We start from the raw sequence: 72,089 nt of genomic DNA, 5'->3' as shown, positions 1-72,089 counted from the left end.
TTTGCTTTTCCAACACCCAACTTCTTGATACCCATCTCTATCTCTTGTACCGTGAAGAGTTCAGTATCAGTGTTGACCAAGGGGGGAGGGTCAACCGTGGGAACCTGCTCATAGAGTTGTCTTGCATAGCCAAACAATTTAGAAGTTGTAATATTATTTCCAATTTGTATCTTTTTCGATTGGAGCTCCTTCCAAAATTATTTGGGATTATTTTTCCCAAGGAAGAGTAGTTCTTCCCTCCTTGAAACCATGAAATCAACCTTTTTCTTGCTTAATAATTGCTTGTAAGATTTGAGCTTTATGTTATCCTTGTTTGACTCTTTCCACATTCTCCTTGCCTTTTTGCATTCCTCGTCAAACCAAGCATTAACTGGAAAGCAATTTGTTTCAGACTTCTTAATTTTTGATCTTTTGCGCTTTCCAAGTGCGCATTGAATTAAATGTGTTAATTCATGACTATGAAGGCTGTGTATTGTAATTTTCTCCTTCTCAAAGAGCCTCTCTAGCGTCATTTTGAAGGTATTACAATAACTATCTCTTCCTACTCAAAACAAGTATTTTCTACCAGTTTTTTAGATCGTTGAAGTTTGTTTTGTTTTCCTATCATTTTGTTTGTTTTTTTTTTCAATATATGTAGATGTGGTTAGAAATTGCATATTTCTTAATTCTCCATTTTTTTATTTATTCATTTATTTATTATTATTATTATTCATTTATTTATTTTATTTTAATTTTAATTTTTAATTTGTATTATTCATTGATCTTGTTTTTGGCTTCGTTTATTTTCTCCATAAATTTAGCACTTCATCTTTATATATATATATTTTTTATATATTCCTTATTTTGCAATTTTATTTCAATGTATGAGGATGTTTTTGAAAGTTTAATTTCATTTTCGTTTTATTTTGATTTTATAACGTTTCAAAATTATTATTTTTTTTGACTTCCTAACGAATCGATTTGTTTTTTTCTTGTTTTCCCTAAAACATCTCGGCCTACCTATATATATATAGATATATATTGTTAATATTAGATCAAATATTCCATTTTTCCCTTGATGATAAACAAGGTTCGAAACGTTGGCTCCAAGAAAATATTGGATGTAATCTCTCTGAAAAAATTATTTTCTAAACATTATGGATCAAAAAAATCTAAACTCACAAAAAAGAAAAAAAAGAAAAAGTGAAAATATACTTTTATAAATGGGTAGGTAAAGGTGGTGTAGTTATGAAGTAATGGACCTATGAAGAGGGTCATCGTTTTATGATTCTTATATTTAAATATTTAAAAGGGAAAGTATAAATAAGGAAGTGTTGTGCAACTGGATATAGATATACGCCTCTTTATGTAAAAGGGAGATTCCTATCAAAAGTTTTGAACTCCTGAACAGGGGACATGTGTACCTCGTATCTTTACCTACAAAGGAGGTTTTTATCCAAACTTTTTAACTCAGTCACAATAACGAAATGTGAGAGGAAAACATAAACTTATCTTGGACTCTTATAATTACAAAGTTAGGTTGGAATTTTTTTTATATGATTAATTAAATTTGATATGGTGTCGTTTCAAATATTGCAAGGTTAATAAATTTTACTAGCATATCTTTCCAGTGAAGAAAAAGTGGTGTTATTTAAAGAAAAAATATGCTTTTTGGGATGGTACATGTCTTAGAATTATTATTTATTTATTAGAGTTTGGCTGATAGAAGAAATCTATTTTTATTTAATATAATAGAGTTTGAGTCATAGAAGAAATCTATTTTCAAGATTCTTTTGATATAAATTTGTGAGATAGAAATTAATTTTGTTTTACCATGAATATTAATAATAATCTTAAATACTGTTATTTATTTATATAGTAGATAGTTTTTATTACATAATTTAAATATAATTAAAATTATGTATATTTTTTTATGTGATGTGTATATTTTATATAATAATAGGATGATAACGTTAAAAACCAAAGAACATAATAAAAGGACATAAAATAAAATTTGAAACACATCATACAAGATATAAAAGAAACTTATGAAATAAAACCAAAAACACATAAAATTAAAAATATTAATGAAAATAAATCAACAAATATTTATAAGATAACTTATAAAATAAAACAAGAACCATATTGAATATGATAAAAGGATTGAAAATATTAATAAAAATAAATAAGTAAATATAAAAAAAAATATTTAATTTCAAAATAAATTGATTGTTTATATTTTTAAGAATTGAATCCATATTTCAATTTATTGTAGCTTTCAATTGGTCATTTGTCATGGTTGTTATTTGAAATAACAAGGGTGAGAGTTATCGAAGCAAGCAATGAAAATGCTCAATGAAATTGTCCATAGTGAAGATATTGGTAATGATGTATATCATAGTTTATTGTCCATAGTGAAGATATTGGTAATGATGTATATCATAGTTTCTTAATTTGGGAGTGTATATATGACAATTTTTAAAGGAGTGAGCTATATTTTGTTTTCTTTATTATAAATATATATTTCAAAGAAAAGTATTTTTTATTTTTATTTTTATTTTATTTATTTATTTATTTTTTAGCTTATAGCACTTGAAAAATAAAATAAGTAATTGTAAGGAGTCAATCTCTTTCGTACTTAAAACCTTCTCTAAATTTAATAAAAATGCCACCAAAAACTATAATTGTGTTTAATTATAAGAACTTTGATCATAAAATTTTGTGGTTTTGAATTTTTAACTTGTTCTAAGATAACGAGATTCAAGAAAGTACATAAAAAAAACTTACTTCATATAAATTTTTTAATATAAAAAATAATAATCATAATAAAATTTATTTATTTATATTTTTTGTAAGTCAAAGTTCTATTCATTCTCAAAAAAGGACATTGGTAGCAAAATGCAGGTAGTCTCACCTCGACCATGTTCGTTGACTATCACTATCAGGCAAAGAAACATAAGAACAACTAGAGACACAATCCACAACTTAGGAGGCCAAAAGCACCAGAAAACACTTAAAACAAGCAAAACACTTGTAACCATGCTTAGTAATAAGAGGTAATAGAAGTAGGATTTTCCGGAGCAATCCCTGGAGTAGGAGGAGGACGCAAGGAACACTGAACGTGCTCTTCGAAGTGAGCCATCCATGACTCCAACTTCTCCACCTTCTTAGATAACAGATTTTGACCACACCATACCACCACGACCCTCTCCCGTACATGACACTGAAAGTAATGCATCTTGTTCAACGTAATAGTAAGCTCTGCATGTTCTTCCTGTCGAGCCCTCTTAAAATCTTTTAGGTGGTCCAATACAGACTAAATTAGATCCCAACAATTTTCCAAACAACAATGTCGATCTGTAGTCTCCCCACGCCCAAGTTTCTGGGCCTTACCTCGTCTGCCAGTGCCACCTCTACATGTCAATCCACCCCTCTTCGATGTCTGCGTGGTTCGTCGCCCATGACCAGCCCACGAGTTTCCTTGACCACCACGAGCCCCCGAAGATAACTGACCCGAGCTACTAGCGGTTCGACCACCCCGACCAGAACTTGGAGACTCCTTAACCACCATCGCCATCTGTAGATGCAAATTCTGCACCCCCCCCTGGTTGACCGAAATTCTCTTTGATGGGGGAAGAGAGCGAGCATTGCGTGACACAGGGTGCATTGTAACAAAACAAAAGGCACTAGTTAACTACACAGAGGGCCAACCATTAACAAAGCACACAAATGAAATGAATGCAGAGAGACTCCCCAAACACACCAAAGGGTCACCTACAATCTTGATCGAGGGAACTACAGGAAGCATAAACATAACTCCAATGACAAAACAGTTAACCATCGACTCACAAATCCCGAACCCTCGCGAATGAATCACTGACTGGAAGTCCTTAGGATAAGCAATCTTCTACCAGCCCAAGTATCTAATTGTCCAACCGTGGTTTGCAGACAGCCAAAAAAATCCCTTAAGAATACATAACCCTGGAAGAAAACCACTTTATAGGGTAGACTGTTTGCCCTGAAAACAAAAAAGAAAACTAAGAACGGAATTACCTAAACACCCATAACAATGCTCGCAGGTCAGCTCAATAACCAGATACAAAGCATTGAGACCACTTAGAAAAGCAAGAAACTGCACATGAGAAAGGAGACCTTCCAATTATGTGACCCTAATGTTGAGGAGGGGGCGTCGACTGTGGAAGCACCACCATTCCCAGACATGGCACCAACGGAAAAGGTCAAGAAGGTCACCAAAGCTCAACTGACGCCCATTAGACCACCACAAAACTACAACTTCATACCAGACTGGAAGAGCGTCACCTTCCATATACCAATGTCGTTCTCCCGTTCCCACTCCCAACGAGGATGATGGGAATTTCGCACGCCAAACATTTACCCCCTATACTTAGAGCGCAATGAAAAGACAAGGAAATCAACCCCGCACCAACGATCAAATGATCAACACCATTGACCACACATTTGGATACGCTCCATGTTTATCACCCTATCAAGGACATTTAAAAATTATATAAATATGTAAACTATTTTAGTAATAAAAATTCTATAATTTTAAATAAAATAAAAATTATAAACACATAAAAAAATTAGTTGCTTATTAATTTATATTAAAATTAAACTATTGTTATAAAAATAAATTGACGTTAAACATTGTAAAATATATTTATAACATTTTAATTATTATTTAAAATATATGACCATATATAAAAATTAAAATTATATAATTTTTTGATCATACATGAAAATTTAACCAAATTAAACTTAAAATTTTAAATCCATGTAAGTTAGTGCAATAAGTATATTGTTCAAGTATGTTTTAACATGCAATAGGTTCCCAAAGTTTCGTTATTTTCCCACTTCAACCATGGAGAACCCAAGTGGAATATAATATGTCTACGTGGGACTCCCATTAAAATTGTGGACATTTCTTAAAATAATGTCTAATATTCATATAATCTGACATCAATGCTTAGCATGAATGCTTTGAACGCTAACACGATTCTTAAGTAATTAGCAATAAGATGTTTAATTTGATAGCTAATAAAATAACTAATAAATAAATAGTTTTTTTTGAAAATTAATAAATTTCATTTTCTAATGTTCAACTATATTAATATTGCATAGTAAGTCTTACATAAATGCCTTGAATGCTAATAAATTAAATTATTTTTGAAAATTAATAAATTTTATTTTCTAATGTTCAACTATATTAATATTTCATTGTATAGTGTGATATCAATGCTTAGCATAAATGCCTTGAATACTAACTGGAATTCCTAAGCAATGAGCAATAAGATGTTTAATTTGATAGCCAATGAAATAACAGATAAATAAATTAAATTATTTTTGAAAAATAATAAATTTTATTTTCTAATGTTCAACTATATTAATATTGCATTGAGTTTTAAGTCAAAGCCAAATTGTTTGACCAGAAACCTAATGCAATATCTACTGCTTGCTATAGAGATAATAAGTAAGGGTTAGTAATTCTAATATTATGAATAACAAATAGAGTCTATTTATTAAAATGCTACTAATGATAATCACAAATATGTTTGCATATAAAATAAATAAGAGTTAGTAATTTCAATATTATGAATAACAAATAGAGAGTATTTATTAAAAGATGGAAGGAGAGAGATGGAGTCAATAGTGATGACAAAAGCAACAAGAGTTAAAAAGGGCAGGGACACAGAAAAATACATTGCTCACAATTCACAATTTTCTTGTAATCTCAAACTAATAAATTAAATGTAAGGAGTGACATGTATTGTTCCTCCTATACCATGTCAATTAAGTGACACTCAAAATGTATTCGAAACATAATGAATGGAACTTGAATCACAGTAGAATTATAAAACTATAATGCAATTTGTTTTTTTATGTCAAGTTTTGATGGAATATTCATTGTAAATAAATTCTTTTTTGGGGCATTTGTCCTACTACACACCTAAAGTATCATTAAAAAAGAAGAAGAAAGAAATCTACCAAAGTTTTGGTTTTGTTTTGTCAAAAGTTTTGATGTCAAGAACACATAAAGATTGGTATTTATATGAATATTTTGTATATTGTTATTATAACCACTTTCTCCTTCACCAAGACTAATGGTTGCTCTCAATGGCCAAATGATCTTTAAAAGTTCATGTTCTAGATCCTAGGTAATTTGTTTAATACAATATGGGTTTGCAATCAACGAAACTAAATAGTTGATGGTTTTTTGAGGGCTCACAGAGTTTGACCAATGATCATGATAGACATTGATGGATTGTAGATTGAAGGTTGTTGATCCTTCCACAAAGCCTCCTTTATGACCCTTTCAACATAAACATCATAGAATATAGTTTTCAAAAAGAGTAGCATGTACTTGTAGAAGTCTTATTTTTTACTAAAATCTAATGATTTAATAACTCAAATTTTCCATGAACATATTACCACAAAGTAATAAAATTAATACGAAACTAAAACACAAATTAACACTAGATAAAAAGAGACACATATATAATGTGGTTCTCCTAGTGTGGGTTATGTCCATGAATAAATTTGCTAGTCTTTCCTCTTATTTTGTCTAGTTAAATGGGGGATATCACTTACAACATTTATTGTAACTTCCTTTTCTCCTCTTTATAGTCCCCTCAATTTTTCAATCGTGCTTACTCATAATACAAATAATTGTATTTATATTGAAATATTCTAAGCCTTTTAATGACTTTGTTACATGAAATCCATGAGTACAATACAATGGGCCACTGATACTCTGGACTCAAAAAAAATTATTTACCTAAAATAAATTTAATTATTTTACTGAATCACGTTTAACCTAACATTCCACCTTGTAAACTTAACTTGGGAAAATTATTTAGATCCATCCCCCATCAAACTAGGGTATACAAGAATATTTGTTTGCACCCTATCACTCTAAATTTTATAAGGGCTATGCACGCCTAACCAACTCTTACATTTGTATGCCCATTTTCATGTAATCAAGAATCTACCACTTTTAGACAGGTTATAACAACTCCACCACTATAGCCCTGTTGGACAATGCTTCAAATTTAGACCCAAAAAAATTCTCATCTTCACCATCATGGTTGAAGGTCAATTGAAAATAAGCAAGAACTCAATTTATCCCTAGTTATTGCCTTTCTTAGCATGTTTATGGGATTATGGCTTGTGTGTATCTTTTCCAACGTTAATTGTCTATCTTCCAAAATTGATCATATGAAATGGTACTTGAGTCATATATGTTTTTTTTAGAATGGAAGGCTTCATTGCAAGATGAATGGCACCTTAGTTGTTACTGTACAACCCACTATCCTCTTGCTTCCTTCCCATTCTTCCATAAACATTTATAACCAATTGATGGGCCCTAGTAACAGATGTTGAAAATCCCATTTGCAGCCTCTAACCACCTTAAAAACATGCATTCCTGACCTTGTTCATTATAATTTTTGATTATTTATGTGTTATACCTTATGTTGAGTGAATGTTTAGGTAATTTAATCAGAATGATGGCTTTCATGACCTTTGGCAAACTAGGCACATTAATTTAGCAAGTTTTTGGAACAATGAGTCCTCTTCCAACAACCCACCATACAAATAGGGACCTTGTTCCCTTAGCTATGAATATGGAACTCCATAACTTCTCAAGTACATGTCAACAATGAAGGATAAATGTGGCTACGTAACAAATCCCAGGAGACATATTGCCTATAATTTAATGATTTCTAGAGGGAAATCAACCCTCTTATTGAGGAGGTTGTTTTTTGAACTGTTTGTATAAGAAGGAGATTCAAGGCTAGACCCAGGGTAAGAAAAAAACATTATTTTGATTACATTGTGGTTCTACAACTTTCTTTACTCAGACTTATGTATTGTTGATTTAAGTTAATGATAAGACAATCTTTATTGCCAAACAGCTAGTGTTGGATTTTTATTAGGTTTCAAAGCACCTTAGGAAGTGCCCACCCATAGGAGCTCTAAATATCCTTGTGTAGTCTCATCTTTCTGATTTTCATGCTTATTTTAGATATTTTTCATGTCTTTCATGTTATATTGCAAGTAGTTTAGTGAATGAGCCATTTTGTATATTCTTATAGAAACTTAGGAACTTAGTCTTTTCCATTTGTTGAATTGTTCTTGTTATATACCTAGGGGGGGATAATATGGGGTACCAAGGGAGGTACCCAAGGTAATAATGTAATAATGGGATGGGCCATAGTAATAAATAAGGTGGTTAACCCATATCATGTAAGGGACCACAAGTAGTTAGTAATAATGTAATGGGCCCATGGTATTAGTCGATGGTATGAGGGAACCATGGTAATGATCCATGGTACTGTATGTATGAAGCCTATATAGAGGCTAGAGACTCCAAGTCAAGGAATATACTGAAGGATTATTGTATGAACAGGCATATGGCTTGTGGAGTGTTCTTCTTCCTTAAGGAGTGAATGTATGGTGTTGCCCTACCTTAAGGGTTTGATAATAAAGAAGAATTTCTATCTATTTTTACCTTGTTATTCTTGGGTTATTTCTATTATCATAATATCTTTGGGTTAGATCTACAACAAGTGGTATTAGAGCTACAACAAGTGGTATCAGAGCTACAACAAGTGGTATCAGAGCACTTTCTTGGACAAACCGTGGAGATTTTTTTTTTTTTTTTTTTGCAGGATTTCGGGGGCAGCGAGTTTGCAGATCAGATCTGTATGTCTTGGTGAAAGATCTGCAAAATCTAATTGTAGATCTGTATTCTTTGTGAAAAAATAACTGATTTCAAAAAAAAAAATCGGTTGGATCGGGGTCCGGATGAAGGAGATATCGCTGATCTAAAAATCAGTGGGGTTGCAGACAATTTTTCAGGGCAGCGAGTTTGCGGTGTAGATATGGACGTCCTAGTGCAAGATCTGCAAAATCTAATGGTAGATCTGGATTGTTTGAGAAAAATTACCCAATTTCAAAAAAAAAATCAGTCGAATCAGAGTCCGGATGAGGGAGATATCGTTGATTTAAAATCAGCTATTTTTGCAGAAATTTTGGTGACGGCGGAAGAGTTGCAGCGCAGATTTGAAATTTTAGTGCCGGGATCAAGATTTCTATCACATGGGTAGATGCAGAATGATTGTTCCATTTTTGAAAATAGGTCATAATAGGGATTCTGAGCAATATTGACGAAACTGTGACAATTTCAAATTTTCGCCAAGTAAGTGAATTTTTCTCAAACCCTCTTCATGGAGATGCTATATTTTACAGGGAAAGATGATAGTCCTACTATTGAAGAATTCATACAGAGATACAAGTACATACATGGGACACATTGGAAGATTCCAATGAAGCTTAATATGAGAGATGAGGCTGAAAAATGGTGGTTATCACTTGACCACAAGCAGTTGACCAAACTTTCAGATGCAGAATTTGAAAAACTCGTTTTGGACAAATGGTCTTGGGCTAGAAAAAAGGAGAATGAGACACATAAGGGGTTATTTGCTACAGGTGTCTCCTTATTGCAGGTTCATGGATTGATTCAGAAAGAGAAGATCATTGTTTCTATAAATCCTAGTTGCAAGCATAATTTCATCAATGTTAATTTGGCAAAAAAATTGCAAGTTCCAGCAAAACAAATTGAAAATACACAGGTTGATGATGAGGCTGTTCAAATTTATAAGGATTTGAAGCTTTCTATGGATAAGTATGTGTTTCATGGTGATTTTTATACTTCAGAGATGGATGATATGGATGTTGTTTTGGGATATCCTTGGATGGAATCTGTGGGTACTATCAATATTAATGTGCAGAAGAAATTCCTGAAGCTCTGGTATAAAAAGAAGAAAATTACATTACAGGATATTTCCATCAATAAATAGGTAGAGTCCACGGAGGTTGACGCAGAAGATGTTCCAGGGACTGACATATCAGATGATGAGCAATTGATGGTCGACAATCAAACACAAACAGAGGCTGAAGCCGAAAAGGTAACAGGTGCTGACACATCTGATGAGGGTTCAGTGGTTGAAGTCATATTGGAAAAGAAGACACCACAACAGGCACCACAACAGGGTGAATTAAAGAAAAAGACATCGTGGGTTAAAACTTCAACATATCATCACCCACATCACCCTGCAAGACAACCATCAAGATGGAAACCAAGTAGTCACAAGGACAACAACCCCCGTATGACGGATAGCGAGGAGAGAAGATCCACCTACTACACATCAACACAGAAGAGCTGCCACGGTCAACTTCCATCTCAAGCGAGCGAGGCACCAGTGAGATCGAGGGTTCACCTTTCTCTTGGATGGCTAGATGCACGTGAATGGTATCAGTGGACTACTCTTTTGAGTAGATCTTATTATTTGTGTTCTTCCCATGTTTCGGGGACGAAACATGCTAAGGGGGGTGGAGTGTTATATACCTAGGGGGGGATAATATGGGGTACCAAGGGAGGTACCCAAGGTAATAATGTAATAATGGGATGGGCCATAGTAATAAATAAGGTGGTTAACCCATATCATGTAAGAGACCACAAGTAGTTAGTAATAATGTAATGGGCCCATGGTATTAGTCGATGGTATGAGGGAACCATGGTAATGATCCATGGTATTGTATGTATGAGGCCTATATAGAGGCTAGAGACTCCAAGTCAAGGAATATACTGAAGGATTATTGTATGAACAGACATATGGCTTGTGGAGTGTTCTCCTTCCTTAAGGAGTGAATGTATGGTGTTGCCCTACCTTAAGGGTTTGATAATAAAGAAGAATTTCTATCTATTTCTATCTTGTTATTCTTGGGTTATTTCTATTATTATAATATCTTTGGGTTAGATCTACAACAATTCTAATGAATTATATAGCTCAAAATAGATTTATTTACAAGTTTTAGGCTTTCCCCCATTGATTTGTTGCATTAAGTATAAATCTGGAAGTTCTTATAGGACTGCAGGACTTTCCTGTAGCATTATAGAACTTCCTATAGGAACAATCTCGATAACTTCTGTTTAGCATTTTTTTTCTCATGATTATGCACCTCTCATATAAAAACACATCAAACAATATTTGTTGAGATGATTTAGTGAAAAAGGGAGCCGAGGAGGGGATTGTTATCTCTAAAGATTTTTTGTTTTGTTTTTTATTTATTTTTAACAACATTGCTAATTTATTTTGTTGTTGTTGCAATCTATTTTGCAAAAGTAGGATTAGATTTACATCTCTACAAATGTAGAATATGATTTTTATTGTTGCAACATTTATTTCTCCCCCATTAAAGGTTAGTGTTCTCTTCTTGCAAAATATCATAGCATTTACTTTCTACATCCCTATCTTTTGCAAGATTAATTTAGTTCAGTAAATACTTTATTACATGATTCCCCATTTCATCCGATTAAGGATACAATTATTTTCATCAGGTAAGATGCAATGAGGAGTAAGAAGGAATGTGGCTTATATGTATAGTGTGCAATACTTCTTAAGTTTGTACAAAACCCAGGTTGAGAATCATTGTTGGAATACTAAGGCAAATCACTTTTTAGCACCATTGTTAGGGAGGTTTTGGAAGCCTGCAATTTTTTATTTCTTCTCATACATTAGTTTTATTTCAAAAAAATAAAAAATAAAAAATAAAAAATCCACATTTCTTAAATTAAAGCATGCATTCCTCCTAGACTTAGAGATGAGCTAGGGAAATTTCTAAAAAAACTCCCACTTATGAACGTACAAGTAGTAATCAATACCAATCAATCGATTGTGGAACACTTTCTTCAACAACAATAATTTTTTAGGACTATTTAGAAGAGCAAGCCAAAGCATTCAAGACCCTCTTAGAAAGACTTAGTTCTCCATCCTGTTATACAATGGTTGAAGATGGAGATTAACCTGAGGTCTTTGAGTTTCCTATCCAAGACAGTAATGGATAGTCTAGGATGAAGAATATCAATCCATCTATACTCCCTCACTTTTATGGATTAACCAGAACAGATCCTAACGATTTTTTTTTTTAGTACGTTGTAGTGTTCAGGACTTATGACTATATCATATATAAGTATAGATTCAAATGTTTCCCTTCTATTTTGAAAGATGTAACCCTAAGATGGTTTATGAGTCTCGATGGGAATAACATCAATAGTTGGTAGTAGATTAAACACAACTTTAACAATAAGTACAGAGACTATTGTAGGGCTTGAGATCTAAGGAATAAGATATTTAGGATGACCAAGGGAGACAATGAATCCTCAGAGTATTTTGAAGAGAGATTCCAATTAAGTTACAAGAGGGCACACAACTATGCCCCTGATGAAGACTCTTGGAAACTTGTCTTATTGAGAAAAGTAAGGGAATATTTGATGGAGACACTTAATCTCTTAGTTAATGGGTACATCTACCACCTAGATTATGCAACCATCAAGCAAATATTAAAAAACCATTCAAGAGAAAATAAAAAGAAAGGTGGATATGGTAGAAGTACGCTAAGTGATTTTTCCTCCTCCTCTGTAATTGCAAAAAATGAAATAGGAGGAATATTAGAAGCTATGGAAACATAAATATTCTACCCACTAGCCTTGTAGATGGACACATTGCAAACCAAAAAGAAGCAAAAAGAGGAAAAAAGGTCATTGTATATCTTTTGTCCAAAAGACACCCTCCAAGTGAGTGTCAACTTAACAATGTAGAAATATGTGCACTTTGTGAGGAACACCATCCTACTAGTAAATGTCCTTCTTTGCTAGAATTGAAGGCTATATACCAAGAACCGAAGGAAGCATGGAATCAATATGCTTCATTAACCAAAAGAAGCCAACAACACGAAGGCCCTATTGGCAAGGTATAGACTACAAGCCTTCATAATATTTCAATAACTACCATGCACAATTTCAAAACCAACTCTGGTGTCCACCTAATCCTTCACCTTGGACATGCCTACCCCATGGCAATGAACATACCAATTTTTTGTCACTCCTTATCAATAATTTCCAAACCAACCGTCTAAATGGAGTAATCCTTCACAAGGTAGAGGCCTCTGATGACTTGGCCACCAACCTTAATACATCCTCCTCAATAGTGTACTATACCTGAAAATACTGCTCCACGAAAGCAACCTCAACTTCCTACAATCCAATTCGAACCCCAATAATAAGTAGGCTCAACGTCTTTATAATAATCAAAATTACACTTATTCCATGGAAGTTCAGGAAATCAATCTTAAATCAAGGAAATTCCCACAAGAACCTCCTCATCCTTCTCCACAAGAAGATCTGGAAGGGGAAAGGAAGGAACTTGCCCCTCAAAAAAATTCTCAAGTTCACCTTACCTTGAGAGGTTGATAATAAAAAAGACACATACACCTAAATAGAATAAACTTTTAATGGAATTGAAAATTTTGTTCTTTAATATTCTTCTCTTCGAGGAAATTAAAGATGTTCCTATATATAAGAAATTCATCAAGGAAGAATGTCTTAAAATACCTAGGAGGAGAAAAAGGTATGCCCCCACAATCAATGCCATAAGAAAGCTAGTTGATCTAATTCTTGGAAGGATAATTTATCCCATGTATCTAGATCTGGGTAGGCTGATTGTAGATGTCCACATTAACCAAATTATATTTCAAAATACTTTGATTGATATAGGATCTGTTATTGATATCATGACTAGGGACACTATGTTCAAACTTAATCTTCAAGACTCCTTGAGAAAAACCACCATTGTGCTTCTTGTTGATATATCAATAGTGGAAGCAGAGGGAATGATAGAATATGTCATGGTCTCAATTGATTTTTGGGAGTACCTTATTGATTTCCTAGTTTTGCAACTAAAGAAAAGGTTTAATGGATATCCACTTATCTTAGGGAGACCATGGTTCAATACAATAAATGCCTATATAAGTTTTAGGGCTAGTAATATGATCATTACTAATGGCCATTCCCAAAAATCACTTGTATTATACCCTCCTGCTCAATCCTTGATTGAAGTAGATTTTCTAATTTGGGTGGAAGATGAAGAAGAATATTACCCCATCCTTACATCATCCTACCCTTTACAAAAACTACCATTGTGGTTCAACTTATTGATAGATCAATAGTGGAACCAAAGGGCATGATAAAAGATGTCATGGTCTCAACTGATTCTTCAAGGTAATCTACTGATTTCCTAGTCTTGCACCCAAAGACCAAGTTAAATGGATATACATTCATCTTAGAGAGACATTGGTTGGCTACAACAAATGCTTATATTAGTTGTAGGGATAGTATTATTACCATCACTAATGGGTATTCCCAAAAATACCTTGTACTAAACCCTCCTGCTCAACCTTTAGTTGAAGCATATTTTCCTACTTGGGTGGAAGATGAAGAAGAATATGATCCCATCCTTATATCATCCTATCAAGTTTATGCCATTCAAAGTGATATTCGTAATAAATGAGCTAATGAAGATGATTTAATTTCCAATTTTTCTGCAAAACTAATATCATGTTGTTATGAGAATTGATGGACTAGATAATGATCAAACTTTATGACAAACTAGTAGCTCAAGGGACAATGTGTGGGTAGACCTACTCATTGTTGGATCTAATAAAGATACCATCAAAATAGTGGAAATATGTCCCTCTAAACTGTTGAAAATTAACACCTCTTTTACCACTAACCAAGAACAAGAGTTGGTCATTGTTTTGAAAAAGCACATTGATGATTTTGCATGGGATTATAAAGGGGATGAAAGGAATCCATCCATATATTTGTATTCATCACGTTTATATCAAAGAACATCATAAACCCATTTTCCAACCTCAAAGAAGAATGAACCCCGCATTAAAATACATTGTTAAAGAGTAATTGCAAAAACTCTTAGGCATTGGGTTCAGTTATCCTATTTTCGATAGTGAGTGGGTATCAGCTTTGGTTATTGTGCCCAAGAAAAATGGCAAGTGGAGAATATGTGTGGATTACTAGGAATTAAATAAGGCCACTAAGAAGGACCACTTCCCCCAGCTTTTCATTGATCAAGTCTTAGATGTTTTAGCAGGAAATAAGTTCTTCTCATTCTTGGATGGGTTTAGTGATAACAATCAAATTAAAATTAGCCCATAGAACTAAGGAAAAACCACCTTTATCTATCCCTTAGGGACAATTGCTTATAAATCTATTCCCTTTGCCTTATGCAATGCCCCAGACACATTTCAAAGAGCGATGCTTAGAATATTATCAAATCTTATTCATCACACTATAAAGATTTATATGGATGACTTTACACAATATGAGATACTTTTTAGGAATCTCTCACCAACCTCAACAAGGTTCTCCAGAGATGTGGAGAAATGAATTTCTCACTAAGTCATGAGAATTACCATTTTCTTGTGAGTGAAGGTGTTGTTTTAGGGCATTACTTATCCTTGAAAGGGATTGAGGTAGATCCAAGCAAGGTGAACATCATGAGACACCTTTCTGTTCAACGAAAGCAAAAAGATATTAGAATTTTCTTTGGCCATTCACCATACTATAAGACGTTCATTAAAGATTTTAGCAAGATTTATTTGTGACACACCAAATCCCCTAATGCCATATTGGGTTTGTGGGGCAATCATAATTCTAATATTTCCATCATCTTTAGCTTGTCGAGATTTTTCCTATCATATAATTTTCATCTCAATGCAAACTCTAGGCATAAAGTTATACCTCTTTGAAATTTCACCTTTTAAAGGGCCACATCATCATCTATACAACCACATGGATGTCACATGGAAACTCTTGTCCACATGTCCACCCTGCACAGGTGCACGTATGTTGGCTACCTAATGTATCAGAGCCTCGCCATATCGACGATCTCATAAGTTGTACATCATCCAAACCTCGGGGTTTCGTTCCGTTGATATACTAATATAGCTCGAATGTCAGTATGCTAGTATAGATGTGGTTGTGATCTCTAATATGTCGGTAAGCTAACATGGGGTTAAACCCTCAGATATATCTGTAAGATAATATGGGCTTTAACCCTCCAATACATTGATATGGTGTTATTTGAATATGGAATAATGAAAATTTGACAAATTATTCATAACTTCAAACCTTCAAAAAACACCAATAATCCCATAAGTAGGTGTCTAACTTTGCCCGCCACCTCATAAATCTAACATCCAATTGTATCCTACCTTGTGGAAAATTATGTCGTGTTTGACACATGGCATGCTTGACGTGTATATCAGGGTATCAGTGATTTCCAAGATATAGCCCTCCAAAACTCCCAATATTTTGATATGATAGCTCGACATGGCACGTCAATCATGGATAACTAATCACAATCTAACACATTGGTAGATGTTGATGTTTCACCCACCGTGTGGCACTACTAACATGTGCCATGTGTCATTCATGTTCACAGGGTTGGTATTCAAAAGGTATTAATTTCGAGTACATGTGTTGTCCATCTGGAATTGCCACATCACCATTTGTGACATCATCCCTCAAATATTTCGATGCTCTGATACTCTAGTTCCCCTGATACAATGAGGCCTGGGTGCTATCATTTGTCACACTTGGTCAACAAATCATTTTGTCATTAATTGTTAGCTATCACTTAGGGTCGTGTCATACTAGGCCTTTCCCACAACGTGCAATACTAAAACTTCTGAGACTTGACACATTGATATTATAATGGCCCCTTTCAACTGGTTCTTGGTCTTGGCTCTTGTGAGGCCATGTGACCATGACTAACTTTTGGGCCAGCCAAGCCCCAAATTTCCAGTAGTCTGTCAAATTGTAGGGGTGTTTTCATCCCCAAAATTCCAAGGAGTTTTGAGATAAGGGCCTTAGTCCCCAAATTCTCTTGATGGCTTCAAAGGTAGGGGTCAATCCCCCTAAATTCCTTCTTGGCCAAAACAAAGGATCAACCCAAAATTCCTTGGCCACTTAAGCTCTTCATCCTTATACTTCCACCAACAAGAGTTCTTTGACACACTCATCCTTATTGAACATTAGATGTTCTGAGAAAAATTTGTCGTCTTGAATCTCTCCTTTCTCATCAAGGCTTATACTCTTGCTTATGGGTCCCATCGTTAATAAGAACTTACCATCCTTACAACAAACATAAGACTACTCTGGCCTGTCCATAGTAGTTGAAGATTGTTGATTCAAAATCACGAGGAACATGGATTTAACCAACAACTCAACAATAACCAAGACCATAGATCTAATAGTCCTATTCCTTTGAAAACACACCATACACTGCAAAGACTCATAATTGATTTTAAGCAAGAATATAAACTTGACATAATTTGCACAACTAAGGTTGACCTCTTAATTCATGAACATACATAACATAATATTCTCATTTAAGATATATGGAAGGCTCCCATTGCAGACATCATTCATATTCATAAAGGAATGCATTTCAACAGTTAGGCAAGCCATATTAACTCGTCAAAACACTAATCATACATATTCAATATGATAATACCAAAACTTTTAGTCTACCATTGCATGCATAAATAACGAGTCCAACATTAATATTTAAACATGAAGTATTGAATAACATTTACAGTTCATATAGAAAGACAGAATACACTTATTTGTTCCTCCTAAAATTGTTGGAAATTGAAGAAGGGACCACCACTCTGCACCCAACTATAAGCATAACTACTCTTCAAATTTCTTGCAATTGGCCACCCCTGAGATAAATCCACTGTCCAAAGGATGCTTCACTTAGGGTATTACAACAAAGGGTCAATTCAGGGTATATAGGGTGGAGGTCAATCTCCTTCATTGGTTGGGAAACAAACATGCCACTTCTTAAGCACTGAGTTTAGGCTGAATACACAAAAAATATGGCCATTGAGGGTTGACATAGCACAAAAGGAGACCCATGCACTACTTCCTATGGTTCCCTTGATGATCCTACCTCTTTTTAGGGATTCACATGCACAAACAAAACCAAAATAGAAGAGTTATTCTAGGTCTACTTGACTTAGGCTAAGGACTCTCTCTCTGTTTTCCTCAACTAACGCACTTCAAGCCTGGACTTTATAGTCCATATTCTAATCACAAGTTTATTGGTTAACAAGGACACAAGTCTCAGGTTCACAAGTTCACAAGGGTTATGGGTTCACACACACAATAAATGTCTCTTTTCATCTCTATCTCCAGTCATTACCATCCTCAAAACTTTACTCAAAATGACTATTTCAAAACTTTCATCTTTTTCCCCATTAGCGTTGCTTCACGTAGGAGAGGTTTGGGGTTCCTTTCTATGGCTGTAAAGTCAACCAAGACTTTTCCATGAGGAATGTAGCCCATGCTTGGGTGGGTCCAGCATCTCCTACCCCATCCTCTCATAACTATTTGAGACATTGGTAGTTAAATAAGAACATCAATAGTTAGAAAATTAAATTCAAGGAAGATAGGAAACTTCCTAATCTCCCTTATGACTTCTTATGCAAATTATCCTTCTAGGCATCGATATCTATACAGGTTTTTCCTTCTTCTTCAACTTTAGTAGTTTATCACTAAGTTAAAATGTTTACATCGAACAGTCTTGGCAATATATCCATGTTGTCTCTCCAACATTATCATCCTTTAAATACATTACAAAAATTGGGGATTACAAAAAGGGATGTTACATTCCCCATCCCCTTAAAGGAACACCATTGTTGATGTTGTACTATCCATAGAATTGAGTTTTATACCAAAAATAATAATGGATATGCCTTTTTCATGGCATCCTCCAACTCCCATGTTGCTTCATCTGGTCTAAATGCTTCTATTGCACCTTGAGTTACTTGGTGACAATTCCAAAGCATGGTCTTCCTCATGTTTAGTATACATTGCGGTTCTGGCTAGAATTCTCACTTGGGTTCCACTTGTATCAAAGTCCAATCAATAATATGATTAGAATTATATGTTTCTACCAATGAAATATGAAACATAATGTGCTTTCATTGTGGGAGGCAAGGAAATTATGTATGCTACTTGTTCCACTCTCTCAAAGATCTGGAAGGGTCCACAATATCTTGCTGCTAACTTGGCACATGATCCCATTGTTAAGAAGCTTCTCTTTGGTTTGATTCAAAGAGATGCATTCTCACATGCTAAAAAAAAATGATATGTTATTTTCTGGCCTAGATAACTCTTATGTTGGTCTTGTGCCATCTTCAATTTTTTCCTTATGCTAATTACTTCCTATTCCATTTCCTTTACCATTTATGGCCCAAGTGTGACTCTATCCACTGGATTATCCCAATTGATTGGGGTATTGCACTTTCTACCATACAAAGCTTCAAGTGCGCTCATCTTTAATGATTCTTGATAACCAATATTGTATGCAAATTCCACCAGAGGTAGAAATTATTCCCACTTCTTGGGTTGGTGCATGACATATATCCTAAGCATGTCTTGCCAAATTCTATTCTCTTTCTATCTGTATGTAATTTTGAGTGTGATATGTTGTATTGAAGGATAATTGGGTTCCAAATATTGTAAATAAATCCTTCCAAAAAATAGAGGTAAACTTGGCATCCCAAATGGATAAGATGTTCTTTGGCATGCTATGCAATTTAAAAATCTCCTTCATGAAAATTTGGGCAATATCAATCACCTTATACATAAAATTTACAAGTATAGAGTGAGTTCTCTTGCTCAACTTATCTAATACCACCGTGATTGCATCATGAAGTCCATTAATATGACTTCCCACTTCGATTTTGAAATTGATATTGGCTACAAAAATCCCATTGGGTGCTTGAATTCCACTTTAACCTATTATCATTCCAAACATTTGGCAATATATTTAGAATATTCTTTCTTCATCCTTCTTGGCCAATAATACAATTTTGTAGTGGTTGTTATCATCTTTTGATATCCTGGGTGACCTTCATATGGTATTTTGTGAAACTAATCCATTATGAGCTTTTATAATTCAACTACGTTGGGTATGTACATCGTGCCTCAGAACAACAATAATCTATCCCTAGTTAGCTGATAATTCTCTCCCATCAGCCCTTGGGATCTTGCTGCAAGCACTTACTTACATGTTGGAAGTGCTCATCTTCTTTCAATGTTTCTCCGATTCTTTCTCTAAGGTCTGTCTCACGTGTGCTTTATGAATACCACGTGTATCACTTGCGTGCTTCCATTGAGTGCATTATCCAATCGATTTTATTTTCCTTTAATGTGCTTGATTTCAAAATAAATTCAGTAACAAGGGTCATCCATCTAGCTTGCCTGACATTCAATCAGGGCTGACCAAACAAATACCTTAGCCCGTTGTGATCTGTCATTAATACGAACTTCCTCCCAAGCAAGTAGTGCCTTCACAATTTTAAAGCATGCACAGTGGTTACAAGCTAAAAATCATGTGTTACATATTTCTTCTTGTACTCATTTAATTTTCTAGACTCGTAACTAATCACGTTTCCATACTACATGGTAACTCCACCGACTCTATCCTTGCAAGCATCGATGTAGACCAAGAAATATTTATGTGGGTCTACAATCTTCAAAATAGGGGCATGTGTGAGAAGGTGCTTCAACTATTTAAATATTGTTGTGCACTCTAATGCCTTCTGAAATCTCACACCCTTCTTTTGCAACAGTGTAATTGGGTGCCAAATATTTGAGAATCCTTGAATGAATCCCTTGTAATATTTTCTAGCTCCACAAAAGATCTAACTTTTGTTACATTCAAGGGAGAATGCCACTCTAATTCGTCCTTTATCATTTTAGGATCAATTGCCACTCCTTTTTTTGAGATATCATGACCCAAATAGTGCACTTGTGATTGGAAAAAATTGCATTTGTTGAGTTTAGAATATAGTTGATGCTTCTATAACACTTGTAACATGGATTGAGGTGTTCTTTATGCTCCTCTTTGGCCTTTGAATACAATAAGATGTTATCAATAAATGCCAACGTAAACTTATCAAAGTATTTTCTAAGAACATTATTCATGATGCATATAAATGTGGTTGGTGCATTTCTCAACCCAAGTGCAACATTATGAATTCATAGTGTCCATATATGGTCTTGAATGCAGTCTTGTGGATATCGTCATCATTTATATGAACTTGATGATACCCAAACCTCAAATATATCTCCAAAAACATTGTGGCTCCTCTCATCTAGTCAAATAAATTAACAATTTCTTCGTTTATCTATCTATAATCAATACACAACCCAAGGGAACCATCCTTTTTCTTCACGAATAATGTGAGAACTCCCCATGGTGATATGTTGGGTCTAATGTACCCTTTGTCCAACATTTCTTTTAGTTGTATCTTCAGTGCCACTAACTTAGGTGTGCTCATTCTATATGGGTTTTTGACACATGTACTACTCTTGAAATACGCTCTATTGAGAAATCAATATCCCTCTTAGGTGGAAATCTTTGCATCTCTTCAGAAAATACACCACTGCATTCTTTTAGTATGGGATGATATTTATTTCTTAACTTACTGTCTCTTGTTGAACTGGTCACTTGAATAGTGCATGGGGGCATCCCTTTTTCTATATTATTTTAATTGAAGAGTTGAAATCTACCTAATGGAGACAACCTTGTATACTCCTTTCAACATCTTTTGTTCTCCTTCATTGTCCTTGCATTCAAATGTTTTTTTTATAATAGTCCAAATTTTCCCTATGCACTACCAGCTAGTCCATGCCAATTAACATGTCATACAACCCCAAAGGAAATACATTTAAATTGGATTTGGTAATCAAGCCACTCATCTAAAATTGGCACAATTTAATAGAACTAGTCACCTTCCTTTTAACTTCGGTGGCCACCTGTAGTGTCCCTTCTTGGTGAGATAGCTTTGATGACACTTAGAGAGGGTGATTTTGATATAATGATATAATATTATGCGTGAGAAACTTATGTACATGCTTATATGCTATAGACCTAGTTTGGGTCACCTAGTTGTTGTGTGCTTAGGATAATATCTATGGTTGTGTGTATAAGAATTGATTTTGGTTAAGAGCATATTATCGATGTTTTCTCTTTTGGTATCTTAGTTTGGCAATAGGTGTATGACATGGATGTTGATTCAGGATTGAGACACATAGATCCATGGATGATCATGGTTATGTGGAACATATGGTTAATTATGATTTATGGATGATACATGATTTATATGATTATATATGTTTAATCTTGTAATGAGCAAGATGTGGTAGGGGACATAGTTATTTGCAAACAAGGATGCTCAAATTATAAATGACTGTGGAAGTCATGATACATGATTTTTATGATTTTATATGCTTAATCTTGTATTGAGCAGGATGTGATATGGAATGTGGTTATTTTCAAACAAGGATGTTCAAATTTTAAATGGCTACGAAAGTCATTTCTCTAGAACCAAAATGGTTGTGGAAGTCATGCACAATCTTTGGTAAAATGTGAATAAGTTAATTATGAAATTAATTGATTGCTTTGATATATGACATTATGGTGTGTGCAGGTCTTGGAACAAGGCCTTACCAACGAAAATCAGATGGGTATGAGCTCAAAATCAATACCTTAATGTGAAGCGTGGAGTTTCAACACAGAGTAGATGAGAAGCGATGGAAATTAGGGCACAAAGTCCTAAATCCATGAAAGATAAAGACGTGGAGTCTTGTATCTATAATAAAATGTTTAGGGTGCGGAGTCCTGAATATTTAAAAAGATCAAGGTGTGTAATCTTGGATCTTTAGAGTAGATCAGGGCGCGGAGTCCTCAATATACTAGGGCACGAAGATGCATGCAATAGGGGTGTGGAATCCCTATTATCCAGAAGAAAAATACCACTCATGGGAACCTCAGGGATGAATTTCCTTATAAAACCTCTTTTCTAACAATCCTAGAGTGACCTTCTAAAAATTGAAAGTCATGTCTAGCATCTCAAGCAAGACTTTCCAAAAATAGTAAATCACCTTGCATAAATTGGAAATCAAGTATAGTCGAAGGAAAATCACTTAACTTATCATTAATCAATCCTAATAGTTCAATCTTGACTTAATCCTCAATATTATTAATATTTATTAGACTATGATATTATTATTAAAAGGGAATTACAAGTCACCTTCATCTCCTCAATCACTTCACATCTCTCTCCTTGATGACTCTCATGGATCTATGTAAATCTCTCTCTTTTAATAATACATTACACTCTATTTTATGAGCTCATCAAAGAATGGCATATTCCTCTTACACCCATTAAAGACATGTCATAAAAGATTTCTCTTACGCTCTCTTTATTGCATAAGTTTCACTCTCCTTAACTAAAGCAAGCATACCTCTCCTTAATGGCATGAGTTACACTCCTCTAAATGGAATACAAGGCATGCATATTACTCCTCGTTTATGACAAGAATTTGTTGCTCCTCCTATATATGTGTCTCATGTATTATCACTTAGGGGGAGAGGGAGGTGCATTGTGATACAAAGAATTGGAGAGATTTGAAAAATATTATGAGAGTGAGAGACTTGGAGAGTAGCCAATTTCTTTCGAAATGATTTTGAAATTCATAAACTAAATTACTATGTAGCTCTACCTGGTGGAGCTGACCATGAGTGGTGTTGGGAGGAAGTAAAACTTATCTTCCTCAGCTTACCTTGGATATCTCTCTATTGCTATATTTTGGCATTGTTTGTGAGTTCTTATAGCTCGGGGGTTCCAGGGGGAGAATTTCTCCCTGGATATGGTTGGGTGGAAAACCAGATGGTTTAAATGAGTTGGTTAAGGGATCAAAGATGGATCATATTCTCAGCGATTGGAGTTGAATATCTCTTCAAGTATAATTTTATTGTCCTAAAATTATATTATAGCTTTAGCATAAATAAAAAGTATAAATTTAAGTTATTGTAAGAATCTAATTTTTGTTTAAGCTTATGTTATTTGGAATCTTATTGGATAGTTGAAAATGAAGACTAAGAGTGGTCTATATGAATGGATGTTTAGATCTCAAGATGTTATGGAATTATTATTGGTGTAGTCTATTGTACTAACATTGGTATTGTAGCATTTGAGAAAGGAAAGACAAATATTGTTGAAGGTAATGGCAATAAAGAAATTCCAAAGGACTTGGGTAAGAGTTCATGAGTTATGGTTTTGTTTCATGTAATTAGAGACATGTTTTAGAAAGGGTTTCAGGATATTTTGCAAAGTGTTTGACAAAATCCGTGAATGAGAAATGCTATTATTATTTTTATCATTATGCATGAATAAGTGTTAACTTGCAGCCTACCAGAGTAGGAAATGGATGCATACCTAAAATATACCAAGAGGATTCACTAGATCAATTGTTGAAATAAAAATGTTAAAAAAAACAAGATGGAAGACAAGAGTTTTAAAGAGAATCATTGAGGTAATTTTCAATCATTATGTACTGCAATAGTTCAAGATGCTTGCTGTTGTAGGTTATGTTTTGTTTTTAGCATTATTTATTAGATATATCACTATTGGGGGTTCACCTCAATGAAACTTCTCTATATTTATTACCCCACACAAAGTCTAAAACACATGAAGTATTTATTTATTTCATAGCAGAATTGCAAAAGAAACAAGTGTTAAAGTGTTAAAGGGCCAGACCCGGAAGGTATATACATTGTAGTTTAAAGTCTCGTCGGGTCCACCGCACCATAGAGCTATGGACGTTGGGTTTCGCTGATTGCGACTTGCGATGGCAGACCCGAAATATATATATTTTGTTGTAAAGTCCTGGCGGGTCCACGATCATCACATAACGCTTTATATATATGTATATGGTATGCCGATTGCAATTTGCGACGGGTCAGATCCAATAGTTAATATATGATATGCTTTATAAGTCCAGCGGGTTCACAATATCCCAAGGTTTGAGTTCAAGCATCAATTGAAAACGTCGATTTTGATTTGCGACAACGATCCGGACCCGAAAATTATATATTGTGTTTTATAATTTCGGCGGGTCCGCAAGGCGTACGAAAAGGCAGATTTAAAGTTACAAGTGGGATTTCGGGCGGAGCAAAAATGTTAAGTGGTTTTTAGTGGAGCTCACCCATTCCACTTATTGATCGACACGTAGCAGTCGGGTGGAGAGAAAAAACTTCTCATTTCAGGGGGGGGGGGTATTCTCCGTGCTTATGTCCCACCCGAAATCTTTGTAGACCGTCAGATCCACTAAGCGCAGATCTATGGTGGGGATCTATCGGGAAATTTGTGTTGTTCGGAGAAGACACTAGCCGTTGATCTGGTGGCGAAAGATCAACGGCAGGGATTTAAATATTGCATCAAAACATTATATAGGCAGAATAGGCATGTTTTATGGCATATTTCTATTATAAAGGGTATATAATAGAAATAGTGCAAATATAAAGGATTTATGCATATGCGGCTTAAGGGTGCGTAAAGTTAAGTTTTGTGGTGATATATCATTTGAAAGGGTCGATTGCGATCTGCGGTGGAAGTCAATGGAGTGTTGAATGAGTGGATTTGACATATTTATAAAGCAAGATTAACTCTTTTTGAGTTCTGTATTAAGCAAAGGTTCACGTTAATTTCACTGTGTAAAGTGGAAAATCAGGGTTAGAGCCGAATCTGAAGAGGAAGACAATCGGGTATGTTTTCTTTGTATTTTGGCCAATCAAACGCCCGATACGTATGTAAGCCCATGATTACACAAGCTAAACACATTTCATTATGGATAAAACGAATTAAACAGCATTAGGGCATTTCTAAAGGAATTCAGCAACGGATTAACAAAGCAAGCCAGTGGTTATTGTCCTCTTCTGAATTCAGTTATGTTCTTGTTATTTCATGTTCTTTGAGGTGTCTTTTACCCTCTATAAAATTCTGTAATAGTTTTTACTTCATATAGTTTGAGAAGGAGTTAAATAATTTGGGCAGTTTCAAAAATCAACAACTGTTCCACAATGTATAAAAAGATGAAAATTTACAAAGAAAGGGTTCGAATTTCGGGAGAACCCGGAGACTAGGCCACTGTATTCCTGATATCATCATTGATTAATGAAAGAATCAGAAGTTTCCATGAGTTTTTGGATATAATTTTGTAACCTTCTCTGTCATGTGTCATGTTATGTTTTCTTCTTTCAAGTATAGTAATGAAGCTACAGGTCTTTATTTGCTTATGTAGATAAAGTTAAAATTCCTTAAAAGAGCGCTCCTATACTTGAAGTTTCCACCTTCCTTTCTAAGTTATAGATAATAGTTTTTGTGAAAGACTAGCACATTATCTTTAACTTCTCCAAGAGTCACAGATAGTAGTTTCTGTGTTAGGAAGCATATTGTCTATGATTCAGTTCTCATTTTCATAATTCTTCTAAGTTACAGATAGTAGTTTCTGTGAAAAACCAACATATTACTCCTTCATGCTTTCTTCACTCATCATTTATATCTAGCAACAAATGGCATTCTGAAATGTTCCAGTCATACATGTATTAAGGGTTAAAGACCAAGTTTTCCAGGTCCTTCATTTGAGAACACAACAAACAATAAGTGACAATAAATAATATTTATTAACGTCTTAAGCACAATTTCTCTACAACCATGAAATTGGTTTCTTAAGGTACAACATTAATTGGTGCTGTTGTCGGGGAGAGAAGACAAGAACACTTTTCCCTGGGTTTTCAATATTTTCCTCTGGTTGTTCAGTGAGGAGGAAATATTTGGTTGTTTTGAATCAAAGCAATAACTCTGGCTTCAAGGAGACCCCATACAAGATCAAACACTTCACAACAGAAAGGTTCAAGCTCTTTCAGATCTTGAAAAGCTAGTTTCTAGGGGGGATGGAAAGTCTAAGATCCCAATTACACCCATCCCTACATTGTCTGCATCAGGCAATAACTTATCCGAACATTCATCTGATAAGGAGTCATCCTTTTCATCATCTTCATTTCAGGAACCTAACTGTCAAGAAAAATATTTAGAGTCCGTTACTTTTCATTTACTTGCTATAATTATTCAACCTGAACCAATATCCACATTACCACCTCTGCACACTCCATTTACTTCTAAGTCAAGTTCCACATCTGTTGGTAATCAAGGTTCAATAAACATGGCAGTACCTGCATTCGTGATGAATAGGTATGCACCCCTTCAACTGCCACAACCGTTTAATCAAATGCCACAGGATTACCTCAAAATTCTTCCTCGTTTTACAGGGGAAGATGAACAAACTGCAGAGAATCATGTGTCAGTATTTTGCAATTTTGCAGATAGCCTAAAAATTGAACATTTAGATGTTATTCTAAGACTTTTTGTTCAGTCCTTGGATGGAGAAGCAAGGAAATGGTTTAAAGGACTTCCTAATAATTCTATTCCTTCTTGGGAAGAGATGGAACGTTTATTCATCCAGAAATGGGGAGAAAAAAGAGACCATGGGTATTCATTAACAAAGTTTAATGCCATAAAGAAGAAGTCTGATGAAACTATGGCCGAATTTGTTAGAAGATTTAACAAATTGTACAATAGACTCCCAGTGGAGATTAAGCCTCCTCCTGCTGGTGCAAAAATAACTTTTTTTCAGGGGCTTTTGAATCAAATTTTGGATTCACATTAAGGGAAAGAAGATCTCCAACCCTTGATCAGATCCAAACAGATGCATTAGAGATAGAAGCAAATCTGGTGGCTGCAGGAAAAGCACCAGAGACATAGCCTACCCAAGACAAGGGAAAGGCAAAGATAGAATCCTCTCAAAGTCAAGCATTGGAGGATATGTTAAAAATTTTGTCAGATAAGGTAAATAAATTAGAGTTAGAAAATAAGAATTTTCAGAAGCAAACACAGTATAATAAGAACTTTAATCCCCAATACAGAAGACAACCTTTGCAAATCTTGCAAAGGGAAAGAAAATATCAAGATCAAATTCAAGCACCATTATATATAGAGGCATATGCTGTTGGAAAACAAGAGCATCCTGAAGATCAATTTTTTACATTATATGCAGTGGATGAAGATGAACTTGGTATCGAAGAAGAAGAGTATGAATATGATGAAACATATGCCATTCATGATGAAAATAAAATTGATGAATATTGGAAGCAATTCTCTGATTTTATTCAGGCTGAACTACATAAGAAATATGACTTGAGATCGAGGAAGAGATCAAGAAATCAAGAAAATGAAAGTGAGCAATAAGTTTTAACTTCCTCAACAAAGGCGACTCCACAAGAATCTCAGTTTGCAAAACAAGTAAATAAAGGAAAGCAGCAACAGAATGCAAATGGCAAGACACAGATACTTCAAGGTGAGTCTTCTCAAGATCAAACTGAAAAAATGCCTTTGGAGAAACTTGTTTCAATTCCTCGAGTAATTCGAGTCATGAAGAAATGTGAAGATGAGAATGAAAGGACTGCTAAATAGGGTCACTTATTTAGTCTTACTAAGGAGTTGGAAAAGGTAAGAATACAAGTTCCCCTTACAGAGTTGGAAAAAACACCTATTTATCAAAAGGAGATTGCTGAGTTTATTAACTTAAAAGAAAATGAGAGTATAAATGACAATGTAAATCTGCAAGAGGATAAACTAGTAGTGGTTTTTGGTTCACATGTAGAGGAAGTAGACCCTTCAATACCTCCTTTTTATATTTCCTTATTGGTCCATGACTTCCTCTTACATAATTGTATGTTTGATTTGGGAGCTTCACACAATCTTATGCCTTTGTCAGTAATGAAGCAACTAGATCTACAAGTTACCAAACCCTATAGGGATTTGTATTCTTTTGATTCGAACAAAGTCAGGTGTCTGGGGGTTATTAAGGATTTGGCAGTGTCACTAGCCCAAATTCTAGCTAGAAGCTTGGTCACGGATGTAGTAGTAGCAGATATCCTTGCTAGATTTGGAATGCTTCTATCTAGGTCCTGGGGGGCTAAATTGGGTGGTGTTCTGAAATTGGATTTTACATATGCTGTTGTAGCAATTTTTGGTGGGGAAGAGAGGAGATTGTACAGAGAAACTAGATTTGTAAAAACAATTACAATAAATGGAGCAAGTAATTCACCTGTATATAGCCAGGAGAAGGATGATTTTGCTTGTTTCACACTGTATGATAATGCAGAGCTGGCTGAAGATAATCAGAAGCAACTTGCTTCAGCCAATGTAATTACAGAGCTGCAAACTGAAGGAGTGTGGAAATGCTTCTTTAATGGAGCTTATTCCAAGGAAGGAACATGTGCTGGTTTTCTTCTAATTGCGCCTGGAGGTAATATGTTCCCTTTTTCTTTCAAATTAGAGTTTGAGGTAACAAACAATGTGGCAGAATATGAGTCCTTGATTATTTCTCTACAAACAGCTAAACAGATGGGAGTTAAGTCAATTTCCACTTTTGGAGATTCAGAGCTGATTATCAAGCAAATAAAAAATCATTTCCAAACAAAGAACCCTAGGCTTAAGGTATATAAAAATGAGGTATGGGATTTGATTGAGAACTTTTTTGAAGCTTTTAACATTCAATTTATTCCAAGAAATGAGAATAGATTAGCAGATTCATTGGCTGTGGCTGCTAGTACTTTCAAGTCTCCTATTAATCCAAGACTAAGGTATGAGGTAGGGACAAGACACAGACCCTATGTTCCTAATAACGTTAAAAATTGGCAAGATTTTGAAGATGATCAACGGATTAAATAATTTTTCACTATAGTTGAGGAGTTTTAGGGCATAGAAATTGGTCAGGATAAAGAAGAAACAATAGAAGTTGCAGAAATCAATGGTTCAAAAGATTCAATAGCTAATTTGAAGATTTTTCAATTGAAGGATAATATTTTTCCAAAGGGACTTATTCCTCTTGAAAGGCTTTCTACCCCCAATGATGTGGTTGTTGACTCAGGGAAGGTTTCACAGGATGAACACATTCAGGATCATGGAACTCAGGAGAAACTTAGAATGAATTTTTTTTAAAGATTCACTGGCAAAATGGTTCTAGATTAAGCACTCAAATGCTAACTTGGTACCATTGGAAGATTGACTTCACCTGATGGAGATCAATCATGTACATATGTAGGAACTTGTACATAAATAAGCTCATGTGTTGAGCATTTGGTTTCTAGTTGCAGTTCTTCAGTTTAATCATTAGTTGATGAATAAGGGTGACTTTCCCAGTTGGAAACTGGTTTGCAGAGGTGTCAAACTTCAATATTGTCAGGTTTCAGTTGTCAAATTTTAGGGTTTTCACAGTTTTGGACTCCATGCCCAACTAAGGCTACTGATCTACGATTCTCAACAAGCATCTTATCACTACAGATATTGGCGTGGGTTCACTGTACAAAATTTTCACACAGTTAAGTTTGGAGAAGTAATATATGATTCCATGCCCAATGGATAAGGCACTGATCTGCGGTTCTTAGTGCTTCTGTGGCAGAAGCACTATCCCCAGTTGGAGCCAAATGTTGTAGCTTATGTTGTGTTTTTAGATTTATTTATTAGATATATCACTATCGGGGGTTCACCTCAATGAAACTTCTTTATATTTTTTACCCCCCCCCCACAAAGTCTAAAAGACATGAAGTATTTATTTATTTCATAGTGGAATCGCAAAAGAAACAAGTGTTAAAGTGTTAAAGGGTGGACCTGAAAGGTATATACATCATGGTTTAAAGTCCCATCGGGTCCGCCGCACCGCAGAGCTATGAACGTCGAGTTCCGTCGATTGCGACTTGCGATGGCGGACCCGAAATATATATATTTTGTTGTAAAGTCCTGGCGGGTCCGCGATCGTCGCATAACACTTTATATATATGTATATGGTATGCCGATTGTGATTTGCGACAGGCTGGATCTGATAGTTAATATATGATATGCTTTATAAGTCCGATGGGTCCACAATATCGCAAGGTTTGAGTTCAAGCATCAATTGAAAATGCCGATTGCGATTTGCAACGACGATCTGAACCCGAAAAATATATATTGTGTTTTATAATTTCGACGGGTCTGCAAGGCGTATGAAAAGGTGGATTTAAAGTTATAAGCGGGATTTCGGGCGGAGAAAAAATGGTAAGTGGTTTTTAGTGGAGCTCACCCGATTCCACTTATTGATCGACACGTAGCAGCCGAGTGGAGAGAGAAAACTGCTCATTTCAGGCGGGTATTCTCCGTGCTTATGTCCCACCCGAAATATTTGTAGACCGTCAGATCCACTAAGCGCGGATCTACGGTGGGGATCTATCGGGAAAGTTGTGTTGTTCAGAGAAGACACCAGCCATTGATCTGGTGGCGAAAGTTCAACGGTGGGGATTTAAATATCGCATCACAAACATTACATAGGCGGAAAAGGCATGTTTTATGGCATATTTATATTATAAAAGGTATATAATAGAAATAGCGCAAATATGAAGGATTTATGCATATGCGGCTTAAGGGTGTGTAAAGTTAAGTTTTGTGGTGATATATCATTGAAAGGGCTGATTGCGATTTGCAGTGGAAGTCAATGGAGCACTGAACGGGTGGATTTGACAGATTTATAAAGCATGATTAACTCTTTTTGAGTTCCGTATTAAGCAAAGGTTCACGATAATTTCGTTGTGTAAAGTGGAAAATCAGGGTTAGAGTCGAATCTGAAGAGGAAGACAATCGATATGTTTTCTTTGTATTTTTGGTCAATCAAATGCCTGATACGTATGTAAGCCCATGATTACACAAGATAAACACATTTCATTATGGCTAAAAATAATTAAACATCATTGGGGCATTTACAGAGGAATTCGATAGCAGATTAACAGAGCAAGCCAACGGTTATCGTCCTCTTCTCAATTTAGTTATGTTCCTGTTATTTCATGTTCTTTGAGGTGTCTTTTACCCTCTGTAAAATTCTATAATAGTTTTTACTTCATATAGTTAGAGAAGTAGTTAAATAATTTGGTCAGTTTCAGAAATCAACAACTGTTCCAAAATGTATAAAAAGATGAAAATTTACAAAGAAAGGGTTCGAATTTTGGGAGAACCCGGAGACTAGGCCACTGTATTCCTGATATCATCATTGATTAATGAAAGAATCAAAAGTTTCCATGAGTTGTTGGGTATAATTTTGTAACCTTCTCTGTCATGTGTCATGTTATGTTTTCTTCTTTCAAGTATAGTAATGAAGCTACAGGTCTTTATTTGCTTATGTAGATAAAGTCAAAATTCCTTAAAAGAGCTCCTATACTTGAAGTTTCCACCTTCCTTTCTAAGTTATAGATAATAGTTTGTGTGAAAGACTAGCATATTATCTTTAACTTCTCCAAGAGTCATAGATAGTAGTTTCTGTGTTAAGTAGCATATTGTCTACGATTCAGTTCTCATTTTCGTAATTCTTTAAAGTTATAGATAGTAGTTTCCGTGAAAAACCAACATATTATCTTTAACTTCTCCTTCAAGCTTTCTTCACTCATCATTTATATCTAGCAACAAATGGCATTCTGAAATGGTCTGGTCATAGATGTATTAAGGGTTAAAGACCAAGTTTTCCAGGTCCTTCATTTGAGAACACAACAAACAATAAGTGATAGTAAATAATATTTATTAATTTCTTAAGCACAATTTCTCTACAACCAGGAAATTGGCTTCTTAAGGTACAACACTTGCCATGGGTTTGTAGGAATGATTGATTGAAAATACTGTTTGATGAATCTCAAAGCCCTTCAATTCTCTTAGAGTGGATGAAATGATTTTGAAATGCATTTAGACAATACATAAGTAATTATAATTTAACTATAGGTTGTTATTTGTTTTTCAGAGCTGTAGCTTCAAGCTTGCATGCTATCTGTTTGACAAAAAATTTAAATGAAATTCCTGGAGTCAACATATTTTCTAGTTTTTAAAAATGCATCTATGCGTGGTTTCGTACTGATTTAGGTCAACATCAGGGGGTATCCGTGCCATATGGACCTGTAACCCCAGATTTAATTCCGAAAAAATACTTTTCAAAAGCCAGATTATAAATCGGGGCGATCTTGCATATTGTTGTTGCCAACTTTGTGCACTTGTTGTCAAGTTTTGGGTGAAAGAATAAGATGATTAGTCATTGTTTTAATATTTTGTCATTTGAAGAATTAATATATAAATTTTATGAGCTAAATAGGTTGAGGGAGAATCTTATATTCATGTCAGATTTCCTTAAGAGGTTGTGGCTTCCAAGTGTTTGACAAAATGCCTCAATGGCTGTAGGTTACATGTTTGCAAAGTGTTTGTTAAAAGGCTATAATGGTTGTAGATTGCATGCTTGAAAAGGGTTTGTCAAAAGGCCTCAATGGCTGTAGTTTGTAGATTGCTTGCTTGCAAAGTGTTTGTCAAAACTTCAATGGATGTAGTTTTTATGCGTACAAATTGTTAGAGTAAATGTCCTACTTATTGTAGTTTTTATGCACTAGAAAATTTATGAATAGATTATTTAATGGATGTAGCTTCCTATGTCTGCAAGTTTTTGTATGAATGTGAAACTGAATTTAATAAGTTGTTGAAGTGTGAATAGAGAATAAGGCAGGTGTTACTTTTATTATCTAAAGCTTTCATTTAAAAAAATGGTTGTTGTTGGAAACAATTTTACAATGACTAATTCTATAGGAATTTGTGCAAATGAGCATAATAAATTTCATATGAGTTGCATGTATTCATGGGTGCATTCTTGTGCTTCAATGACCGTAGAAAACAACTACTTGTGCCCAATTTATGCAGATCCATTTTTTACTTGACACATTTTGAAGAATAATATACTTCTGAATTGGTAGCATTAATTTCTCTTGCTGCAACATTCATTATACAATTCTCAAGGTTGAAGCATTAGCTTAATAATTGGGATTGAGAATTTTAATTGATGAATTTGGAAATGTTGTTTGGTCCATATCTTTTGTGGTATTAAGGGAAAGTTATCCCCGGCTTATCCCCGACTTCTTATGTTATATTCTTACATGGAAATAGTTGAAGGAACATGATTACATGATAGCTAAGTTAGTCATATTATGAGTAAAGCAAAAATAAAAATAAAATAAAAACTGAGTAATAGTATTCAATGTGACCTTTACTTCTCTATACTATGGATGGTTGTTAAGGTGGGACCTTACACTAGCTAAATTAGCCATAATTTAACATCTTGTTTCCTTTGTAAAACAAAGACTTCCATGACTTGTGGAGTAACATAACTAAGGTTGGAACTAGGGTTGATTAAAATTGTAATAGGATGGTTGGAAAGTATACTTTCTATTTCCACAACTAAGGCTTAGTGGTTTGGTTTCCTATTTTCCACTACATAAATCTAGGGCACACATTGGGCCACATTGTTGACTATGGTAGCCTCTTGGACTTTGTACACCCTTTTATTGTCTTGTTGTCAATGTGGATAGTATTGTAAGATATGTTCTTCCCTACACCCCCAAAATCTCAACAACTCGTTCTTTGGTTCCTCCACCTCTTTCTTTGCTAGTCAAAACAGTTTATTCCCACTTGGAGTGGGAAAGTTCAGCTAGAATTTGCTTTTGGCAAGTATGCCAAACTTGACACTTTTCCCAACCTAACTATAGTGTGAGGATCTAGATTCCTTCTTTCTAAAACTGGCCTTTTCCATCTTTTTCTATTCTATCTGGAATTTGGTCTTATGCTTGAAGTGATCTTAATAATATTTTTCCTTCCAGATGGTATCCCCCAACATCGTAGGCTCATCAAATTCTATGCAGTCTTAATGGGATTGTGGCAGTCCAGTAAGGAAGTGTTGGATCTTTATCTTTTAATTTTTAATGTAAGGTACATACCTCAAAAATTCTATGAATCTATTGGCATATGATTCCATCTTAAGTTGTTCCTACTTATGCTCATGGAATTACTTTATCTTTCCATCATGATACCTTTCAGATAGGTATTTCTCCCTGACGTACTTCTCAAACTTACTCCAAGTCAAAATTTTCTCTAGAATCCCTTGACATTATTGAGGTCTTCCCATCATATATCAACCTTTCATCTCAAGTTGAATATGGCTATTCATGCCTTCATGTTTTCAGAGCACTCTGAAATAGTTATTTAGACCCAAAATTCGTGCTTCGACTTCTTCATTCTTCTTAACTTCTCCATCAAAATTAGAAGGTTTTTCTTTCTTAAATTATCTAGGTAGTATAATTTTCACATCGTTATTCTTCCTCTTCTTACATAGCCCTAACTGGGTTGTTGTGTTGGACAACTTCCCAATATTGTCAGTTCCACCTCTAGAGGTCTCCATTGAGGTATCCCCATTGGTTTTATCATTTCTTGCACACATGTGCCTCTTTCTTGACTTGCTTCCTTCAACCTCAATGGTTGTTAGTCCATACTTTGGATTTTAGGGGGACTATGGGCTCTTTTGAACCTAGGACAGTCTAAATGATTGACATCTAGTTCATGTTGTTTTTCATGTTGCAGCTGTGATAAACTTTGCAATATTACAACATTTAGTTCTTCCTACTTGTCTTGGGCTTTGATAATATTCTCGTTGCCAATATTACAACTCCTTAGTTCAACCCTAAGGCTTCTAAGGGTATCCATCCAGTTAAGTTGTGCCTTTATTTCCCTCCTCTTATTTGACTACTCTTATCTATTATGAGAAGTTTTGTCGAAGTTATGTTGGACCATTCTCCTACACATTCCTTTCTATCTTTCTATTGGAATTGTATATTCTGATGTGTTGGAATAAAACACACAATTTTTAGTTTAGAATAAGCTTAAATAACAGTTAATCATACTAAGTTACCTCAGGTATGCCAACACTAGATTAGGTTAGTTTGTAATTGTTGTTTGACACATTTAGACATAATATATCAATTAACAAGATTTAAATTCAATAGGTTCACCACAACAAACATTTAATTTAACTCTCTAGACTCCAAGTCTTTTCAGTCCAAAAGCTAAATATTAAGCTCCAATTTTTTTCTTCTTCTGATAATTCTACTTCTTTTGAACCTAATAAGTCTAAGTGTTGAACCTTGTATTTGTTACCCCTTTGTGACACACCCAACCCCCTAATGCGATATTAAGGTTGTGGGGAAAATTATACACAACCTTCAAGGCAAATTATGAAGATGGGGTTATTCAAAAAATCATCCCTCCTTTGTCACCTCATACCACAATACTAATACTACCATTATCTTCAACTCATCGAGAGTTTTCTAATGATATAAATTTCATCTCAATATGAGTACTAGGCACAAAGCTATGCCTTTTTGAAGTTTCACCCTTTAAAAGGCCATATCATCATTTATACATCCACATGGAAAATCTTTTTCTCCCTACATAGGTACATTTCTATTGGTTACCCGCCATGTTAAAGCCTCCCCCTATCAGTGATCTCACAAGTCACAAATAATCGAAACCCTTGCTAATTTTCCATTGTTCTATGTTGTTACAATAACTTTAGATCACTTCTTATCTTCAATTAGCAATCTTCAAACACAATTAAATCTTCCAATGACTAATAGAAATGATAGATAGAACAATAAATGTAATGAAAAATAAGAGACAAATAAGAGACATCAGGTTTGGTCAAAGACCAGGGAAAAACCCCACAAGGGGGAAACCTTTCAAATTCTTCTTCATATTAGATTGTCATAAAATGTTCAAAAAAGAGAGAGTATAATGTTCCAATTCATCAATCATAAGACTGTCCAACAAACCAACCAAACAATATCCAATAGATGAGCCTAACAACAATACTTATAAGAATCAAAGTTCCTAAGCGTACGGTGAATGGTCAAAGTCTACAGTCAATTGTAAAAATACCGTAGGGCCCAGCCGCACAAAGCTAGTGACCATGCGTGCGGATGCAACACTCCAGCCGTTGGGAGCACCCTTTATGCATGCGGCTACAACCAAATTTTTTCTGTTCCAACCCTGCGACTATAGACCAAAAACCCTACTTCACACGTGCGATCTCAAACCCTGCAATTTCAGACCTATATGAACCAATTTTGTGAAACAATTTCAAACCTGTGCGAGCCAATCCAAGGAAGAGAGAAGAAGAAGATGTTTGATGATGATCTCCAAATGAGGGTCACTTGACTTGTATTTATAGGCTTCTAAGGGTGTCCAATTTCTATTTAAAAGTTACTTGGACTTTTGTGCACATGTGGGTTTCCATATTAAAAATACATTTTTCCTTAACCAAATTAAATTCTTCCAAGGGTTAGGAGGGGTCTTTCTTAATGAAGAAGACCTTCCAAATGAGGGAAATTGTCCCCGAGCTGCCAAATTAACACTCCCTCTCAGCTAGGGAGAAATTACTGACTGCATCTCAAATATCTTGACATCATCGTCACTACTCATCTTTTCTAATATGTTGAACAATATCAAATCTAATAGAAGAAGAATTTGACATCACAGGGGAGCTTAAGCTAGCACCCTCTACCCATTTGGGAGCCGATGTTACAACCTGGGAATCATCTGCCAAAGGGGGGCTGATGCTACAACCCAAGAATCATCTGCCAGCGGGGAGTTGATACTACAACCCGAGAATCATCTACCAGCAGGGAGTCGATGCTACAACCCGAGAATCATCTTCTAGTGGGGAGAAGATGCTACAACTTGGGAATCATCTTCCAGTGAGGATTCGATGCTACAACTTGGGAATCATCTGTCAGAGGGGAGCCGATGCTGCAACCCATAAATCATCTGCCAACGAGGAGCTGAAGCTACAACCTGGGAATCATCTGCCAACGAGGAGACGATGCTACAACCTGATAATCCATAAACAATATGAGATATGCCACTTATCTTGTGAGGTAATGATCATGCCTATCCTATTGCCTAGCGATAATAGGAGGGATACCAGTTACCATAAATGGCAAGGATCGAACTTATCCTATTATCTGTTTATCTTCCCAACTTGGCCCTCAAGAGTTAATCGTAGAACATTTGCATCTCTAGCTTGATTGAGGTGCCACTTACCATAAATGGTAAGGATCACGCCTAAATTAAGAAACCAACACCCATAGGCTAGATGGGCGGGAAAGAAAAATTCCAACTAGGGTATACTTTGTCAAATCCAAAGGTCCCTCAACCTAGGATATTTAAGGCTAAATTCCTCACCCTCAGACAAGGGGGAAGAACATGGCTCAATGTTATCGATTAGCCGGGACCCTTACCCAAGAGGGTCTCATCCGTTAGTCCAAGCTACTCTATAAAGACCAGGAAATTCCCTTTCGGCAAAGCCTTGGTGACTATATCTCCTTCTCATCGGTAGAAATGTGATGGAGTCTCACAACTCCTCTCTGCACCATGTCTCCAATATAGTGGAATATAATCTCAATATGCTTGGATTTGTCAGGAAATACAAGATTCTTTTCCAATCAGATCCCACTCTTGTTGTTGCAGTATATGACTTTCGTATCCATAACCTTCTCAAACAACTCTCCAAAGAGCTTCCTCAACCAAACTACCTCACTGCTAGCTATGCTAACAACAATGTACTCTACCTTGGCCATGCTTAAAGCCACAAATTTTTGTTTCCTTCTCATCTATGATATCATCATAGATCCCAAACTAAAGTAGAACCTTGATGTGCTTTTCCTATCAATAATATATCATCAACATATAAAACCAAAATCAAAGGCATGCCTTGGACATCCTCGAAGTAGAGATTGGAGTCATTATTTCTTCTTATGAATCCAAGTTTCATCAAGTAACTATCAATGCAGGCATACCAGGTTCTAGTGGCTTGTTTCAAATAGTATAATGCCTTCTTCAACCCGCAACCATGAGTCTTCTTGTTCTATGCTTCAAATCCCTCAGGTTTTTCAACATATACTTCTTCCTATAGCATACCATGAATAACTTTCATCTTTACATCCATTTGGTGAAGGGTCCATCCTTGACTAGTAGTAAGGGAAACAATCGATGCAAATTTTTCATCATAATACTCTCCCTCTTTCTGGGAGAATCCTTTAACCATGAACCTTGCCTTGTACTTTTCAATGCTTCCATTAGCTCCATGTTTGATCTTTTACAACCATTTTGAGGTTATGACATAATTTCCTTTAGGTCTCAGAATAATATCCCATACATCATTCTTTGTGATGGAGTCATATTCTTTAGTCATAACATCCTTCCAAACCTGTCCTTTTACAACCACTCCTTCTTGCTCGATATTATCATCGGCCTTGATCCTGCTAGAGGGGAATGGCCCCCTAGACTTCTTTTCACTTCGGTTCCATAGCTAACTTTGATAATTAGTATCATGAACCATTGACTCTATAGAATCCTTGAACTCTATAACCCAATGTGAAAGCATACCTCATGCAATATTTATGAGGCCATGTGAGGACATTTATTTTGATTAAGGATACTCTCATACCTTTGCTTTCTAGAGCAGAAATAGATACCAAGTTCTTCTTTAGTTCTGGAACATACATCACTTCATGAAGAAGAACAGATTCTCCATAGTCCAAATCAAATTTGACAGTACTAAATCCCTTCACTGGATATGTAGTATTGTGCCCAAGAATAATATTCAAACTTGTTTCCCTCTCAACCAGATTTGAGAGGAATTCCTTATACCTGAAGAAGTATCTAGAAGCCCCACTATCTACCAACCAAATATCATACAAACTAGGAGGAGAAGAACTAAAAATGGCTAAAATAAGAATATATTCAAATTGACTAGTATCTACATTACTTTCAAACCTGGAGTTCCTTGACTTCTTTTGAGGATGAGTAATTTCTTCACAATCATCTGGAGCATCTCTTTTTCTTTGATATTCTCTTCCTCTTTTATCATCTCACATTCTTCTATCATCACCTTCACTTATTCTTCTATCATTATACTTATTGTTGTTCTAGCTTTGGTCAGATCTTGGAGCATCTCTCTTTCTTGCGCAGTCTTGAGCATAACGACCATGCTTGTGGAAATTGTAGCATTCAATATTCCTTGATATTTTTTTGGAAGCATTTGATTCAAGAGGAGGCCTTTTTGAACCAGGTGGTCTTCCTTTTCCCTTTTTCTTCTTGTATTGAGTAACAAATGCAGAGGGCTCTCCTTTTTCATGCTTTTGAATTCTCCCTCTGTTAATAATCCTGGTTTCCTCTTGAGTACATTTATCAATGGGCTCATCAAATGTCAGAAATGCATTATTATTGCTTAGAATAGTAATGAATTTTTCCCAAACAAGAGGAATACCTTGAAGAGTCACCAATACCAACTCCCTATCAGATAACTGCTCACGTGCAGCTTGCAATTTACCCCTTATGTAACAAACCTAGTCAAAAATCCATGTAATAAAGTTAATAAATGCAAAATAATAACCAGTGTCATGGGACACATATTCCAAGATGAATGTTGGGCAAAAACATAGTGATAGGGATCACTTGTGGTCAATTAAGGGCTACATAAATTGGCAACGAGAATGGAAAAGGATTTCGAAAAGTAAGAGGCAATAATTGGCATTTTTATTTATGAAATTAAAGGAAAAATGTGAGAAAAGGAAGGTGAAAGGTCACAGGTTGTATGTGAGGAGGAAAATGAAGAAAAATAATGGAAAATGAAGAAAATAGAGTTCTCAATTATAAAAATTCTTATGAGGATCAATTCACAACCTTTTGTCAGTTTTAGATTGGAGCTCTCTCTTCTATTTTCTCTCTCATACTCTTGGACACTTAGAGTTTTCTTGGAGCACTCTTGGAGGAGTGTGGCATACTTGGGATTTGGAGTAAGGAGGTAAAGGAAAGGCAAGAAAGTGCAAGAGGATAGCGGGATCAAAAACTACAACGAGTTTTTCTTGCAAGTACTGAATTGCATGTATGATTTCCTTGCTAATGTTGGCATGCATGTGGTTTCTTGGTTATGATCTGTCATTGGCATGGAGGAATGCCAAGATTGATAGTGATTTTTCCTAGCATTTCCATTTTATGGATAGCCATGGTGTTGTGGGTATTATCTTTGTTTTTTGGTTGGTTCTCATGTTCCTTTGGCTATGGGTTGAGTTACTAGTTCCTGGAGCCTTGGTTGGACAAACGCTCTTGAAGCCCTATAACAACTTAGGTTGAATAACTAGTCCTAGAAGCCTTGGTTGGAAAAACACTTTAGAGCCCTTGGTGGGTTCAGCTACTAGTCCTGGAAGCCTTGGTTTAATAAAATATTTGGATCCCAGCAACAACCGTGGGTTGAGTTACTATTCTTGGAAGCCTTAGTTGGAACAAACGCTCTGGAACCCTGAACAACTTGTGTAGAGACCAATCTGGTGATGGTTAGTGATGTCCAAATGTGCGGTTGAATCACTGGTTGAGGGTTGAGGTGGTTTAGCCTCTGGAAGCCTTGGTTTGGTGTTCTTGGTTTATTCCATGAGATCCCACATTCATGCTTGGAATATGGCGCGGGGGTGATTGGCTAAAAGAGAGGTTTGGTTCAACCCAATATATGGTCGGGTGGTACGTGGAAGTCCCTGACTTGGTTGGATTTGTATATGTTAATAAGAGCTCCTTGTCCTTTGGTATTTCATGAGTAAATGTGCTTATCATTATGTGACTTTAATGGTTGTTTCATCATTGATATATATCTAGTTATTTTCTATTTATAAGTATGTTTTATGACAATATTGATGAATGAATCTCATCATGTTTTGGGTAGTAGATGAAATATTGATGAATTAATGACCTAATAGTAAACAATACAACTACTAGGAGGAAACATCGACCCTCCTTGAAGATTCTCAGATAAGTATGAAATCCCTATGTTCAGATATGTTGTTATTACATGTAAATTACATGTTTATGATATGCTTGATGAAATGCCTATCATGGATGGTAGGGGTCAGGCCAATTCCTTGTTCAAATGTTTGCATTATTAGCCTTATTTCATTTTTATTTATCAATTTTGGAAGTTTCATGAAGTTTTGGAAGAGGCATGAGTCCTAGCCCTGAAAAAGTGGCTTAGAATTCGGGGTTGTTGGCACAACACTGCCTGAAAAGGGCCACATTCGCATGGATTCCTTGTTGTGGGAGTGACTAGAGGGTCTCTGTCGCATGGAGGGCTTGTCATGGGAGTGATTCGGGGTCTAGTTCAACAAAACATCAAGATGTCTAAGGGGTTGGGCACCTAGAAGGGTTGGTTGTCTCCTGAAGGTTCTATAGCTCCCAAGGAAGGTCAGATTGGTCTTGTCTTGTCAGTTCCACTTCCTTAAATGTACATGGGGAGTTGAATCATATATAGTGACTTTTCGTCACATGTTTACCCCGATTGGATGGTTATCTTGAGTAAATGTAGGAGGAGGGTGTTATAGAGTGGTATAAGAGCATGGTTAATGCCTTAGACTGGATGGGCGGAATGTGTTTGTCATGCATACATGTCAGTTTCATATGTGTTCTTATTCTTGTGGTCTATGTGCTTGTTGTGAATGCAGGGTGGTGGTCATCGTTGCAATTGTATTGTCATGTAGAAGTTTATGGTGATTGTTGTCGGATGTGGTCGTCATGAGTGCATGCCGGTGTCTATATGTCCCTATGTCTGCAAATTCATGGTTATGGTAGAGTCATGCATGGGAATTGGATAGTGGTCGAAATGATGAGTATATACTATGATGATTATGATTATACATGCATTTTTTTAATCTAGTTGGTCTTCTAGATGAGATATCCTCCCTTGAACTATACTGAGGTATGTTGGTTTGTTTATGATTTGGTTTAGCTGACATGATATACCTTGCATGAAGAAGAAGACCAAATATGACTAGAAAAATGGTAGACTATAGTTCACGAGACTCTCCATATAGATCAGATGAGCGACATGGTGACAGGTACTCTCTTGACCTAGCAAACACTGAGAAATTTAAATGCAAAAATAAGAAGTTGTAAAGTAGATAATGACAAAATCATTCCTTCACAAGAGAGACTTGCCAGGGCACAGGAGAAACAAGCATAGGTTAATGCAATTATCCTTCAAAGCTTGTCAAACTTGCAGAGATAGGGACCACTTAGGATCAGTCATGGATAGGAGGACATGAATAATGGAGCATATGGTAGCAGGTCTCATGGTGGGTACATGTCAGATAGAGATGACATCATTAGAGATGGCAGGTTCTTAGATACACCAAATAGACGAGACAGTGGACATGGGATTTACTCTAGTTCTGGTTTAGACAGGTATCATGGTCATCATCGCTATCATCCTTATAGGAGGAGTGACAAGGGATATTTTACATATGAGTTCAAGAAACCAAAACCACCTACAATTGATGGAGAAATGAAGAAGTCACAAGATGAAAAATCGTGGTTGCTCAGGATGAATATGTTCTTTAGATTGCATGATTTCTCAAAGAACATGAATGCCAGAATAACTACGTTCAATCTTAAACTTAAAGTAGACATTTGGTGGGAAGATGTAAATAATGTCAGAGGTATTCATGAAGAAGCATTGACTTGGAATGAATTCGAGAGACTTTTCCGGAAGAATTATCTATCAGAGAGATACAATGATGACTTGGAAAAATAATTCTATGAGCTGAAGATGGGATCCATGAACGATGAGGAGTACACTATCAGATTCTTGGAGTTGTTGAGGTACGTGCTTTATCTTAAGCATGAGAAAGCGAAGATTCAGAGATTCATCAATGGGTTTTGGGAGTATTCAAAGACATGATCGAGTTTGATGAGCCTAGATCATTAGAGGAAACCATTAGAAAGATAAAGCATTGTTATGAACAATCAAAGTGCATATATGAAACTAATCATGATTAGAAAAGTAAGGATAAGAATAAGGGAAAGTGGGATAAGAAGCGAACAAGACCTCAGGACACATGTAAAAAAGAGAGTGTAACACTGCCAAAGAAGTTCAATTCATCTAAAAGGGGCAGGGATTTTAGTTTGAGGAGCAGAACAAGGGTGATGGAAGGAAGCCTTTACAGTGTTAGACTTGTGGCAAAGATCATCATAGGAGAGATTATCGACAACATCAGGGTGGTACACCACAGATCTATAGTCCTTAGGAGGAAAAAATAGTGGGGGACGTTGGACAGAGTATTCCTTGGATTTATTCAGCGTTGGATAACAGGCAGGTAGATCACCATACATCTATTATCGAGATGGACGGTAAGCTTTGTGATCAAGTTGTTTATATTTTAATTGATCCTAGATCTAATTATAGTTATGTTAATACTAACTTGGTGGATAGATTTACAAGGTCAGATCTTGCAAGCAGGACAACAAGATGACAGGTATAAGGATTTTATGCACAAGTTACAATAGGGTACAAGTGATCAGGATGTGGACTATAATATCACAGTAGATGGTTTGGTCATATTTAGGGATAAGATACATGTGCCAGATAATAGTAAGCTCAAGAAGCTTATCTTGAGAGAATTTCATGCTAATCCGTATTTAGGTCACCCAGGATATCATAAGACGTTGACGGTGTTGGCATTATGACACAAGTTTGGCACTATGACACAAGTGTTTTCCTTGATGGCAACTCACTCAGATGGCAGATCACTGTTCAAGCTCTCAGAATGAAAGAAAAAGAGGTATACGCAGGTTTCCTTTGACGAAGTCGCGTATACACGCGGGATTGCTGATCAAAAGTCGCGTATGCGTATGGACGCACTTTCATGCACGGAAAAGCTCGTACGTGTGGGAAAACTTATTTTTGGTCCATGGTATTTAGTCCTTGGTATTTGGACCTATGGTTTTGGACCATGGTATCTCGTCTGAAGTGTTGAACCCAGGTGTTTGGTCCAAGATATTGATTCTTTATGGTTTTGGACCATGGTATTGTGTAAGGCCTAAAACTATAGAAGGGGAAGGAGATCATTAAGCAAAGACATTGATACAAGGACTGAATATCTTGTGAAGAACTAGATCTAGAATACAGGTCATTGGGTTATGGTGCATAGCTGGATCTAAATCAAGGAGGAACCTGAGCGCAAGAAGAAGGATAAGTACTATTGATGGATCAAGATCTTAAGGCTTGAATAGTAGTATCTTTGAGTGATTTTGATTTGTTATTTTTGGCGCATGACTTGATCTATAAATCTGATAATCTGGGTACAATTGATGTCTGAATAAGTGAAAAGGATAAATTATCTTTTATAGATATGTACGTAGGTTCAGCAAAGCAAAGGCGCGTATACACGCCGGTTCTGTAAATGAAAATAGCGTATACGCAGGTTGGCTTTAATTCAACAGTGTATGCACGCATGCTGTACACATTGAAGTAGTGTACGTCTCCTGAAATATGTTTTAGCTATTTCTGGTTATTGCTGCAGTGTTCTGGGTTCAGGATTGGTGTCTGGTTACTGTTACTATTTTCTGGGTACAACATTCAGAGAAGTGACTATTTGATTCAGTTTTTGTTTGGTGCAAAGGAGATTGGTTGATACAGATATACTTGATATTTGATTGATGTTATCCATGGATCTAGTCTGAAAATTTATGAAACGTGGTCCCTGAAAGAAAAGAGAAGGTTGTAGCCTTCTGTAGGTCAACACCTACGTACTAGTACCTCAGCTAGTACAAGAGCTAAGGGGGTTGTAGCTCCCTTCCCGAAGAAGCTGGAGAATGAGAGAAGGTTGTAGCCTTCTGCAGGTAGCAGTCTGCGTACTGGTATAAGATTGCACCAGTATAGAATCATTGTAAAAAGAAGTTTCTAATTAAAAGAAGATAGAGACGAATTGCAGCAGGTGGTTTTCACCCACAATGGGTTTCCACCTTATATCTTTGTGTCCATGTGTGTGATGATCTGTTCTGTTTTACTGCTCTTGTTTATTGTTCTTATGATTAATGAAGTCCTGATGCACTGATTAAAGATCAACAATTAATGAATCTTAAGCTTTCTGATATATGCTGGTTTCTTTAGACACAGTAGCATATGTACGCAGTTTCCCATAGCTGAAGTAGCGCATACAAATCTAATTGTGAAATGAAAAATAATTGATTTGATAATACTGATTCACCCCCCCTCTCAGTATTATTTCCAACAGACGGTGATAAAGAAGTTCTATTATTGGCCAAATTTGAAGAAGGAAGTGGCAGAGTTTGTGGCTAGGTGCTTGGATTGTCAACAGGTAAAAGCAGAGTGTAAGCATCCAGGTGGATTACTACAGCCGATTCTGATTCCAGAATAGAAATGGGAGGTTATTTCCATTGATTTCATTACAGGTTTGCTAAGGACATCTAGAAAACATTATTCTATCATGGTTGTTGTGGACATGTTGACAAAGGTAGCACACTTCATTCCAGTGAAGTCTACTTATTAAGCTAATGATGTAGCATGGGTCTTCATCAAAGAGGTAGTGAGGTTAGATGTGTAGGAATTTACAGGGTAAGTTCCTTAGATAGAACACCAAAGGACATCGCTCACAAACAGATCACAGATCAGTACACCAATATTCTTAACGTGGTTAAAACCCTCAAAGAGCGAAACAGTCCACGACCTGAGCCAATGTAGCCACTTCAGGCAATTTAATAATGTAAAAGAAAGAAAATTTACATAAGCTTCTCTCATGAACGGTCACCTAACAAATTACCCTCCATTCTCTTTATATAGAGATCATGGACCAATCAGGTGTTAAACCATAGATCAAGTGTCGGTAATACCGATGAGAGAATGAACCATCAGATCACTTCATGTCTAGAACATATCGTGACAGTCGGATTGTAAGTTACAAAAAGTGCATACTAAAGAGACACACTTTACCTAACTATACACTAGACCAAGTTGTACTTAATTATTTCCTATGTGTCAGAATATCCTAACATCCCCTCTTAAGAACAACTTGGGATAGGATTGAATGATGTACAAAAATGACACAATAGGAGAAGGAAGGAGGAATTAGAGCCTATCCCCCCTTAGTGAGAACTTCCTGAACTCCAACTATAAATCGAAGTTTAGTAAACTTTGCCTCTGTCAGAGCCTTTGTAAAGATGTCTGCAACTTGATCATCGGTTGAACAATATTGCACTTCAAGAACATGGTCATGAATGAGCTTTCTAATGAAGTGCATGTGTAGTTCAATGTTTTTGTTGCGCTGATGTTGGACTGGATCTTTGCATAGTTGAATGGAACTTTGATTACCAAACCAAAGTGTAGTCGGATGCTGCTAATGAAAACCAAACTCTGACAGGATCTGATGAAGCCACATGGCTTCCTTATTAGCTTCAATGACACCATGATACCCCGCTTCTGCTGAAGAAAAAGAAATGGCACTCTGTTTCTTGCAAGCCCATGTAATAGGTCCAGAACCAAGAGTGAAGACATATCCTGCAGTAGACTTCTGATCATCAGGGTCACAAGCCCAATCAGAACCAGTGAAACCAACTAATAGAGGAGATGCTTATGCACTAATGAATCCCAAACTGAACTATAGCTCGAACATAATGAAGTATTCTTTTAGCTACTTTCCAATCACTTTCATGTGGATTTTACATAAACTGAACAAAAAGGCCAACAACAAAGGAAAGGTCAGGACATGTATGGGTTAGATACAAAAGTTTTCCAACAAGATGATGGTATAAGGTAGCATCAACTTCAGGGGAAGTACAAGTGACTGAAAGTTTGGATCTAGACTGAAAGGGAGAAAGGGCTGGCTTATAGTATTCCATGTGAAAGTGGCGTAGAAGATCACAGGCATACTTGGATTGGGAAAGGGAAATACCTTCTTGGATTGCAAGACTTGAAGATCAAGAAAATAATGCAAGTGTCCTAAGTTTGTAATTTCAAATTGTTGTTTAAGGCTGGAGTTCACATGGTTTATAAGGTTGGGATCACTACCAGTAAGGATAAGATCATCAACATATAGAACAAGAATGATAAGAGACTTACCTACTTTCTTGGTGTAGATAGTATTGTCAGAATCACACCAAGAAAAGCCAATATATAAAAGAAAGCTATCCATTTTGGCATACCAAGATTGAGAGGCTTGCTTGAGACCATAAAGGGATTGCTCACTTCATCATTATGAGCAACAAATACCGAGGGAAGATTTGATGACCCAAAGTTGTTAAACTTATACAAACTTGTAGAATCATCAACAATGCCATTAGTTAAAATCTGTCTAGGATCTCTTAGGTCCTTAATTACAACATCATGAGGTGAAAATTCAACGGTTTTACCTTCACTTGAATGAGTTATTTTCTATACAGATAGAAGGTTGTAGGATAAGGTAGGAACACATAATACATCATTAAATTGACCATTGTCTAGATGAATAGTTCCAGTCCCTATAACGTTAAGAGATCTATCATCACCAACATATATATTTTTGGTGTTACAATCATTTAAAGAAGAAGACATGACTTTGTTTTTGGAAATGTGATAAGAAACTCCAGAATTAATGAGCCACTCATGAGAATGAGAAGAAGGAGATACATTTAGTGCATAACCAAACCGAGATGCTTGACAACCACATGCAAAAAGTGCTATTCCTGAAGATGAAGTTGAAGTTGAAGAGTGATCGAAATGGATGTTATGCTTCTTCATTGCTGTTTCCAAGGCTTCCATCCTCTTAAAGCATTTCGATTCTAAGTGGCCATCAAGATTGCAAAAGTTGCAATGTATATCAGTCTTCTTCCCTTTGTTTTTAGTTGCCTTATCATTTTGTTGAGTTGGTTTTTCGTTGTGAGACTAAAATTGCTTAGGACCCTTGTTTGGTAGGATGCTGCTTCTTAGGATTCTTTGAACTTGGTTGCTGCTGGGCTGCTAAGGCTTTCTTAGAAGAGTTTCTAGTATTAAGAAGACCAAGATGTAAGAGTTTTTCTTGTTCTCTTATTAAAGATGTAAGATGTAAGATATCAAAAGAGGGGACTTGTAGTATTGTCCTTGAGAAATAAAGGTTTCTCTAGTAGAATGGAATGTGGAAACAAACACAGAGTATGATAGTCCTAACTTAGTAAGAATGGAATAGAAAAGGCTACCATCTTCTTTCTTAACCTTAACACCTTCCGAGAGAAGTTTAAGGGTCTTGAGCTTGGACAAAAAATCTTCAATGGAAGAAAAATTATTGGGGTCCAACGTAAGCAACTCATTTTCAAGTTGATAGGCTCTAATTTCATTTTTAATTCCAAAAACTTTATTGAGTTGTTTCATTGCTTCATTAGGGGTATCAATTTCTACGATATGGAATTTCAGGTCTGGAGAAATAGACATCCCTATCAACCCACGTGCTTCATCTTGCTTATTTTCCCATTTGGCTTGCTTATCTTCATCTTTAGGTTTAGACTCTTGGCTTGAGGTGATTCTATAAAGACCTTTACTTACAACAATGTAGGATAGCCATTGGAAGTAGTTGGTGCTGTAAAGAATAACTAGGCATGGACTTTCCATTTAAAAAAAAACTGAAGCTATAGATGCTGAAACAAAGTGTTCCAATAGAAATATCTCTAAAAATTAGGCCGATTAAAAAAAAAGGGCTCTGAAAATGGCTTCCGGATGAAGAAGTTATGGCCTTTTAAAGAAAAGTTGTTGAAGACGCTGATGAACTATGTGAATGTTGGGAAGTGAATGATAATGTTATATAAAAAAAATTCTCCCCCTTTTCAAACTTAATCTAATTAGCTTACTTTAATTTTTTTTTACTTTAAGTGACCCACTTTTATAAATAAGTGAAAGTCACTTTTACAATGGTACTTTATGAACTATCCACTAAATTGTAACTTAAATAAACGATAAAGTGACTTTAGAATTATAAGTGACTCACTTTTTATAATGGGGGAGAACACTTTTACATAAAGTAAATTTAAAACATAAGATACATGTGTTTTTTGAAAAAGTAACTCAACAAAAAGAAAGACTTCCCAAGGCCTCTATTCTTGTAAAGTAACTTTGGACCAAATGAGTTAGTTTAAAAGGTTAGCAATTTTTGGAAAAGAGTAAGGTTTTTTTTTGGCTCACTGAAGCTTTGGACTGTGTGCTTACTTGGAAAACCCCTTTTTGCCTACAAAACAAAAAAACAACCACAATAACCCAAAATAAACAAGCAAAAGTAATCCAATCCTTATGACTTAAAGTTAGATTTGGCCGGAAACTAAATATTTTCCTCAATGTTTTTGATTTTTCGAGATCACACTAAGGCGTAGCGGAAAAGAGCATACACATGAGAAAAATCCTTTCTTTCTCTTTCTAATTTGCCTAGATCACATAGACTCGCGGGTTAAAGAGAATATGCAGAAATGAAAGGTATAGATTCGATAATAAAAATATGTAGATGACTATAAACCGAAATAAACAGAAAGATAAATAACTATCACTGCAAATAAAGACTGTATACCTCCAGATCTTAAAAATGACGTAGCTAGGGCTACTGGAAAAATTCTCGCGTGAAACGAAAGGGGTTCCTCACTGGAACAGATGCTCCTAAGACAATAGAGCAGTCCTCTAGGCGCGAAAGCAGTCAGAAACAATAGATGTATGAAACGACAGTCAGATGCAGTTGTACCGACTTCAAATTTGGATCACCAATGGATGTGGCCCTCGAATAGCTCTAATACCAGGTAGGAATTTACAAGGTAAGTTCCTTAGATAGAACACTAAATGACACTGCTCACAAATAGATCACAGATTAGTACACCTGTATTCGTGACATGGTTAAAACCCTCAAAGACCAAAAAAGTCCATGACTTGAGCCAACGCGGCCACTTCAGGCAATTTATTAATGTAAAAGAAAGAAAATTTACATAAGCTTCTCTCATGAATGGTCACCTAACAAATGTCCCTCCATGCTCTTTAAATAGAGATCATGGACCAATCGGGTGTTAAACCATAGATCAAGTGTCGGTAATTTCGAGGAGAGAATGAACCGTCAGATCACTTCATGTCTAGAACATATCTTCACTGTCAGATTGTAAGTTACAAAAAGTACATACTGAAAAAACACACTTTAACTGACTATACACTAGACCAAGTTGTACTTAATTATTTCCTATGTGTCAGAATATCCTAACAACACAGTGTTCTAAAGAAGATTGTGTTAGACAAGGATGCCAATTTCACTTCTAAGTTCTAGAAAGAGTTATTTGCAGGTTTGGGCATAGAGTTGGCCTTCAACATAACTTATCATCCGCAGACAGATGGACAAACAGAGAGGGTCAACAAGATTTTGGAGGACATGTTGAGAATGTACGTCATGCATCAACAAGGAAAGTGGGAAGAGTATGTTCCAATGGTTGAATTCGCTTGCAACAATGGGTATCAGGAATCTCTGAGGATGAGTCCGTTTGAGACACTCTATGGGCGGAGTTGTAATACTCCCATCAATTGGAGTGATCTAGTGAACAAGGTGTTGATTGGATCTGACATGTTGGAAGATATGGAACATGAAATGTAGGTTATCAAGTAGATTTTAAAGGTAGCACAGGATAGACAGAAGAGTTATGCATATCAACAAAAGGTGTTTAAGGAGTTTCAGGTTGGGGAACAGGTGTACTTGCACATAAATCCCAAGAAGAGCTCATTGAGGATTGGATAATGTACTAAGCTAACACCTTGGTATTGTGGACCTTTCAAGATTCTTGAGAGGATTGGGCCAATAGCCTACCGACTTGCGATGCCTTTGACAATGAAAATCCATGATGTTTTCCATGTGTCATTGCTTAAGAAGTATGTTAGAGATGTTAATCATATGATTGACTGATATGTATTGCAAGTGGAGCCAGAACGATAATTCTAGCCATAACCTCAGGGCATTTTGCAGAGAAAGATGCTCATGCTCCTAAATCGAGCAATCGAGCAGGTTAAAGTGTAGTGGAAGCACTTTGGGCTCAATGAAGCTACAGGGGTGATGGATGCTTAGATGCGCCCTATGTATCCTTCCTTGTTTGACGGTTAAGGAAAAGTAGTTTTGTATATGTACATATTTATATGTGTTTGTCATTGCAAATGTCACATCAAGCTGTGTAATAAATCTCCAAGAAGCAGTGTGGTTGTCATGTTATTTTGATTTTTAGCGGGTTTTTCATTGTAAATACTACAACGAGCTAAGTTATAAATGACAATATGTTTTTATTTTCAATGATATTTCTAGTTGTAGGTGTCATTGAACACTGAGGACAATGTTCCCCTAAGGGGGAGGGTTTTGTAACAACCATAGTAAAAAATCCATGTAATAAAGGTAAAATAATAACCAAGGTCATGGGACATGTATTCCAAGCTGAATGTGGGGAAAAAAGGTAGTGATGGGGATCACTTGTGATTAATTAAGGGATATGGAAATTCGCAAAGGCAATGGAAAAGGCTTTGGAAAAGCAAGTGGCAATAATTGACATTTTTATTTATGAAAATAAAGGAAAATAGGAGAAAAGGAAGGTGAAAGGTCACATGTTGCATGTGAGGAGGAAAATGAAGGAAAATAATGGAAAACGAAGAAAATAGAGGCCTCAATGACAAAAATGCTTCTGAGGATCAATTCACAACCTTTTTCCATTTTTAGATTGGAGCTCTCTAAATATTCTCTCTCTCATACTCTTGGACACTTAGAGTTTTTTGGAGCACTCTTGGAGGAGTGTGGCATACTTGGGATTTGGAGCAAGGATGAAAAGGAAAAGCAAGAAAACACAAGAGGACAACGAGATCAACAACTGCAGTGGGTTTTGCTTTTAGATACCGACTTGCATGTATGATATCCCTTATAGTTTTGGAATTCATGACACACATGCATGTGGTTTCTTGGTTATGATCTATCATTGGCATGGAGGAATTCTTGGTTTGACAATGGTTTTCCCTAACCTTGTCATTTCCTAGATAGCCATGGTATTGTGGGTTTTATCTTTGTTTTCTAGTTGGCACTCATGTTCCTTTGGTTGTGGGTTGAGTTACTAGTTTCTGGAGCCTTGGTGGGTTGAGTTACTAGTCCTAGAAGCCCTAGTTGGAGAAATGCTCTAGATCCTGACAACAGTTGTGGGTTGAGTTACTAGTCCTGAAAGCCTTGGTTGGAACAAATGGTCTGGAGGCCTGAACAACTTGGTTAGAGACCGATCTGGTGATGGTTAGTGATGTCCGACCGTGAGGTGGAATCACTGGTTGAGGGTTTAGGTGGTTTAGCCTCTAGAAGCCCTGGTTTGGTGTTATTGGTTTATTACATGAGATCCCACGTTCATGTTTGGAATATGGTGTGAGGGTGATTGGTTGAAAGAGAGATTTGGTTCAACTGAATCTATGGTCAGATCATTCACGAAAGTCACTGACTTGGTTGGATTTGCATATGTTAATAAGAGCTCCTTTTCCTTTGGTATTTCATGAGTAAATGTGCTTGTCATTATGCGGCTTTAATGGTTGTATTATCATTGACATATCCCTGGCTATTTGCTAGCTATAAGTATGTTTTATGACAATATTGATGAATGACTCTTATTATGTTTTGGTTAGTAGATGGAATATTAATGAATGAATTACCTAATATTTAACAATGCATCTATTGGGATGAGACATCAGTCCTCCTTGATGATTCTCAGATAAGTAGGAGATCCTAATGTTAAGATTTGTTGTTATGACTAGTAGATCACATGTTTATGATATGTTTGACGAAATTCCTTTCATGGCTGGTAGGGGTCAGGTCAAGCCCTTGTTCAAGTGTTTGAATTAGTAGCCTTATTTCATTGCTATTTATATATTCTAGAAGTTTCATGAAGTTCTGGGCAAAGGCTTGACTCCTAGCCCTGAAAAAGTGGCTTAGAATTCAGGGTCATTGTCACAGAACTGCCTGAAAAGGGACACAATCACATGGATGCCTTGCTATGGGAGCGACTAGAGGGTCTTAGTCGCATGGAGGGATTTTCAGGGGAGTGATTGGGGGTCTAGTTCAGTAAAACATTAAGTTTTCCCAGGGGTTAGGCACCTAGAAGGGTTGGTTGTCTCCTGAAGGTTCTGTAGCTCCTAAGGAAGGTCAGATTGGTCTTGTCTTGTCGGTTCCACTTCCTTAACTATACATGGGGATTTGAATCATATCATAGTAACTCTTTGTCACAGGTTTACCTCGGTTGGTCGGTTAGCTTGGGTAGTAGGAGGGTGTTACACCTTAAACGGGATACCCTCATGATATATGATTGCACAAATTCTTTTTTGTTCATCTTTATCTCTTTGAGTTGATATTTCAAATAAAGGATGTGATTTAAGTTGTTGACCTCATACATCTCGAGCAAATTTTGTACATATCATTAGATGCCTTTAAGTTACCAACCTAAACAAGCAAATGATCTTGCAAACCATCAATGATAATTTTATTAGCTTTGAGATCACCTTTCTTGTACCTGGATTTCATAACAACAGAAGCATTCACTAGAGGCTCAAGTACCTTCCCTTGCACATACTCCAAAACACATTTTCATCTAGTATAACTTCCAACCTAATCTTCCAAGCAACAAATTTAGATGAGTTACCTAGCTTCTCATTCTCCTTGAAGTAATAAGTAGACATCTTGATCAAATCAAATAGGCTCCTTCAACTTCTTTCAAGAATGATTACCCTCATTTCTTGTCTCTTTGGGCTTTGCTCTTCACCTTAGCGCTGATACCATGTTAATTTTTCCACTGTTCTATGTTGTTACAATCACTTTAGCCCAATTGTTATCTTCAATTAACAATCTCCAAACACAATTAAATTTTCTAATGATTAATAGCAATTGTAGATAGAAAAGTGGACAATAAGAGACAAATAAGAGACACCACGTTTGGTTAAAGGCCACAAAAAAACCCTTTCAAATTCTTCTTCTTATTAGATTGTCATAAAATGTTCAACAAAGAGAGAGTACAATGTTCCAATTCATCAATCACAAGACTATCTAGCAAAACCAACCAAACAATATCTAAGAGATGAGCCCAACAACAATACTGATCAGAATCAAAGTTCCCAATCCTGCGATCAACTATCAAAGTCTGTAGTAAACGTTCAAAATACCCTAGGTCCCAACTGCACGAAGCTAGTGACCATGCATGCGGCTACAACACTCCTGCCACAGGGAGCACCCTATATGCATGCGGCTACAACCAAGATTTTCCTATTCCAACCATGCGACTATAGGCAAAAAACCCTACTTCACACATGCGAGCTCAGACCCTGAAATTTCAGACTTGTACTAACCAATTTCGTAAACCAACTTCAGACCTATGTGATCCAATCCAAAGAAGAGAGAAGAAGAACATTCTTGATGATGATCTCCAAATGAGGGTCACTTAACTTATATTTATAGGCTTCCAAGGGTGTCCAACTTCTCTTTAAAGCCGACTTGAAATTTTGTGCACATGTGGGTTTCCATATTAAAAATATATTTGTCCTTAACCAAATTAAATTCTTCCAAGGGATAAGAGGAATATTTATTAATGAAGAAGACTATCCAAAGGAGGGAATTTTTCCCTGAGATGCAAAATTAACAACCCCAAGGGTTCCAATATGTCGATGTGCTGATATAGCCAAACATTGATATGTCGGTGTAACCTTGGCCACAACCTCTAATACACTAGTAAGTCAAAATAGGCTTAAACCCTCCAATGCATTGGTATGCTAGTATGAGCTTAAACCCTTTGTTATGTTGGTATGGTTTTACTCTAACACGCAATAATGGAAACTGGAAAATTATATATAACTATAAACCTTCAAAAAACACCAATAATAGGATAGTGTGCAGTTTGGCATGCCACCTCATAACCCTTGCATCTAATCCCCACCACATGGTGAATGTTGATGTGCCTAACAGGTGGCATGGATGATGTGTATATTAGGAGATCAATATATTTAGGTATCGATGGCTTCCAAGATGCATCCCTATCGAATTCTAAATTTATCAATATGCCAATATGATAACTCCACATGCCATGTCAATCATAAACACCCAATCAACATCTGCCATGTGGTGGATTCTAACGTTCCCCTACCACATGTCACTACTAATGTGTGTGACATTTCAATCATGTTCATGAGGTTGGTATGCGAAAGGTGCTAAATATAGGTGACATGTGTCATCCATATGCCATTCCCACATCATCATTCATGGCATCACCATGACATCATCCCTCAAATATCTTAGTGCTATGTTACTCTAGTTTCCTTCAGACACTGCTGTCCTAGTGTTGTCATTCGACACACTTGGTTAATAAGTCATTTTCATCAATTATTGGAAATCACTCGAGGCCACTCCATACCGGGATTTTCCCATAACGTGCAATACAAAAAATTCCAATGGCCAGTATGACAATAGTCCAACAACCTCTTTTTGACTAGTTCTCAGTCTTGGCTCTTGTTAGTCCATGTGACCATGACTAAGGATGGGCTCATCCAAACCCAAGTTTCTAGTACTTTGCAAAACAACAAGGGAGTTTTCATCCTTGAAATTACAAGGAGTTTCATGCTAAGGGGAAAGTCCCCAAATTCTCTTTGTGGCTTAAAAGGTAGGGCTCAACCCCCAAATTTCCTTCTTGGCCAAAACAAAGGCTCATCCCAAATTCCTTGACCATTTAAGCTCTTCATTATTATACTTCCACTAACTCAAGGGTTCTTTGGTGAACTCTTCCATACTGAATATCAAATATTTTGAAGAAGACTTTGTCCTATTGAATCTCTCCTTTCTCATCAAGGCTTCTACTATTGCTTCTGGGTCCCATCATTAATAGGATCTTACCATACTTATAAAAAATATAAGACTCCTTTAGGATGTCTAGGGAAGCTGAAGCTTTTTGATTCAAATTCATAGGGAACAAGGATTTAACAACCAACTTGACAAGAACCAGTACCACAGACCTAAGTGTCATGTCCCTTTGTAAACACACCACACATTGCGAAGGCTCATATATGATTACAAGTAGGCATATAAACATGGCACAATCAACATATTCAAGGTTGACCTCTTAATTCATGAAGATATAACGAAAAATATTCTTATTTAATATATCTGAAAGGATCCCATTTCACACAACATTTATATTCATAAAGGAATGCATTTCAATAGTTAGGTAAGTGATATTAGCTTCTCAACGCACTAATCGTGCTTATTAAATATGACAATAAGACAACTCTCAGCCTATTGTTGCACACATAAACAATGAATCCAATATAATATTTAAACGTGAAGCGTTGAACAGCATTTAAAATTCTATACAAGGAAGAAATATACTTGTTTGCTCCTCTTAAAATTGTTGGGAATTGAAGAAGGGATTGCCACTCTCCACCCAACCATAGGCCCAATTACTCTGCAAATTTCTACCGAGCCAAATCCCTTGTTTGAAAGACACTTCATTTAGGGTCTTAAACCAAAGGGTTAATTTAGGGTATAGAGGATGAAGTTCAATATCTTTCATTGGCTAGGAAATAGCCATGCCTCTTCTCAAGCACTAAGTTTGGATTGAATACATAGGAAAAGGTAGCTATTGAGGACCAAAACAACACAAAGGGAGACCCCTTCACCACTTCCTATGGTTCCCTCATTGAAACTCCCTCTTTCCAATGCTTCTTGCGCACAACCACAACCAAAATAAGAAAGTTCTTCTCGATCTACTCGACTTAGATAGAGGGCTCTCTATTTGGTTTCCTCAACTAACACACTTTAATCCTGGACTTTGCACTCCATCTTCGAACCATAGGTTTACCGGTTCATAAGCACATAAGTCTTAAGTTCACAAGTTCATAAGTCTTTTGGGTTCACACACATTATTCGGGTCTCTTCTTGTCTCTGTCTCCAATTTCTACCATCCTCAAAACTCTACTCAGAATGACTAACTCAAAACTCACATATTTATCACCAATTTTGTTTCTTAATGCATGAGAGGTCTGAGTTTCACTATTCAGGCTAGGGAGTCAATCAGGACTTTGTCGTGAGGTACGTAACCCATGATTGGGTGTCTCATATACCTCTTCTTATCCTTTCATAATTGCTCGGGTAATTTGTAGTTAAATAAGAGCATCAAGGGTATTTATCCATCCACGACTTGTATTTATCCATGCTTAATCACTTTTGATCATTTACTATCCAATCCATCAATTTTTTCCTCTTGAATAAGATTCTATAGGAGCATCAAAATAGTCCTATAATTCTATAAGAAGATTCTACACTCATAGAAAAGCTACGGTTCAATACAAATTTTATAACCCAATTATGAAGATTTAAGCAAGTCCATTGTCTACCATACTCAACAAAGAAGAAAAACTAGAAAACATGTTTTCTATAGGATCCCCTTTTGCTAGGAAATTAGCACAACAATCTTTGGACTTGCATTAGTTCAAGCTTCATCACTCCTTCAACTAATCCAATAATTCTTAGCTAAACAAAAGGTATGAATTACATAGGCTTTTGTTCTTTGTGGGTTTTCATGTGAATCACATAATGTATAATAGAAGGTTGGAATAAGAAAAAATGAGAAAATGTGGTAACCACAATGAGACACTGTGATATTTCCAAAGTCACTGGACATGTTGAGAAGTAACAACAACTATTAGCTCATGATTTTCAGTAGACCTCCCACTCACATGTATGATTGTAGTTGTAATCAATCAAAGGTAAGGTTTACTTACATTCATAAACAAATATTTTGTTTTTTGACATTTTAATTACTATACATAATCCACTAATCACTAGTTTACCACTTTAGGAGAATGAAAACTCAAACTACAAACTTTCATGTAAACAATTTACTCCATCCCATGTTTACTTTCTGCACTACAATATCCTCATGCTACATTGTCTAAGGCTATAAGTTTTGCATACTACAGGGTCCAAGTCTATATGTTCTACATACTATAGGAATGAGACAATTCTAGTTTTTTATGCTATAAGAGCAACACACTACAGGAACATGAAACCAGTCTCGACACCACAATCTAAATTGTGAGAGGTAGTCATTTTTCATTTCACTATCTTGATTTCTTTTCACTATGGCTAATCTACTATATAGTGTTGCAAATCTTTACACATCGACTATAAAAAATTCTCTTGCTAAATTTAAGTTTAGACAAGAAACACTACCCTTCCAGTACAATGGAGTCACCAATATATAACTTTCCTCAATTTAATAAAAGATTTCTAACTTAAATGAAAACATTTTGTTTAAATACAATATAATAAAATCAATTATAATGTACATTATTTATGATCAAAATTCATATCGAATCATAATTTCTATAGCAACGTTAAAACTATAAATGAAAATACCAAATTCCTCTCTATAAACCAATAAGCCAAAACATTGATTCTTTATGTTATCCCATACCCTACCAAATAATAAAAATCATCACAGGTTTTGGATAGATGGTAATTAGGTGCGTTGTTAAGGCACTCCTAGGAGTTAAGTGACCGGTTCAATTCCTTGCCCTATTCGGGTGTTCTTGGACATGACCATGATGTAGCCCCATCCTTACAAAACTTACTAAAAATAAAATAAAAATCATCATAATTTATCTACTAAATTGTGGGATGGAAAACAAATATTTTGGCTTTTTCAATATTGTATTAGTAGCACAGCTCCCGGGGGGCCAGATCAATTGGAAAGCGTCATGAAAATGAAGTGTTATGTACCAAAAGGTTCGAGGTTCAAATCTCCTTGACTTACCTGTGTCTGTGAAAACGACTTACATAGGCACCCAGGGGTTACACTGGTAGTTATCGAAATCAACCCTGTGTCATGGGAGCACGAAACCAACCCAATTATCGATTCCTCTAATAATTTTTTTTTTATATCAATAGTGTAGTCATAGAAATAAAATGGTTGGTAAATGCCTATAGGCATCAAAACACTTATTTCATAAAACATCATAAAGAAAAAATATAGAATTATATAAGTTATAAATTTTTAAAAATTATTATTATTATTAATGATAAAATGAAATAATATTTTCCCAAGGAGGGTGCCTAGGACAGAGTGTTCCACCCTGCCTTGACATGATTCCATCTCACATGAAAGGGGGCAATGACTCCCAGTATACTTGGCGCATTTCATGTGCTCCCATCACTTCATTGATCATGGCACAAAGCCAATACAAGGTTAATCATTATTTGAATATTGCAAGTTGCATACGGAAGTACAAGAAGACTTAGCAAGAGAATTCTATTAGATTGACAAAGTTGTAGGAAAAAATTGACAGTATATACCGAAAGCTAACTATTATAGCTAGGAGATCAACCAACATCTCCTTCTCCTCGGATGAGGGTAATGACCAACCAACACGAATGCGTGGAGATTCTACCCAATAGTTGTTATGACTCACTTGTTTTCTGCTTGCAACACTAGTAATGTTTTTTGTCTTCTCATGTCGATGTATGTCAAGGTCTAGCACAACCAACCTGTTTTATAAGTTTTTATCTACAAAATGCTCTAGTTAGACGAGATCTTAGCAACATCAAGACTCTAAACTTATGTTATTGGTCTGTTTTCCCTTCGGGCAGATCAATAGTAGAAAATTATTGGTCTATGTAATCCTCATTTGACGTAATGCAAAGTGCCTAACCTCAAAAAAGAAAAAAGAAGAAGATAAAAATAAATAATATATGAATTGAACATATATACTTTTAAAAAAACACGTAACCAAATTCTTAACCACAGAGGTTCACCCCCACTTTATCACAATTATTTATAATCTGTAAATAGGCTTTGTTGCAATACCATGGGCTAAGACCATGGATTATCAATACCACATGCCCAAAAAACTGTAATTCATTTCATATGACACTTGTTCACACACACACACACACACACACACATATAATTAGCCAATTTAATTAAAAGGGAGAAAAAGACATAACTAGATTGGAGATAAATCTCAACCTTTGGTTGTAAATACTAATAAGAATATTCTAGAATATTCAGTGGAGGTTAAATCCCTACCATCCATTTAATAATTATTAAAAATTCTATTAAAATCCTAGAAGCTTTGTTCCAAAATAGACATGTCTATCAACATAATTAAACATGGAGAGCAAACACAATATGGTATATCAATTTAAAGTTATTGAAATATTTTATGATAGTTATATTATGTAATCTTAGGAAACATATTTGTCATCTAAAAAATTATAACTATTCACTATAAATTTTAAAATTATACAATATTTTTTATATTATAAAATTGCAAGAATAATATTTTAATATAAAATTGAATATAAAATTACAATTTTAATGTTACATTAATATAATATTAAAGTTGTTTTGTCAGTTGGTTCTTTTGAACTAAACATTTGAGAGTTTTTGAAGCGGTCTGAGTTTTCTATGATAGGATGCTGACAAGCTCCATGGGTCCTATTTGTCCACTCTCGCCAACTCCAGACAATAAGGCCTTCAACAATCTCATAGCCAATGGGCCAAAATTCCAGAAGATGAAGCCAACTTGCTTTATTAAGAAGTTAAAGGAAATTTCTAATGTGGAGGTCTATGCCCCCCCAAACGAGATATTGGGTTCCACAACTTGCAGAGCATGACCCATTTGGCATGTTCATGGGGATCTTGCCTTCACTGCATTCAGTGAGGATTTGGGTGGAGAAAAATTGGAATCCAATGATGAAGGGTTAAGTCTCATCTTCCTTTTGTGGGAAGGTTTTTTATTACCTTCTTCAAATATATGGTAGATCGAGAGTTGATTTTCCAAAGTGGGTCATACTTTATGAGTTCTCAAGGGTTATATTTAGACTGTTGGAGTCTAGATTTTAATCCTGAAAGTGATATGCCATTGACATTTCTTGTTCGGGTGAAGCTCGCCTTCCTTTATCTAGATTGTTGGAATGGAAACACCTTCAGAAGCATTGGTAATGCCTTGGGAAAATATATCGATCAAGTTGAGCTATGTGAGGGTTTATTTTATTGTGCATGGTTCTGTGTGGAAGTGGATTTGAATAAGGGATTCCTACCATCCATAAGTATGAAATTGGATAGCTAGACTCACATCCAAGAGGAGGACTATGACCAACTTCCATCTAAATGCAATGTGTGTCATGAATATGGCCACTTTGAGAGAAGCTTAAAAAAAAAGGAGGAGCAACAAATTAAGTTGAGGAGGGCGACCAATGGAAGTGAGCCAAAATAATAAGAGCCATAATAAGGAAAACCAACAACCAACCTAGGAAACCTGATTAGAATGGCAACAAAGGGAAAGGGACAACTTCCCCCAAAAAAAATGGTCCAATAACCGAAGAAGGGACTATAAAAATAAATGGGAAGAAAGAGAGCAATACTAGTTATGGGGAACTAAATATGGAGAATGGAGAAGGGGAAATCCCACATAATAATCCTCCATCCCCAAATGGAATTGACCCTAAATTGACGACGAAGCCAATTGTGGAGTGGACTGATGAGAACATGCTGCCCCTTGAGGATAACCTAGTCCATGTGTAGCCTAAGAAAGTGTTGTCCTCAGATGATGAAGAGTTCCTCTTTTCCGTAAATATTAATTCGGGGCCTGGATTTTCTGGCTTTTCTAATGATAAATCAGATGAAAAGAAGGAAAAATAGAAGGATCGAATTCATAGGAAGACTGGAAGGATGACTAATCAAGAGATTCAAATAGAGAAAGCAAAAAAGGACAAAGAATTGGGCTCCCAATGGATTTTGGATCCAAACTCAAAGGGTATAGAAATACAAGGAAAATAGGAAACTCAACCCCTTCACAAGGGGCTACTCACACCAATAGTAAATAATGAAATTTATCTCCTGGAATTGCAGGGGATTAGGACCGGAAAAAAGAATGGAAGAAGCGAAATCCTTAATAAATAAGGAGAGACCCTTAGTCCTCTTGCTTCAGAGACTAAAATGGGGGATTGAGAGATCCTTCATAAACAACATAAAATATGGCATGATAGTGTTATGCTATCGGGCGAGCTCTCGTAGGGTCTTTTTTGGTGTTTGCAAATTATGGGCACAATCTTCATTCAAATTGTTGGACTAGTGATCATCCACACATTAGTTGGCAACAAAGTTTAAGCATACTCCTTCAAATTAGGTATGTTCTGTTGTTAATCTATACATGATTGTCCATTTTTGAGAAAAAATAGAATGTTGGGCTTCTTTATTGGATATAGGTGAATTTGCTATTGGTTCAAAGTGTATTTTTGGAGGGGATTTTAACACTACTTTACATTAATGGGAGAAAAAAGGCGGATCTCTAGTAAGAGATCAATTTCAAGAAACTATGGAAGATTTCATGCAAAGCCTAAACTTATTGGATGCTAAACCGACCTTTTACAAGTTTACTTGCAATAACAAGAGATTTGGCTCGGGTTGTATAGTCACTAAACTAGACCACTTTCTAATTGTCCGTTCCTTTCTAACAAAAAATATCAAGGTATCCTCACACATTCTCCCTCGAAGTAGTTCCAATCTGCCCTATTGAATTAGAAATTTTAGAAAATACATATTATGGCCCTATTTCGATTTGCTGTAAAAAAGGTTTTAGCTACCTGGTAAAACACGTTTGGAGATTATGGGTCTGTTGAGGCCTCAACACCTCCCCTTAATCTTTTCAAAATTATTAGGCTCTCTATATGAATTGTGCCAATGACACCTTTGGATTGCTTTTGTTTGCTTTATTTGGATTGATTCTGACTTTTTCGTTATTTTTCGTTTTGATGGCTCCATACCTTTTTTCCCATCAACATATTTCCAAAGACAAAAATTTCACCTAATTTCGTTACATGGTTTGAAAAATATGATTGCTCAACATTAAATCAGTGTCACTACCTAAGCACATAAAACTTGTATATATATAAAAAATTATATATATTTTATTTTATTAATTTGAAACATATAATTATATTTTATTTATTTATTTCTTCTTTTATTTAATTATTCTTAAAACTTTATAATTTTTAATTATATTGTAAATATATTATATGTGTTTTAATTATAAATTATATATTTTAATATGTTATATATTAACAATTATAAAATAAAATAAAAACCCCAAAGCCTAGAACCACCGCAACATAATCTTCATACTATATAATGAACCAAATTTAATATACTCATCATAGTGGAAATGACATGGCCCTAGATCACCTCTACCTTTGCCATATCAACACAACCACGTATTCTCATTTACAATTTTAAGTTGCCACCTTGGATCACTAGCTTCCACTGTTTTATATGAATTTGGAATTAATTTAGTTTTCTTTGATTTTATGTCATGACTCTTTTAATATGTTATATATTAACAATTATAAAATAAAATAAAAACCCCAAAGCCTAGAACCACCGCAACATAATCTTCATACTATATAATGAACCAAATTTAATATACTCATCATAGTGGAAATGACATGGCCCTAGATCACCTCTACCTTTGCCATATCAATACAACCACGTATTCTCATTTACAATTTTAAGTTGCCACCTTGGATCACTAGCTTCCACTGTTTTATATGAATTTGGAGTTAATTTAGTTTTCTTTGATTTTATGTCATGACTCTTTTAATAGCTAAAATCCATATTTTCCTTTGTATTCATATATGCCACTGTTAAGGAAAATCTCGTCGATGAAAATCAAAATTTTTATTTAAATTTTGTTATTTTAATTATATTATGGGCTTTCTTTTAGTTTTAGTTAAAAACTATTTTAGTTCAGCTTAAATTTATTTTATTTTTGGTTTAAGTTTTAGTATTTAGCTTTGATTTAGTAATGTTGATTTTTTATTTTTTTATTTAATAGTTATAGTTTTTATTTGAACGATAATATTAGCATATAAATTTGAATTTCATCTATTTACGTTATAGTTTGAGTTATTTTAGTTTTATTTTAAATTTAACTTTTCTATTTAAGATCATTTTTAGTTAATTAATTTAATTTAATTCAATTTAAATATTATATTAGATTTTATTTTTATTATTAGATTTTATTCAAAATTTTATTTAGATTTAATTTAATATTTTGTTTTAAGAAATAGTTGATTTTTTGGATTACAGGTGGATATGGAGAATTTTGAAGCACACGATCATGAGATACTAAACAAACTCAAAGGGTTATAAATGAACATGAATACAAAGCTTGAGGGGTTCCAATTTTTTGCAAAAATAGACTTCTTGCACTACTGTGGGAGACTTATTTTGTAGAAATTTGGCTATCTACTGGGCTAATGAATGGAATTTTTTTTTTTTTTGTAGCAATTATTGAGTAATATTGCTTTTTTTGGAGACTCAATAAAGAGATCATTAAGTTCTTGTTCATCCTCTATTTTATGGGTAATGATTACATTCTCCAACACTATTGTTCAATTAGAATAATTCATGCTTATTTCCATTCATTGTCAAACTATCTTGCAGGGTTGGATAAAGGTAGATTTAGAGATGAATATTGCATTTAAGCATGCTTTTATACATTAAGCTGCTATTTATCTATATATCATCTTAATGCCATATTTGTTTTGTTTTATGCTTTTTGTTCTATAGAACTATTTCGGTAGTTTAACATGATCTATTGGGTCAAATGCAATTCTCACTTGAATCTAGAAATATGCACATAAGATTTTGATAACTATTTATTATATAATTGTATGTGAATATTTGTTTGAACAAGTAGTAGGTCTTAGAACTATTTTTTTGGCCTCTCAGCGTCATTTTATTTTAGGTTCAAGCTGGCCCATGTTACTTTTTCTTGCTCTTGATTGGGAAAAGGTATATTTTTTCCTGATTGAGATATATTAGATTTCATTTTGTTGTATGCATCTTAGATTATATTTCATTTGAATTTGCATTTAGGAAATTTTAGTGGAAGTCTCTTTTCATAGGAGCAATCCCATTGGTGGCTTGGCTGAGCCTATATATCAGCTTAAGGATTTGCTTCTTACAAGCACGTTGCAGGAGGGTAAGTTTGATGCCTCTTCTTCTTGATAGTTGGAACCCATTCAACCAATCGAAATTTCCACAGAAACAAATATAGGTCTAATTGGGACATTGATTGGGTGATCTCCCAATTTTGAGCATGATTAGTTTTGGCCATCAATAATGTCCTAGTCATTCTGATTTGAATATAAGAGAAGAATATGAAACACCTCAGGTAAGCCTTGAAGTAGTGGGGCCATGAGCAAAGGATGTATAAGGAATCTGCTATACAAGTACATCAAATGAGAATGGAGTCCCTTCAATCCAAAATAGAGGAAGGTCCTCTTACTTATGAGATGCTAAATAAGGAAAAGAAAGAATTTGGAGCATTTCATAAGGCTTTGAAAGAAAATAAGAAGAAGAACCAATCAAAATTTCCACAGAAACAAATATAGGTCTAATTGGGACATTGATTGGGTGATCTCCCCAATTTTGAGCATGATTAGTTTTGGCCATCAATAATGTCCTAGTCATTCTGATTTGAATATAAGAGAAGAATATGAAACACCTCAGGTAAGCCTTGAAGCAGTGGGGCCACAAGCAAAGGATGTATAGGGAATCTTCTATACAAGTACATCAAATGAGAATGGAGTCCCTTCAATCCAAAATAGAGGAAGGTCCTCTTACTTATGAGATGCTAAATAAGGAAAAGAAAGAATTTGGAGCGTTTCATAAGGCTTTGAAAGAAAATAAGAAGAAGAATGGAGATTAAAATCTAGGATTCTACAGCTCTAGGAAGGAGATATGAATTCATTTTTTTTCATAATCAAGCAAGGAACATAATATGGAAAAACAACATCAAGAAATTAGTGATCAACGGTAATAAATTTTCAAGGTTTCAACAAATCAAAGATGAGGTAATACGCCACAATGTTGAGTTTACAAAGCCACTAATCCAGCCAACCTTGAGGCAAAATAATATATTCTAGAACATGTCCATGAAATTATTTCTCACACGAGGGGTGACATGAGTAGGGAGGTGATCATTCATTATAAGAAAAAACAAGAATTTTGTTTTGCATGGGGATTGGGAGAGGCAACCAACAATGTTACAGAATCGTATGTCCTATAACAACGAATAAAAAAGTGGTCAAAATGAATATCCAAGAGATCACAGTGATTGACATCTTTCTTCTAATCCTATCCAAAATTCTAATTAAAACACTTCCTCAAGATCTCAATCTGGCCTAGATCGTCAAATGTATTCTTAATCTCCTCTATTTCACTCTCACAATACAATTTTTCCATGTTCTAAGGGCCAACAACTTGCTAGCAGATGAAATAAATAATATTGGATCTACCTTCCCCAAGGGATACTTAGCATCCCAAGACTAGATTAAAAAGGATCATATCCCTTAATATTCATTATGAATCATACCATGGGTTATAATATGGGGAGCTTCCTCCTTATGCATCTCAAAAGTATTCACATGGAGCACACATGTCCTATGCAAAGGTCCACCTTTAGAATGTTCTGAGTGGAATCTAGTGGATGTAATCAAATCATGCTCATGGATGCTTCACGTGCAACCATGATGGGAGATCAAGTCAAGACCATGAAGAATAATTAGCAGATAACAATATTGTGGAAATGCCTCAATCAACAGGAAAAGTGGGACGTCATTCCATGTAGGTGAATTGTTCATTGCATAATTACAATTGTAGGGGAATGTATAAGTGAAACTTGTGCCTGTGTGGGGTGGTGGATGGTCGAATGCTTAAGTTTGATGCCTTTCTTAGGTTATAAAGCCTTTGTTTTTAAATTCCATCTTCGTTTTTCTATGGTTGTGACATTTCTAAGCCATGGTATTTAGTCTTCCTTGCAGAGTGCTTATCTTAAAGGTAAATTTTTTGTCCCTTCCTTGCTGAGCATTTTCCTATCAATTTGGTTGTCACTTGATCGTGTATTAAAGCCTTATGCATTATTTATATGATGCTTTTCCTTCTCCCCCCTCAATGGTCAGTACTGTGACTCTTCGGGTCCTTTATCCATTCAGAAGTGTACTTTGCAAGCTATGCCTTTTCTACTTATTCCTTTTGTGCCCCTCTCCACTAGACATCTTGGATCAAGAGGCATAATGGCCATACTAAATGTGATGGTTCTGTTGCTTGGTATTCTATTGGATGGTTTCCACACCCACATGTCTGAATCCCAAATAGAGAAGGTTTTGGATTCCAAATTATGTGTTTTTTCAGTAAATTGCATTCACATTATGTTGGAGGTTAGAAGAATATGACTAACATGGGAAATATCAATGAAGATGATAACATTATTGTTCAACAGGAAAGTATTTTCTCTATTGCAAGAATACAATCCTATCAAAATTTCAGTTATAGTTTGAAAATTCAAGTGAATGTTCTGCTCCCTAAATTAGATGAGGTGCATACTCAAAGGGAAAAGCCCCGACCAAAAATTCATGATGATTAAGGTGTCCTCAAGGGTTACCAGATTCATAATTAAGCACGGTAGATGAATTACATGCACACACACACACACACATATTTTATTGACTGGTTTTGGTGCTGTTATAAGTAATGTAAAAGGACTTTTAGCCTTGATTAGTTAAAAATGAAGCATCTAGAAAATAGAGACTAGATGGAACTAGAATTAGAAACTTTGGAAATAGTCTCTCCAATCAATATTTGCATGTACATTACGAGCCTCTTGCTCACGAATTTTTAATACAAAACATTCACGATTCTTGTTAAAAAAAGAATTTTTCTCACGTGGATAATTTAATGCTCGTGAAGGAAATTTGAGAGAGAAATCCAAAAGTTGGCATTCTCATTTAATCCAAATAAAGCTCCTGGACTGGACAAGTTTTCTGCTCACTTTAATCATCAATTTTGGGAGGTAATAAAATATGATTTTTGTAGACTGATTGACTACTTATTTAAACACAATTGCATGGGTGGAGGAATCAATACTTCTTTCCTAGCATTGGTCCCAAAGGAAGAAAATGCATCTTCTTCTGCCAGGTTTAGACCAATCTTGTTGTGTAATTTTTCTTATAAAGTCATTTCAAATATTTTCTCCTCAAGATTGAAATTTCATCTCCCAACAATAAGCTTTGAGAACCAGGGTTTATTTGTGCATAGAAGACAAATTTTGATAATATTATCCTAGTCTAGGAAGTAATTCATTTTAGTAAAGAAAGAGAAGACAAAGGAATGATCATCAAGATTTATATGGATAATGCCTATGATGAAGTTAGACATGATTATTTATTCAAGGTTGTGTCAAAATTTGGATTTGATGAAAGTTTTATACATTGGGTTTCCCTGTGAATTATATCACTTGGGATATTTCCTTTAGTAAATGGAAGGGCAATGGGATTATTTTGTGATCTTCTTGGTCTCCATTAAAGTTGTCCTTTTTTCGCCTTTTTATATATCATAATGGCAAAATCTCTTAGCATAAGTTTGGAATTTGAAAGAAGTTGTGAGTGTTTATGTAGTCTCATGCTTTTTCATGGAATAAAGACTATACATCACTCTTCATTTGCTAATGATACCCTTCTTTTAGGAGGTGTTTTTACAATGTGTGAAGATTTAATTTGGTCCTTGATAAAATTTTGGATGCCTTTGGAGGTCTAAGAAACTCTGGGAAACAACATATTTTTTCATGGAATGCTTCCTCTTGAAAGCAAAGAAAAATAGGAAGTATGGCTTCCACCCTGTGGAATATTGGAAAGAATTTAAATATATAGGGATTCCTATTTGTTTGAAATCACATTCCTTGCAAGCATGGAACAATGTCATCACTAAATTTAAAAGGAAATTTGTTGCTTCGGGAGCTCACTTTCTCAACTTAGCTAGATGCACTATGTTGATCATAGCAATTTTTTCTGCTCCCCCTTCGTACCAATTAACTTCCCTCCTTTCCCCACAAAGTGTTCTCTCTGTCATGGCGAAGGAAAATTGTAAGTTTCTTTGGGAAGGGGGGATTCTATAAAAAAGTAAAATCATTTGATAAAATAGGCTATAATCAGGTATCCAAAAACCCATGGGTTCCTTAGCATTAGAGACCCTATGCTTGTGAACAAATCTATAGGAGCAAAGTTAGTATGGAGGTTTGTCACTCAGGAAGAAGATTAGTGGAAGACAATCCTTAAGGAAAAATATCTTCAGATAGAACGAGTTTAATGCTTAGAGTTAATCCAAGCCCCTGAAGGAGGCTCAATGATTTGGAAACTACTCAATTTGAAAAACCCTTTGATCAACTCAGATGTCATTTTGGAAACAGGGAAATGGAAGATATATTAATTTATGAAGTGACAAAATAATGGAAAAGTATCCCTTGGAGAGAAATTATGAGTTGCTACATCTACGAAAATTCTTTTGTCCGTAAGGAAAATCAACACTAGCCATCATTTTAGATTGGGACAATCAAGGAAATTAGATAAGATGGAACCCTAGAGAAGTCCCTTCAAACTTGCAACATTTGGCTTACAAACTTCGAGATAGTTTGGTTGGTTGTGCTCGATGGAAACTAGAGGAGGCATATCAACTCGGATGAAATGAAAGTATTCTTTGTACTCAATGAAGGAAGGTTATACATCCTTGATCTTACCTCAATGAGACCCCCCTTAGATTGAGTACTTGAATGAAGATATGGAGAGCCAATGTCAATCCAAAGGTAAATTCCTTTTGTTGGCTCCTTGTGCATAATTTTTTTTTGACTTCAGAGAATTTGAGAAAGAGGGGAATTCAAGGTCCTTCAAGGTGTCCACTTTACAAGCATCAAGAGGAATCTACCCAACATATTTTTCTCGAGTGTTCATATACAAAACCAGTTTGGTTGGATATGTTTGCTCCACTTTCAAACTGTTTAAAATGACCAACTTCCCTTTAGGAGTATTTTACATCGTGGTAAAAAAATTATGTTGGGAGTATCTCTAAAAAATCCTTTTTAAAACAATGCAACCTTCAATAAGTTTATAAATTTTTCCACACACTACAACCATGCAAGTTGTTGTTTTGTGCTATGAGTTTGGGATTTAAAGTTTGCTAATGACGCCTATCAACAAGGATTAGACACACTAGAAAGTCAATGGTGTTCAAATTTGCTTATTTGGATAGATTGCGTACAACTATGGAATAGACCAACAAAGGTTCTGAGGTAGTTTAGAAGCTAAGATTGACAGAGGTAGAATTATGATCTTGGAAGCGACAATGAGAATACTTTATCCTCAATTTTGATGGGGCTTCAAAAATGAATCCAGGGTGGGAGGAGGGGGAGGGGTGCTCTACGGCCTTGAGGAAATTAAAGTTGCAGAGTATTCATGGGGCTTAGGAAGCCTGAAAAACAACTACGCTAAAGCTTATTCCCTCTACTAGGGGATTCAATTAGCCAAAGCAAAATAGGTAACTTCTCTCACTGTTTTGGAAGACTTATTCAACATTTGTTGAAGGGATCCTCTTTGTGGGACAAAAAATTATAAATTTTATGAAAAGAATTAGGGAAACAATGGAAGGGTTCTTTTCAATAGCATGTTTCCATGTTCTTCGTGATCTCAATAAAGATGCGAACTTATGTGCTCATGAAGGGTGTAAATTAAGATTAGGAGATCTAAAAATCAATGGCTGAATTAGGCCCTCTCCTATTTCTTAGAGCTAAATGGATTGACATTACACAATTATGAAGGACTGCATTATCAATCAATTATAGTATGACATGTAAATTTTGTTTTTTGATGGGTCAATTTTGTAAGATATATACTTACAAAACCCCATTTTTTGTTGTCTAGTTTGGAGTCTCTTTGGAAAAATTTGTAGTTTTTCTAGATAAGAGGGCTCAAGATTATTTTTTGAAGATATAGCTATGTACTGCCAAATGTATTTGTGATGATCCAGGGACAAACTTGCATATAAATTCACAATTCTCATTATAGTTAAATAAAAGTAAAATTAATTGCTTTGCCAATTAAATTTATTTTAGTTGGTTGGAGGAATAATTATTATCCTTCCCACCTAGATTTAATTTCGATAGCAAACTTTACTGTAATAACCTAGATTTAATTTCGATAGCAAACTTTACTGTAATAACTTGGAGTCTTCTTGTTAAATTTAACTATTATTATAATAAAGAAATATTAAAATATTTCAAAATAATTTTATATTACTATATATTCCAAAAATTTATAGATATATATATAGTTTGGTTTGGTAAAGTTAAAATTTATATATAATATTATAAAATATATAAAAACATAAAGATAAACTTTATTAGTGCTTTACATTATTGGAAAGACAATTTCACATTGTAAAAGATTGAATTATCCATCAATTATCGTATACATGTAAATTTTGTTTTTTGGTGGGTAATTTATATAAGATATATACTTACAAAACCCCATTTTTTGTTGTCTAGTTTGGAGTCTCTAGAAAAATTTATAGTTTTTTTAGATAAGGACTCAAGATTATTTTTTGAAAATAGCTATGTACTACCAAATGGATTTGTG

The sequence above is a fragment of the Pinus tabuliformis genome, chromosome X (assembly GCF_031772625.1).
Source record: "Pinus tabuliformis cultivar Carrire ecotype Pingquan chromosome X, CPIR1, whole genome shotgun sequence".
Lineage (NCBI taxonomy): Eukaryota > Viridiplantae > Streptophyta > Pinopsida > Pinales > Pinaceae > Pinus > Pinus tabuliformis.
This window is presented reverse-complemented; position numbering follows the sequence as displayed.